This window comes from Triticum aestivum, chromosome 6D (assembly GCF_018294505.1).
Source record: "Triticum aestivum cultivar Chinese Spring chromosome 6D, IWGSC CS RefSeq v2.1, whole genome shotgun sequence".
Taxonomy (NCBI): Eukaryota; Viridiplantae; Streptophyta; class Magnoliopsida; order Poales; family Poaceae; genus Triticum; species Triticum aestivum.
Genome location: NC_057811.1, coordinates 73,861,769 through 73,933,857, shown reverse-complemented (window position 1 = coordinate 73,933,857; position 72,089 = coordinate 73,861,769). Strand labels below are relative to the sequence as shown.

At 44.9% G+C, this 72,089-nt stretch overlaps 1 protein-coding gene, 5 non-coding genes and 5 pseudogenes across 6 annotated transcripts; 1 reads left to right on the top strand and 10 right to left on the bottom strand.

Annotated features, from left to right (window-relative positions):
• Positions 1-26,460: 26,460 nt before the first annotated feature.
• Positions 26,461-29,798, top strand: LOC123143621 (phosphopantetheine adenylyltransferase). The gene is made up of 6 exons (XM_044562558.1): positions 26,461-26,772; positions 27,075-27,146; positions 28,749-28,808; positions 29,039-29,133; positions 29,263-29,332; positions 29,429-29,798. Exons 1-6 carry the CDS (start codon positions 26,536-26,538, stop codon positions 29,579-29,581), a joined length of 687 nt encoding a protein of 228 aa, XP_044418493.1. The 5' UTR covers positions 26,461-26,535; the 3' UTR covers positions 29,582-29,798.
• Positions 29,799-40,142: 10,344 nt separating this feature from the next.
• On the bottom strand, positions 40,143-40,227 carry LOC123146553 (uncharacterized; annotated as a pseudogene).
• Positions 40,228-40,388: 161 nt separating this feature from the next.
• Positions 40,389-40,475, bottom strand: LOC123146582 (uncharacterized; annotated as a pseudogene).
• Positions 40,476-40,681: 206 nt separating this feature from the next.
• On the bottom strand, positions 40,682-40,755 carry LOC123146562 (uncharacterized; annotated as a pseudogene).
• A 319-nt stretch (positions 40,756-41,074) lies between these two features.
• LOC123146563 (small nucleolar RNA Z278) lies at positions 41,075-41,189 on the bottom strand. The gene has a single exon (XR_006472805.1). It is a non-coding gene; the product is annotated as a small nucleolar RNA Z278 (small nucleolar RNA).
• A 1,126-nt stretch (positions 41,190-42,315) lies between these two features.
• LOC123146649 (small nucleolar RNA snoR97) lies at positions 42,316-42,421 on the bottom strand. The gene has a single exon (XR_006472858.1). It is a non-coding gene; the product is annotated as a small nucleolar RNA snoR97 (small nucleolar RNA).
• Positions 42,422-42,669: 248 nt separating this feature from the next.
• On the bottom strand, positions 42,670-42,766 carry LOC123146532 (small nucleolar RNA Z223). The gene has a single exon (XR_006472785.1). It is a non-coding gene; the product is annotated as a small nucleolar RNA Z223 (small nucleolar RNA).
• A 70-nt stretch (positions 42,767-42,836) lies between these two features.
• Positions 42,837-42,929, bottom strand: LOC123146505 (uncharacterized; annotated as a pseudogene).
• A 927-nt stretch (positions 42,930-43,856) lies between these two features.
• LOC123146629 (uncharacterized) lies at positions 43,857-43,960 on the bottom strand (annotated as a pseudogene).
• An 84-nt stretch (positions 43,961-44,044) lies between these two features.
• LOC123146628 (small nucleolar RNA snoR1) lies at positions 44,045-44,132 on the bottom strand. Its single transcript, XR_006472840.1, has one exon. It is a non-coding gene; the product is annotated as a small nucleolar RNA snoR1 (small nucleolar RNA).
• Positions 44,133-44,202: 70 nt separating this feature from the next.
• On the bottom strand, positions 44,203-44,294 carry LOC123146630 (small nucleolar RNA snoR1). The gene has a single exon (XR_006472841.1). It is a non-coding gene; the product is annotated as a small nucleolar RNA snoR1 (small nucleolar RNA).
• Between the last annotated feature and the right edge of the window lie 27,795 nt (positions 44,295-72,089).

Sequence of the window (72,089 nt, the reverse complement as noted above, 5' to 3'; positions counted from 1 at the left end):
ATTGGCAGCTGGGAGGACTTGGAAGACGCCTTCCGCGACAACTTCCAAGGTACATACGTCCGACCTCTGAATGTCGATGACTTAAGTCATATAGTTCAACAGCCCAGAGAGTCAGCCAGGAAATTCTGGACACGGTTCCTAAATAAAAAGAACAAGATCGTCGACTGTCTGGATGTCGAAGCCCTAGCGGCCTTTCAGCACAGCATCCGCGATGAATGGCTCGCCCGACACCTCGGCCAGGAAAAGCCGAAGTCCATGGCAGCCCTCACGGCACTCATGACCCGCTTTTGCGCGGGCGAAGATAGCTGGCTAGCCCGTAGCAACAATAGTTCAAGCGAACCGGGCACCTCTGAAGCCAGAAATAGCAACGGCAAGCCCCGACGCAACAGGCACAAGCGTCGAAGCAACAATGATAATACCGATGACACGGCGATCAACGCCGGATTCAATGGCGCCAAGTCCGGCCAGCGGAAGAAGCCATTTAAAAGGAACAATCCGGGCTCATCCAGCTTGGACCGCATACTCGATCATCCATGTCAGATCCACGGTACCCCCAACAAACCAGCTAATCATACCAACAGAAGTTGTTGGGTCTTTAAACAGGCCAGCAAGTTAAATGCCAAGAACAAGGAGAAGGGGTCGCAGAGTGAGTACGATGACGAGGAGCCCCGTCCACCGAACACAGGGGGACAAAAGAAGTCCCCCCCCCAAGGTTAAAACGGTGAACATGATATATGTTACCCATATCCCTAGGAGGGAATGCAAACGTGCGCTCAGGGATGTCTATGCGATAGAGCCAGTCGCCCCAAAATTCAACCCATTGTCGTCCTGCCCGATCACTTTCGATCGCAAGGACCATACAAGCATCCGTCATGGCGGTTCAGTCGCACTGGTCCTTGACCCAATCATTGATGGATTCCACCTCACGCGAGTCCTCATGGATGGTGGCAGCAGCCTCAACCTGCTTTATCAGGATACAGTCCGCAAAATGGGCATCGATCCATCAAGGATCAAGCCCACAAAAACTACCTTTAAAGGAGTAATACCAGGTGTAGAGGCCCGCTGCACGGGTTCAATCACATTGGAAGTCGTCTTCGGATCTCCGGACAACTTTCGAAGCGAGGATTTGATCTTCGATATCGTCCCCTTCCGCAGCGGTTATCATGCACTGCTCAGACGAACTGCATTTGCCCGATTCAATGCGGTGCCACACTATGCTTATCTCAAACTCAAGATGCCCAGACCACACGGTGTCATAACAGTCAATGGAAACACGGAGTACTCCCTCCGTACTGAGGAGCACACCGCAGCCCTGGCAGCAGAAATACAGAGCGGCCTTATCAAATAGAACCTTAATTCGGCGGCCAAGCTCCCAGACACTGTCAAACGAGTCCGGACTACTCTGCAGCAGGACAGTCCAGCTCATCAAGAGCTCGACTAGAAATTTGGCCTCCGTCTCAGTCCCGACCAAATGGCGGCGCACGTACCGCGTGTACATAACTACGCACTCAAAATAGCATGGGCATAGACGGAGGCGTAACTTGAGTGTGGTCCATCATACGGCTCCCACACATACTTTTCCTTTTCCTTTTTACCATTTTTTGGTCTCTTTTTCACAGGACCCTCCCAACGGCCTGATCATCGGTCCTTTCGAAGGATAGATATACCAAGGCAGCAAGCAGTACAAACGTGTGGGGGGATCTCTAGATGTTCTTCTTGACGATCATTCTACCTGTTTTCAGGACCCGCATGCAGCTCCCCCTTGGTCCTGGCATGTTAAATAGCCAGGTTGCTTATCGCACTATTTGTACAAATACGCTTTGACGTATCAATCAAATTATAATAAGAACAGTTTGCGGCCCAACTTACGTGGCACTAGCTTACTACTTCATTTTATTATTCTTATCGATTGCACCCGTACACTTTGGTACACTTTAATTCGCCAGGGGCTTCATTGTGCTCCATACTACGGCAACAAAGTCCGAACACTTTTTACAGTACAGTTCGGCACCCCGAATTTTAGCATTATATGCATCGGCTCCGAATCATGTCTTTGGTCAATAGTTGGGTTGCCCGGCTCCTGTGCTTGCTACCTTACGTTACGTCCTACCGGCCAAGGTAGTAAAGGGAGAACTACTACGATTGTGTTTCTGGTTTATCCGAGCAAACACCTCAGTAGAGAAAGCCGAAAACTGACTGTCATGATGTGGCGAGAGCGGGTCAGCTATTCGGAGGTTAAAAATCTTTTGTGATTTTTTCCGCATTATGCGATGAATCGGCCTCTAACCGATCAGGTGTTTACAGCACCCTAGTTTGGATTAAATACTAACTAGGGGCTACGCCTACATTTCTATTGTCAAACTCCTATGGCTAAGTGAGGGTGATAAAGCCACATAGTCCGATTGCCTGGTTCGTTGCGCTAAACACCTCCTTCAAGGACCAAACTATTGGATCAAGAGTGTTTAGATTCCATCCCAAACACCCCCGTACTACCTACGTGCGGGCTAAAGCCGACGACTGGCCAACTCTCAGATTTAACAAAACGGTCACGCATGAGGTAAAATTTTAAAACAACAAGCATTATATTACATAATAGCTTTGTTTCATAATACAGGAAGGGACAATATGAATGGCTTCATTCAAAGATAATGTCTTTTGAACACTGGCCCTCTACAATACGGGATCCCTTCAGGACATCAGCAAAATACCGCTCGGGGGTGGTCCCACGGTCGCGAGCTTGACAGCGTCCATCTTCGCCCACTGCACCTTGACACGGGCGAAGGCCATCCGCGCACCTTCAATGCAGACCGACCGCTTGATGGCGTCAAGCCGAGGGCAGGCATTGACCAGCCGCTTCACGAGCACAAAGTAGCTGCTGGGTATGGCTTCGTCAGGCCATAAACGGATTATCAAATCCTTCATGGCCAGTTCGGCCACCCTATGCAGTTCGGTCAGCTGCTTCAGCTGATCGCTAAAGGGCACCGGATGCTCTAGCGCAAGGTACTGCGACCAGAACAGCTTCTCCGTTGAGCTCCCCTCTTCGGCTCGGAAGAAATCCGCAGCGTCAGCAACACTGCGCGGCAGATCCGCAAACGCCCCTGGAGAACTCCAAATCCGGGTCAGTAAGAGGAACCTTTTCTTCACATACTTGCTCTACATAATAAAGGCCTTACCCGCCGTGATTTTTCTGGTCTCCTGGATTTCCTGGAGGGTGCCCTGGGCTTCAACCCGGGCATCATGTGTGCTTTGGCGGGCCTTGGCAAGTTTGGAATCTTGATCCATAATATTGCGCTCCAAGGACTCGCATTTCTTCACGGTGTCCTGGAGCTCCTGCTGGACCTCACCAACCCTGGCCTCGTGTTTCTCCCGAGCAGCTTGTTCCTTTGCCGCTCTCTCCTGGGCTTCGGCCAGCACCTTCTTGAGGGTCTCCACCTCGGTCACCGCTCCTGCAAAATATCATGGCACTATGGTCAAACACAAATCATTCATCCTTTCTGAATCTACACAAGGTCATTGCATACCTTGATTGTCTTCCAGCTATCTTTTCACACGGCCAAGCTCTTCCTCGGTCTGCTCTAGACTCTGCTTCAGTCCGGAGACCTCACCAGCATGAGAGGTCGCAGCCAGCAAAGACGCATGCTTATTCACATAGACATGTATGGTTAGTCTCCTACGAAAATTACTTGATCCTCTGTCCGGCTTTTCTTTTCGAACACCGGACAGTGTCTCAGGGGCTACTGTCTATACTATGGCATTCCTTTTGCATAAATTGTGTTTCATACCTCAAAGCCTGTTAGAAGTCTTGTGTAGGCTTCGGCTAGTCCGCTCTTCGCGGACTGAACCTTCTCAACCACCGTACCCATAAGGATACGGTGTTCCTCAACAATGGAAGCGCTTTGCAGCGCTTCCAGTAGAGTATCCGGTGCCTCTGGATGGACAGAGGTCACCGGCGGAATCGGTGCACCTCCTTCTTTCGAAGGAGGCTGCTTGCCTGATTCCGGAGCCGTATAGGTCTCCGGAATTGTATTCGGCTGGGGGCCAAATTGGGTGTGGCCCCTGTCGGTGTCAAAACTGGCGGATCTGGGGTAGGGGGTCCCGAACTGTGCGTCTAAGGTCAATGGTAACAGGAGACAGGGGACATGATGTTTACCCAGGTTCGGGCCCTCTCTATGGAGGTAATACCCAACTTCCTGCTTGATTGATCTTGATGAATATGAGTATTACAAGAGTCGATCTACCTCAAGATCGTAATGGCTAAACCCTAGAAGTCTAGCCTGTATGACTATGGTAATGAATAATCTTTGCCGGACTAAGCCCTCCGGTTTATATAGACACCGGGGGATCTAGGGTTACATAGAGTCGGTTACGTAGAAAGGAATCTTCATAGTTGATCGCCAAGCTTGCCTTTCACGCCAATGAGAGTCCTATCCGAACACGGGTACAGTCTTCGGCCTTCGTGTCTTCACAGCCCATCAGTCCGGCCCATGGATAACAGGCCGAACGCCAGAGGACCCCTTAGTCCAGGACTCCCTTAGTAGCCCCTGAACCTAACTTCAATGACGAGGAGTCCGGCGCGTAGATTGTCTTCGGTATTGCAAGGCGGGTTCCGCTTTTCGAACTCCAAGATAGTCTTCCTTGTATCCAGACCTATATACACAGCTGCTGAGAATATAATATTCCACGAGTCCAATGCGCTGACAACTTTTTACAGCGTGACATCACGTCCGCCCGGTCATTATTTTCGAACCGTTGGCTAGCCCGTTGTCCCACGTTTTGAGACGTGGTTTTTATTGGCACGTATTATCAAGCGGAGATCGTGTCCCCCTTTTCTAAGGGATCCTTATCAACCCAGACATGGGTAACCCAACCGTCACTTGGGTACAACTCCTCGGGAATAGGCAAGTTTTGAGGCCCAGGAGGAGACGTTCGATATTCGCGGTCTTTATATAGGGGTTCAGACCCATCTTTTTCTTTCACGCTTGCTTCTTCCTCAACCCTTGCTACCTCGAGTTCCAACACCCGGCTTTCAATTGCCACAAGCTCCAATCATGTCCGGATCCAACCGCCAGGGCCGGTGGGTGGCTTCTTCTGTCACAGAGCGGGATATTGCAAAGCTTCGGGCGGCGAGGTATCTGACCGCGGAAATCATTCATCGACTTCCTGTTGAGGGGCAGGTTATCCCTACCCCCAGAACTAGCGAGAGGGTCGTGTTCGTGTCCCACTTCCTCTGGGGGTTAGGGTTCGCGCTTAACCCCTTCGTCCGAGGGCTCATGTTCTATTATGGGCTAGATTTTCACGATCTGGCCCCGGACTCTATTCTTCTCATCTTGGCGTTTATCGTCACGTGCGAAGCCTTCCTCCGAACTCCTCCGCACTTTGGCTTGTGGATCAAGACCTTCAACATGAAGCCGCAAGTGATAGAGGGGGAGCAGGCAGAGTGCGGTGGTGCCACAGTGAGCAAGCTTGCCAGTACAGTTTGGCTAAAAGGATCCTTTGTCGAATCTTCCGACTTGTGGCAGCAGGGGTGGTTCTATATCACCGAACCTCGTGGCTCCAAGTGGGCAGCTGCGCCTGCGTTCCGATCCAGCCCCCAGTTCAGCTTGCATCAAGGATCAACAAGGGGTTGGACTGGGGATCGGTTGATGAAGTGCGGTCTGCAGAGTCGCATCCGAAGCCTCACCGAGAAGGGCATTGATCTTGTCAATGTTGTTCAAGTAATGCTAGTCCGCCGGACCCTGCCGTGCCAGCGACGGCCTCTCCGCCTGTGGGAGTTTAATCCAGAAGGGCCGCGGACTCTTTAGCACTTCTTCGGCACTATGCACGAAGGAATGTGGAGATTGTTTTTCGGGAAACGAAAGCAATGGCCGGACACCACCGAAGATATCGGCCTTGACTGTAACCATCCGGACACCTCAGTAAGTATTTAATTCCCGAACACCTTTTAATCGAGCACCCTGTATTAAGATACTGAACAAACCATCCCTTTCTAGGGTTGGATAAAGAAAGTGGAACGAGTCAGGCGTTCGGCCCCCCTTCCCAAAGACTCAGCAGACGCCATGCTAACGAGGATGCTGACCCCAACACCCTACCAGGTGCTTACGAAAGAGGGCGAGAACAGGGAGACTAGAGGTAACCCTTGTGCCGGAGGTGGACTAGACACCGTGCCCGGGGAAACCGAAACTCCTTCGCCCGAAGGCAAAGGTGCAGGAGAAGCAAACATCCCTTCTTCGCATGGCAAGAAGAGGGCCGCCTCCAAAAATTGGGAGGGAAGTCTCCCAAGAAAGGTAAAATGCCATCGACGGGCGGCTCGGGCCTGGCGAGCGACGTCGCCATACAGCTTCATCATGAGGACAGGCCTTCAGGCAAATCGTAAGTGAAGCAAGGTGCTTTTAAATACATCCCGCTCCTTTCCTGTTACCGAAGTAACATCTAATATGCGACTGTCTTCGCAGTTTGGTGCCCAGTGTTCCTCAACAATCCTCTTCCTCGGGAGATCTTCTTACGGAGATGATGGAGAGTGATACGCCCTCTCCGGCCTCCTCGCCCAATAGGGCGGACGACTTTGAGGTGTCTTCCCGGAGGGTTTCTCCCGAGCGACAAGCAGTGCGGGGGAGGAAGAAAGCATTACCCGAAGGCGGCGCCTCTGTCGCTCAGGGTTCGGGGGTCAGGAATGACGGCCCCGGACTATCCGGTTTACAGCCGGAGATGATTCTGGAGATGAGTAAACGGATTCCTTCAAAGGAAGGTCGTACTCCTGCGGCGGCTTCCGAAGATCCGGAAGCGCCGGACATGTTGACGGACATGCTGCGATGAGCGTCCGTCTCACAGGAACATTGTACCTTGATGGGTACAGTGGTCGAGAAGGTTCTATTTGCGAAGAGCGGATTGAATGAGGCCTTCACGAGCCTGCTAAGAGGCTTCGAGGTTTGTGATGTAATTTTTCCCGCTGTACTTTAAATGCACCTATGTATAGATAGTAGCCCCTGAGACTCGAATTGCCTTCCCAAAGGAGCCAATCGGAGGGTCAAAAAGATATGCTCAGGTAATAATCTACTATTATTGGAACACAGGTTGTTTCCCCCCTGGCGACTGCCCGGACTACGGAGGTAGCCGAACTGCATCGAAAACTTGATATAGCAGAGGAGGACATTGCATTGATCAATAGGCGTCTTGACGAATCGCATGGTATGTATTTGGAATGGCCAGTACATAGACGTTCTTATAATGTAAGCATGACGCTGAAGATTGTATACTGAATATGCATAACTGTAGATGGAGCTGCCGCAGTTGAGGTTCTGCGGGCGGAGCTAGCCCGGGCCAAGGAACAGGCCCGGTGTAGTAATGCGGCTGCCGAAAAGGCATCGGCTGAGTTAAAAGCTGAACAAGCTACTCGGCGCCAAGATGAGGAGAAGATATCCACGATGGCGCTCGAACTAAAAAATGCTACTAGCCGCTGTGAATTTCTTGAGAAGGAGAATGAAGCCAAAACGGCTGAACTCGACAAGTCCTTACAAGAGGCGAGAGAAGTGCGGTCTGAATTCAGAGCAGCCCGTGAGGAGATCCGGCAAGTTGGGGAGATTGCGGCTGGTAAGCCCTTTTTGCTACAGACTAAGTTCGGCGATCCGAACTATGCTCAGCTTAACTAAGTGTGGAGTTCTCCGGACGAGTTTTTAGACTTGCCGAAGAGTTCTTCCGATGCGGCGCAGTTTTACCAAGCGCGAGAGGGGTATGCAACGGAGAAACTTTTCTGGTCACAATTTGGCGCATCAAAACGCCCTCTGTTGTTGAATGAACAGATGTCCCAATGGGCCGAGCTTCGTAGGATATCCGGCGTTGCCATGGAGAACGTCATAATCCGGTTGTGGCCTACCGAGCCTGTTCCAAATAGCTACTTCGGCTTGGTGCAGCGGCTTGTTGATGCGGTGGCACGTATCGACGCTGTGAAGCGGTCGGTGTGCATTGAGGGTGCATGGATGGCCTTTACCCGAGTCAAGACATTTTGGGAGAAGATGAAGGCCATCGATGTTGCGGCGAAGAGTCCACCCAAGGGCAAGGACCACCGTGAACCGGAGCATTATTTTGAAGACGTCTTAGAGGCCGCCCGCTTGATAGAGGGTCAATGCTCGAAAGACTTAATATTCGAGTGAGGTGTAAGAGAATTTTAAGAGACAATTTTATAGTTAATCTATTTTTATGTGTTGCTCGAAAGCTTGTGTTCCTCTTGTGCGGCCGTTTTAATGTAATCTGAAAGTTTTCCGGCCGTCGGCTTGCCCCCTCGTAGGAAGTACGGGGGTGTTTGGAAAAGCATTTAATCACTCTTGATCCAACGTCTTGGTCCATGAAGGAGGTGATAATGCGGCGAACCAGGCAATCGGACTATAGGGCGTTAACGCTTTCATTTAGCCATAGGAGTTTTATGGTGGGTCTACGACATAGCCCCTGGTATGTATGCGGCGTATTATAATACGATGCTTTACATATTTGATCTGAAAAAGATCCTTCGTGTGACACGGGGAGAATCGCTAAGGTTTCCAATAAGTCGTCAAGTGGTTGACCAGCTCTCGCCGCATCATGACAGTCAGTTTTCAGCTTTCTCTACTGAGGTACTTGACCAGATGAACCGGAAGCACAATCGCAGTAGTTCTCCCTTTACTACCCTAGCCGATGGAGCGGAACGTAGGGTAGCAAGCACAGGAGCCGGGCAACCCAACTATTGACCCAAGACAATGATTCGGAGCTGATGCATATAAGGCCAAATTTGTGACGCCGAAGTACGCTATAAAGCTGTTCGGACTTTGTTGGTAACTCATTTGTTCCCATACCGAGCCCCTAGTAGGTTATGCCGAGGTATATCCGTGAAACAACCCTAGGAGCCATATTCATTGGTGAAAAGACACAAATGATTAATTCGGATAATGTTTACTGGGCCTGAGCGATATGCCAATGATTACTTTATATATAAAGACCACAACCCCGGCTATTTGACATGCCCAAGGTCGAATGCGGAGGAAAAAAGGCATATTACAGGCTCGAAATAAAGAGTGCGGTCTACAAAAAGTTATTTTGGACCTCCTGTCGCACGTCTGCGCCGCCTGTCCTCGGGGAGGGGGATCCTTGACGGACATAGCCCCTTAGGTGAGTGTACGGATCCGAACTCCGATAGAGTCAGTTTTAGATGTTTGCCCTTTTCGTCACCTGTTTTCAAGAGATAATAAAGAAAGGAATAAAAAGAAAATAGATAGAAAATGTTACGGGAATGCTTGCAGGCTTGTCCGTATTGTGCTTCCGCCAATGCCCATGTTATCTTGAGTGCGTAGTGATGTATGCGCGGTACAAATTTTGCATTTATAAGAGGTGGGCGGCGGAAGCCGAACTGCTATTTCCGCTCTGGGGTTAGTCGATCCTCGGGGGGAAATTGCTTCTGACCCCCGGTATTTCGTTGGTGACCCTCTCCGTCGTTCCTGTCGCCTGGCGGCCTCCTCCCCTTGTGTTCGGCATTGAGCTTGCCGGCCTCCTTGAAGACGCAGCAGTTTTTGTTGGTATGATTAGCTGGTCTATCAGGGTGGCCGTGAATCTGGCAGGGTCGGTCCAATATCCTGTCTAGGTTGGATGGTTCGTCTCGGTTCGCCTTGAATGGCTTCTTCCGTTGACTGGGCTTGGGATTGCTGAATCCGGCGTTGACCGCTGTGTCGCGTGATCTTTCATTATCATTGCGACTGTTGTATTTGCTTCGTCGTGGCTTGCCGTTGCCGTCTTGGATTTCGGAAGTGCCCGGGTCGCTGGCACTGTTGCTTCTACGAGCGAGACAGCTGTCTTCTCCCGCGCAGAAGCGGGTCATTAGAGCAGTAAGGGTTGTCATGGATTTAGGTCCTTCTTGACAGAGGTGGCGTGCAAGCCATTCGTCCCGGACGCTGTGTCTAAAGGCCGCAAGGGCTTCCGCGTCCGGATAGTCGATGATTTGGTTCTTTTTAACTAAGAACCTAGTCTAGAGCTTCCTGGCTGACTCTCCGGGCTGCTGGACAATGTGACTTAAGTCATCGGCATCCGGTGGCCGGACATATGTTCCTTGGAAGTTGTCGCGAAAGGCATCTTCCAAATCTTCCCAGCTGCCAATAGAATTTTCCGGCAGGCTGTTTAACCAGTACCGAGCTGGTCCTTTGAGTTTTAGTGGTAGGTATTTGATGGCATGAAGGTCATCTCCGCGGGCCATGTGGATATGGAGGAGGAAGTCCTCGATCCATACTGCGGGATCCGTTGTTCCGTCGTATGATTCGATATTCATGGGTTTGAACCCGTCTGGGAATTCATGCTCCATTACTTCGTCTGTGAAGCAAAGAGGGTGTGCGGCGCCTCTATGTTGGGCCACACTGTGACGTACTTCCGAAGGAGTCCGTTTGAGGTGTTCGGCCCGGGCGTGGCTAGGTTTGTCACGTCCGAATATGTAGCCGTCGTTGCGTGTCGAGGCATGCCCACGCGATCCGTAGGTCGATCTTGCGTGTAGGTCATGTCGAAGGTCGTATGTATAATCCCGAGCTGTTTTATCTCTGTTTTTTCGTGGCGGTGGGGCGGGCTGCTGTTCGGCCTGAGTTGCCGCTTTATCCTGACTGTGGGGTGGTCTGTCTGCCGCACTATCCTGACCGCGTGGTGGTCGGTCCGCATTGCACGAGGGAGGCATGGGCTCCGGCGCCTCCTCATTGAACTGAGGTAGTAATCTGCGTTTCGGGTAGCTCCTGGCTGGGCGCTTGAGGTCGTATTCTTCGGCTGCCAGGACATCAATCCACCTATCATTGAGCAGGTCTTGGTCAGCTCGAAGCTATTGCTGCTTCTTTTTCAGGCTCTTTGCAGTGGCTATTAGCCTGCGCTTGAAGCGCTCCTGCTCGAGAGGTTCCTCAGGCACGATGAAGTCTTCATCACCAAGGTTTACCTCATCCTCGGAGAGCGGAAGGTAGTTATCATCCTCTGAATTGTTGTCTGTGGGCTGTTCGTCAGGGCTGGCTTGCCTGTTTTCTTGTTCCTCCTGTTCGGCTGTTGCTCCAGCAGGGTCTTCATTGTTTTCGGCGTCATCCGGAGTTTTATTTTCTCCGGTGCCAGTGTTGATGTCTTTTAAGCGACGTGACTTAGAACGGCGTTTAGGACGCCGGCGCTTGGACTATGCCTCAGGAGGTTTATTCTCAACTGGATCTTCTTTGTCATCATCGTTAGCTTCTTTAGGTGTATCAACCATGTACACGTCGTACGGAGAAGCGGCCGTCCATCGCCCAGTAAATGGCGGGTTTTGACCCTGCTCCTCATCGTCATCGTCGTCCATGCCGTCGATGTCTTCGGAGCCGTAATCAAGCGTGTCGGTTATGTCCTCGATAGTGGCTATGAAGTGGGTGGCGGGTGGGAAGCAAAATTCTCCGTTATCAGCCCCTAGTGCGAACCGGACATAGTTCGGCTGTGAGTCCCCTGCCAAGGACAGGTTCTTTAAAGAGTTTAACACATCGCCAAAGGTGAGTGCTGGAAGATGCCTGCGGCACTGAATTCAAAGATCGATAAACGATCAAGTTCAGCATCCGCAGATGTGCGTGGTTTGGAGTTTATAGCCGGAGACGAGTCCGGAGTTCCGGTAACGCAGGTATTGCATGAGGTTGAGTCGGTGTGCAGCTCCAACGCCGCGGACCCTGTGACCTCGGACGGCACAATCCGCTCCGGATCTAAGGCCAAAGCGGTAACAGGAACCATCTCCTGGATGTGGTTCGATGATAGATTTAAGTCATGTTCATCGAAGCGAGGGGGAGCGATCGCCACGCTCTCGAATCCGTCGAAGATCAAGTCTCCACGGATGTCTGCAACGTAGTTCAAGCTTCCAAATCTGACCTGGTGGCCAGGAGCGTAACTATCGATCTACTCCAGATGGCCAAGCGAGTTGGCCGGCAGTACGAAGCCGCCGAACACGAAGATCTATCCGGGAAAGAAGGTTTCCCCTCGTACAGCGCCGCTATGGACGATAGGAGGAGCCATCAACCCTATTGAGGACGGCACAGTGGAACTCTCAATGAAAGCACCAATGTCGGTGTCAAAACCGGCGGATCTCGGGTAGGGGGTCCCGAACTGTGCGTCTAAGGTCGATGGTAATAGGAGACAGGGGACACGATGTTTACCCAGGTTCGGGCCCTCTCTATGGAGGTAATACCCAACTTCCTGCTTGATTGATCTTGATGAATATGAGTATTACAAGAGTTGATCTACCTCGAGATCGTAATGGCTAAACCCTAGAAGTCTAGCCTGTATGACTATGGTAATGAATAATCTTTGCCGGACTAAGCCCTCCAGTTTATATAGACACCGGGGGATCTAGGGTTACATAGAGTCGGTTACGTAGAAAGGAATCTTCATAGTTGATCGCCAAGCTTGCCTTTCACGCCAAGGAGAGTCCTATCCGGACACGGGTACAGTCTTCGGCCTTCGTGTCTTCACAGCCCATCAGTCCGGCCCACGGATAACAGACCGGACGCCCGAGGACCCCTTAGTCCAGGACTCCCTCAGCCCCCATCGCCAGTTTCAATGGGGATCTGCTCCCCCATGTGTCCGGCGGCCGAGGTGTCATCCTCTGGCGCCACCGTGACGGCCTCCTATGCCTCCCCCTGAGCCGGGAGGGTCCTTCGGGACAGCACTTCAGCATCCTCAGTAGTATTGGGAGAAGAGGCCGCTGGAAGGGACCCGCTGTCCATCACCTTCGGATCCAGCGAATTCCTCGTATATGAGGATCGCTGGAGGTCGGAACGGGCCGGGCTGCGGTGCATGATTTAACATGTTAAAGCCATGAAGTAAAGGAGCCGGATATATGATTGAGTCTTTGAGTACTTACGATTCGGCCAGGGGCTTATCCCTGGGGCGCCACTCGGAGCTGCTATCGATGTCCCATGCGGAGTTGTCCGCGAGGGAGACCATCCCCTTCTTGGACGCCTCTGCCTCCAGATGCGTGGAGGCCGCCCTTTTCTTCCTTCCCCCCTCTGGGGGGGAGTTGCTTTCCTCCTCCTCCTTGTCGTCCTCGGTGGGGGAGGAGTGGTTCTCTACGTCTTCGGACATCACGTCCGAAGTGCCCTTACGGCGGAGGCCACTTCTGGTCTCCTTGGCCTTTTTCTTGGCCTTCTTCTCCGGCGCCTAGTAGGGCGCCGGAACCAGCATCTTCGTCAGAAGCGGGATAGCTGGTTCCTCGGGCAGTGGAGCCGGACACTGAATCCGCTCCGCCTTCTTTGTCCAGCCCTAAAAAAAATTGGGAAGCTTAGACATCTTCCTTGAATATGCAAGTAAAGGATACACCTTGAAATACGAAAAACTTACCGGACTGGCGGGATGGGCCAGGTCGTGCCCACGGTCCTCGGTCGTCGCCGGCCACGTCTCGTTGGCCTTAAAGAGCACCTTCCAGATGTCTTCGTGCGTAGTGCCGAAGAACTGTTACAAGGTCTGGTGCTCGGCCGGATCGAACTCCCACAAATGGCAAGTCCGGCTTTGGCATGGAAGGATCCGGCGAACAAGCATCACCTGAATCACATTAACGAGCTTGATGTTCTTGTCTACCATGCTCCTGATGCGCATCTGAAGCGCTGTCAGCTCGTCTGACGAAGACCAGTCCAGGCCCTTCTCTAGCCAGGAGGTGAGCCGCATCGGGGCTCCGGACTAGAATTTGGGAGCCGCGGCCCAGGTGGCGTCGCAAGGCTCTGTGACGTAGAACCACTGCTGTTGCCACCCTTTGACGGTCTCCACGAAGGTACCTTTGGGCCATGTGACGTTGGGCATCTTGCTCACCATAGCGCCTCCGCACTCTGCGTGTTGACCACCCACCACCTTCGGCTTCACATTGAAGATCTTTAACCACAATCCGAAGTGGGGTGGGATGCGGAGGAAGGCCTCGCACACGACAATGAATGCCGAGATGTTGAGGAAGGAGTTGGGGGCCCGATTGTGGAAATCCAGCCCGTAGTAGAACATGAGTCCGCGGACAAATGGGTGGAGAGGGAATCCCAATCTGCGGACGAAGTGGGGGTTGAATACCACCCTCTCATGGGGCTCCGGGTTGGGGATGATCTGCCCCTTTGCCGGAAGCCGGTGGGCGATTTCCTGGGCTAAGTACCCAGCCTCCCGGAGCTTGGTGATGTCCTTCTCCTTGACGGAGGAAACCATCCACTTGCCCTGCGCTCCAGATCCGGACATGGCTGGAGTGCTTTTTTGAGGTGGAGAGGATGGAAGCTTGGGCGCTGGAGCTCGAGAATGGATGGGCAGAGAGAAACAAGGTGTGGGTGAAAAGGTAGAATCCTTATCCCTTTATAAAGGCGATGAATATCGAACGCCTCCTCATGGGCCTTAAAACTTGCCTATTCCCAAGGAATCATGCCAACGGGGCGGTTGGATTACCCACGCCTGTATTGATGAATCCTGCAATAAGGGGACATGATCTCTGCTTCAACAAGACGTGCCAATAAAACCGCATCTTGAAACATGGAGCGGGAGGCTAAAAGAAACGGTTCGAAATAATGATCGGGCAGCGACGTGATGTCATGCTACAAAAGTTGTCAGTAGATTGGACTCATGAAATATTATACTCTCTGCGTGTGCGTGTGGTACTTGTTTTGCAGAGCCGGACACGTTTTCTGTGTTCGAAGGCTGTTTTGGAGTATTCGGAGCAGGAACCCGCCTTGCAATGCCGAAGACGGTATGCGCGCCGGACATATCATCATTGAAGCCTGGTTCAGGGGCTACTGAGGGAGTCCTGGATTAAGGGGTCCTCGGGCGTCCGGACTATGTAACATGGGCCAGACTAATGGGCTATGAAGATACAAGACAGAAGACTTCTTCCCATGTCCGGATGGGACTCTCCTTTGCGTGGATGGCAAGCTTGGCATTCGGATATGTAGATTCCTTCCTTTGTAAACCGACTCTGTATAACCCTAGGCCCCTCCGGTGTCTATATAAACCGGAGGGTTTAGTCCATAGAGGCAGTCATAATCACAATCATACAGGCTAGACATCTAGGGTTTAGCCATTACGATCTTGTGGTAGATCAACTCTTGTAATCCTCATATTCATCAAGATCAATCAAGCAGGAAGTAGGGTATTACCTCCATCAAGAGGGCCCGAACCTGGGCAAACATCATGGTCCCCCGTCTCCTGTTACCATCGACCCTAGACGCACAGTTCGGGACCCCCTGCCCGAGATCCGCCGGTTTTGACATCGACAGGTTCCGCTTTCGGTCTACGAGGGTACGTGGACAACACTCTCCCCTCTCGTTGCTATGCATCACCATGATCTTGCGTGTGCGTAGGAATTTTTTTGAAATTACTACGTTCCCCAACAGCTTGCACTTGGTACTGTCGTAGATGTCATTGATGAGATGGTCATGTTGGGGAGAGCACATGTCTGAAGACTACTATCAAGTTTGCCCGTGTCATGGTGGAGGTGTTTGGACCTGATTATCTTATAGAACCAAATGCGTAGGACATGGAGAAGTTGTTGGCTATTAGAGAGGTCAGGGGGTTTCCAGGAATGCTCGGATCAATTGACTGCATGCATTGGCAATGAAAGAACTGCCCCAAAGGTTTGCGGGGAATGTATCAAGGTCACACAAAGAGGCCGCCATCATATTAGAAGCGATGGCATCACATGACTCAAGGATTTGGCATGCTTTCTTTGGAATGCTGGGTTCTCACAAGACATCAACGTGCTTCAACGATCTCCTATGTTCAGGAGGCTTTGTGAAAGGATCGAGAAGAGGTGTCTAGAGTGGGGGTGATTAGACCCTCAACGAGCAAAAGTAGCAGTTTTTAATTTCTTCAAGTTGAGCTGGAGTTTTAGCACATGTTTAAGCATTCACAATACATTTCAAGCAGGCATGGAAAGAGTATATGAGCAGCGGAAAGTAAAGCATGCAAGTTGCAAGAAAGTAAAGGGATGGGATAGGAGTGTGCAACCGCAACTGGAGACACGGAGATTTTTGCGTGGTTCCGATAGGTGGTGCTATCGTACATCCATGTTGGTGGAGACTTCAACCCATGAAGGGTAACGGTTGCGCGAGTCCACGGAGGGCTCCACCCACAAAGGGTCCATGAATAAGCAACCTTGTCTATCCCACCATGGCCATCGCCCACGAAGGACTTGCCTCACTTGGGTAGATCTTCACGAAGTAGGCGATCTCCTTGCCCTTACAAACTCCTTGGTTCAACTCCACAATCTTGACGGAGGCTCCCAAGTGACACCTAACCAATCTAGGAGACACCACTCTCCAAAAGGTAATATATGGTGTGTTGATGATGAACTCCTTGCTCTTGTGCTTCAAATGATAGTCTCCCCAACACTCAACTCTCACTCATAGATTTGGCTATGGTGGAAAGATGATTTGAGTGGAAAGCAACTTGGGGAAGGCTAGAGATCAAGATTCTTGTGGTTGGATTGGAATGTCTTGGTCTCAACACATGAGTAGGTGGTTCTCTCTCAGAAAATAAGTAGTGGAAGTGTAGGCACGTTCTGATGGATCTCTCTTGAATAGAGAAGGGGTGGAGGGGTATATATAGCCTCCACACAAACTCTAACCGTTACACACATTTGACCCAACTCGGTCAGACCGAATAGGTGAACTCGGTGAGACCGATTCAGTTCAAAATGTGAACACTAGGATTCTTGGTGGGACCGACATGATCAACTCGGTGGGACCGATGTGCTAGGGTTTAGGCAAAACCTCATCTCGATTTGACCGATTACATAAACTCGATGAGACTGATTTCAGTAATAGGCAAACAGAGAGTTGTTTAGGCAAACTCGATGGGGCCCATTGCATATTTTGGTGAGACCAAAATAATTGCAACATGCAACAGAGAGTTTGCAAGGCCAGCTCGGTGAGACCAAGATCCTATCGGTGAGACCGAACTGATTAGGGTTTCTGACAGTGGCTATGTCAAGTGAACTCGGTGGCGCCGGATGAATCAAATCGGTGGGGCCGAGTTTTACTTTAGGTTTAGGACATATTTGGAATTGAGAGGGTGGTTGAGGGCTTTGGAGCATATCACTAAGCACTTAGAGCAAGTAGACCATTAAGCAACACCTCATCCCCTTTTAATAGTATTGGATTTTCCTACGGACTCAATGTGATCTTGGATCACTAAAAATAGAGATGAAGAGTCTTGAGCTTTTGCCAATATTTGACCTTAGTATCTTGAAAGGGTTCCACATCCTCTTGTCCATGCCACGCCTTTGTTGAACTTTATGAAGTATACTAGATGAAAATATTAGTCCAACAAGAGACATGTTGACATTAATTACCAAAATCACCCAGGGAGCACTTGTGCTTTCAATCTCCCCCTTTTTGGTAATTGATGACAACATACAACAAATCTTTAGATAAAGATGTGAAGAATAACAAGTAAAGCTTTGGAAAGACATGTAACATGCATAGGCTCCCCCTACATGTATGCAATCATGTAAAGATAATATGTAAGAGCATGTGAATGCATAAGCACGTCAGAGCAAGCAACGAGTTACATGTATCTTGGCTATATGCATCAGAGCAAATGATGTAAATACAGGAAATGTACCTTCACGTTCATGAGTCCTTCTTGCAAACAATATGTACATCAGCAAGAGATCATCATGCACATGAGTGTGATGCGTATACTTACCATTTGGTCTTGAGTTGGCTTTAGGAGAGGTGAACTTGAGAAAACAGGGTTAGATAACACGAGAACACCTACTAATCAGAGCAAATTGAGAAGGCCACAAGAGTACCAAGACTGGGATGACATGTAGTAAGTGAGCACTTAGTACTCTATTTGGATATAGACATGTCCCCAAGGATTAAAGATATGCAATGAATTCCAAAGATTTTCTTCCCTTAGATGTGAACTCTTTCTCCCCCTGAATCTGATATTGGATAATGGGAGAAGATAGGGTAAGAAGAAAATCAGAACAAAGAACATCAGAGCAAAGTAACATCTACTAACATGTATTTCCCCTCTTAAAGACATGTGACTTCTCTCCTCTATGGATAGTAAGCGTCTGGAGAAGCTCTCCTATGTGATAAGCTTTGATGTGCTCTCTCTCCCCCTTTGACATCAATTTCCAAGAAGGGATCTTCTGGAGTCAAACAGGTTTGGTCCTTGAGTCACATTGCAAAGCAGCATGTAATTTAAGATGCCAGTAGAGGAAAAGAAACAATGAGTGGAGCTGGAGAAGAAATGGCAATTGCAATGGCAAAATGTTTTCTCAGTAGTGAGATCGGTAACGTCGATTCATTTTCATCGGTGACACCGAGTTGGAGGTGTCATAGATGATGCATATCGGTCAGACAGGGCTTGTCCTTGTCAGTTGTACTGATGAATAGTTTGCAATGTATTTTTGCAGTTCGGTCTAGCCGGTAGGCAGAAATCGGTGAGGCCGAGTTCAAAACAGAGGAAAAAATTCGTCATCTCAGCTCACTTGGCAAATAAGATCTCACAAAGATTTGCAGGGAATTAACTGAAAGATTTGCAATGAATTAGATGCAGAGAATGCATAGAATACAGAGAATAACTAACAAAGAGAAATGAAATCTAGATGAAGAAGTTTTTTTGTTAATAAGGGGAACAAGCAAGAAACAAATGCAAGAACATGAAGAAACACGAGAGAACTTCATCTAGAAAGGGTCGACGACAAAGTCACCTATGTTAGAGTATATTGATTGAGGAGTCAAGTGAGAACACTTGATCGTAGGTCATACTCATCGTTTAAGCTCAAAATGGGGTTACCATTTTTTGTTTAATCATTTTGATGTATTCACATCTTTTTGAGCTGCTTTGACCCATGACTTGGGGTGAAGCTTCTCTAAGATGGAATAACGTACCTTGGGTGGTGGTGTTGATCTTGATCATGTAGTCGAACTTGTGTAGGATGCTCAAGGTTGATGTAGTTGGGAGCATCATTTGTAGTTTGAGTTCATCTACCTACATGGGTTAGTCTTGCAAGTAAGAGCACTTGTGTATCCAAAATGACAATCATAAAACTTGATATCAAATGAGATTTGATATATAGAAATTGTCAAAGGATATGTTGAGAGGATTCATGCTTCCTTGTCTTCAACCACCATATTGTAGAGACTTGGTGATGTAGAGATTGCTCAAGATGTGAGAGGGTTGCAATCTCATAGATTTGGGCTCATCCAAGTACCTACAAGGGTTAGATAACATGCAAGGGTACAAGTAGGATCCAATACATATGATCATCATCATAAGGGAAATATCAAGGATAGTCAAAGGGCTCATGCCTTGCATGTATCCAAATGGAGTTTCTACTCCAAGTTTGAGGCATCAATGATATTCAATTCACCTCTCAAACATAAAAATACTTTCTCATCAAGCGGCTTGGTGAATATATCCGCCAATTGCTTATCGGTACGAACATGCTTAAGATTGATGTCTCCTTTAGCAACATGATCTTAAATGAAATGATGACGAACTTCAATATGCTTAGTTTGAGAATATTGCACGGGATTATGAGCGATCTTAATGGCACTCTCATTATCACAAAGCAATGGAACATGTTTCACATGTATCCCATAGTCCTTAAGAGTTTGGGTCATCCAAAGTAGTTGAGCACAACATGAACCGGCGGCAATGTATTCCACTTCTGCGGTGGATAAGGATACCGAGTTTTGTTTCTTGGAGGACCAAGACACAAGAGATCTACCAAGAAATTGACAAGTACCCGAAGTGGATTTTCTATCAACCTTGTCACCGGCATAGTCCGAGTCAGAGTAGCCAACAAGATCAAAAGAAGACCTCTTAGGATACCAAATGCCAAAGTTTGGTGTATGAATTAAGTATCTCATTATCCTTTTCACATCCTTAAGATGACATTCTTTAGGGGCCTCTTGATATCGTGCACACATGCACACACTTATCATAATATCGGGACGGGAGGCACATAGATATAACAATGAACCAATCATAGAGCGGTAAACCTTTTGGTCAACTGGTTTGCCATCCTTAGTCAAGTCAAGATGTCCACTAGTAGGCATGGGTGTTTTCATACCTTTGCTTTCTTGCATGTTGAACTTCTTGAATAAGTCCTTGGTATACTTTGTTTGGGAAACAAAGGTACCCTCCTTAGTTTGCTTGATTTGCAAACCAAGAAAGAATATGAGTTCACTCATCATAGACATCTCAAACTTCTCCGACATTAGCCTTCCAAACTTTTCACTAAAATGAGGGTTAGTCGAACCAAATATGATATAATCCACATAAATTTGGCACACAAATAATTCACCGTTAACCCTTTTAGTAAAAAGTGTAGAATCAATTTTTCCAATCCCAAAGCCTTTTTCAGTAAGGAACTTGGTCAAGCATTTATACCACGCTCTAGGAGCTTGTTTAAGACCATAAAGAGCTTTGTGAAGTTTGTAAACATGATTGGGTTTCTTGGGATTAACAAAGCCGGGAGGTTGTTTAAAATAAACTTCCTCCTCAATTTCACCATTTAAAAAAGCACTTTTAATTTCCATTTGGTATAATGTAATATCATGGTGATTCGCATAAGCAAGTAAGATGCCTATGGACTCAAGTCTAGCAATGGGGGCATATGTCTCACCATAGTTCATACCTTCAACTTGAGTGTAGCCTTGGGCGACAAGACGGGCCTTGTTGCATACAACTTTTCCATCTTCATCTTGCTTATTCCGAAACACCCATTTGGTTCCAATGACATTTTGGCTGTTGTCCGGCTTTTCTACCAATGTCCACACTTGGTTCATCTCAAAGTTGTGTAGCTCTTCGTGCATGGCGTTCACCCAATCCAGATCATCAAGAGCTTCTTCAACCTTCATAGGTTCAATACTAGAGATGAATGAATAATGTTCACAAAATTTAGCCAAACGAGTTTTAGAGCGAGTAATTCTCTCGGTTTGAATATCATCAAAGATCTGTTCGATGGGATGGTCTCTTGAAACTCTTGCTCTAACTCATGAGAGCTTTTGTTTGGGTCGGGGTGGAACATCGTCTTCATCATCTTGTTCTTCCTCTTGGCCTTCTTCATTGTTTGTGTTGTTGTTCTCTTGTGGAGGTGGAGAGGGAGGTCGATGAGGTTCATCTTGATGTATTTCCTCGTTTCCTTCATCTTGACGTGTTCCACTTGTGGATGCCCCCAAGTCAACTTGTGGTTCACCTTGTCGTGAGGTTGAGGCTTCCACTTGAACGGACGAGGTACTCTCCTTCACCTCCATTGGGTGAATCTTGACAATAGACAAGTCTTGAATTGCTTCCGAGGGATCTTTATCTCCTACATCAATTGGCAATTGCTCTACTTGCGAGCCGTTAGATTCATCAAACTTCACATCTACCGTCTCTTCAACATTTCGGGTGAAATTTTTCTAGACACGGTAAGTGCGAGAGTTTGAGCCGTAACCGAGTTTGAACAACGATGCTTATCAACAATATAGCACTTTGAGCCAAATACTCGAAAGTGTCCAACTTGGGGTTTGTTACCAGTGAGAAGCTCGTATGCCGTCTTGCCGAGTAGCTTGTGAAGATATAGACGATTTGTTGCATGACAAGCTGTCTCAACTGCTTCCGCCCAAAAGTGTTTTGGCGTCTTGTATTCACCAAGCACCGTTTTCGCCATCTCAATAAGTGTCTGGTTCTTCCTCTCAACAACTCCATTTTGTTGAGGTGTGTGCGTAGCCGAGAACTCATGTGAAATCCCTTCTTCGTCAAGAAAGGTATCCACATTGGTGTTCTTGAACTCCGTTCCGTTGTCGCTGTGAACCTTCTTGATCTTCACTTCAAATTGATTTTGGCCCTTCCTAGCAAAGTTCTTGAAGATCTTTTGGACCTGTGATTTATCATCAAGAAAGAACACCCACGTAAATCTTGAAAAGTCATCGACAATGACTAAACCGAACGAGTTACCACCGAGACTCTTGAAGGTGTTGGGACCAAAAATATCCATATGAAGCAGCTCGAGCGGTCTTCTCGTGGTCATGATGTTTTTCACGGGCTGGCTTCCTCCAACCTGTTTACCTGCCTGACAAGCACTGCAAAGTCCATCCTTGTCAAATATAACATCTTTAACTCCAAGGATATGATCACCTTTAATAAGCTTGTCAAGATTTCGCATGCCTACATGACCTCACCTTCTATGCCATAACCAACCTTTAGAAGATTTAGCAATTAAGCAAGTTCTAGGTTGAGCCTTTTTAGTGAAATCAACAATGTATAGATCACCTCTACGTATACCGGTAAAGACCATATTATGATTATCTCTTCGAAACACTTGGCAATCTACTTCGGTAAATAGCACATTGAAACCGAAATCGGCTAGTCTAGATACGGAAAGTAAATTATAGCGAAGAGATTCAATGAGCATGAAATTTTGGATGGAGCTGTCATGTGAGATGACCACCTTACCAAGGCCAACCACCTTACCCTTTGAGTTATCACCAAAAGTGACATACTTTCATGGGCCGTCATTTTCAGCAAGCACACGAAACATATCCTTGTCTCCGGTCATGTGATCGGTACATCCACTATCAAGAACTCATTCCTTTCCTCCAGCCATATAGCCGTGAAGGGTTGCCATAAGACCAAAGTGTCTCATAGACTCATCAAGATCAAAGTCAATATCATCATCCTCATCATAGTATCCATGTTCAACATCGTCTTGTGATTGATCATCACCTAGAGAGAGTGATTCATTAGATGTATGACCATGGCAATGTGCATCTTTATGAATTCTAATGACTTGAGAGATAATGCTACTAATGACTCCAACATCTCCTTTGGCACGCATGAGGTCACGAAGCTCAAATAGACAATCATCAAATTTAGGATCACTAGGTTTCATTTTATGAAAAGCTATGGGCTTTTGAAGAATTTCATCTAGATTTTTCAAGGAATAGTTTGGAAAGCGTTCCTCAAGAAATCTCCACATGGTGTAAGCACATTCAAGAGTAGGCAAGCACACAATCAAATTTCTAGGCAATCCTCTAAAGATAAGATTGATAGTTCTAATATTGCGGATCATGTTAAGAGACTCATCGGGGGTAGGATGCAAGGGATCAATAAGGGGCACACAAGGGCTAGTAATGTACTTGTTCAAGTGATATTCATTGAAAATCTCAAGCATCTCATCTTTCCAAGCATTAAAGAACTCTCCATCAAGCATAGGCACTCTACGTCTAAAAATCCCCATCGTAGACTCATCCGTCTTCCTCCAATGGTGATTAAACCAAAGCAATGGAGACTAATGCTCTAATACCAATTGAAAGGATCGAGAAGAGGTGTCTAGAGGGGGGTGATTAGACCCTCAATGAACAAAAGTAGCAGTTTTTAATTTCTTCAGGTTGAGGTGGAGTTTTAGCACATGTTTAAGCATTCACAATACATTTTAAGCAAGCATGGCAAGAGTATATCAGCAGCGGAAAGTAAAGCATGCAAGTTGCAAGAAAGTAAAGGGTTGGGATAGGAGTGTGCAAACGCAATTGGAGACACGGAGATTTTTGGCGCGGTTCCGATAGGTGGTGCTATCGTACATCCACGTTGGTGGAGACTTCAACCCACGAAGGGTAACGGTTGCGCGAGTCCACGGAGGTCTCCACTCACGAAGGGTCCATGAAGAAGCAAACTTGTCTATTCCACCATGGCCATTGCCCATGAAGGACATGCCTCACTTGGGTAGATCTTCACGAAGTAGGCGATCTCCACCCTTATAAACTCCTTGGTTCAACTCCACAATCTTGACGGAGGCTCCCAAGTGACACCTAACCAATCTAGGAGACACCACTCTCCAAAAGGTAATAGATGGTGTGTTGATGATGCACTCATTGCTCTTGTGCTTCAAATGATAGTCTCGCCAACACTCAACTCTCTCTCATAGATTTGGCTATGGTGGAAAGATGATTTGAGTGGAAAGCAACTTGGGGAAGGCTAGAGATCAAGATTCTTGTTGTTGGATTGGAATGTCTTGGTCACAACACATGAGTAGGTGGTTCTCTCTCGGAAAATGAGTAGTGGAAGTGTAGGCACCCCTCCACCCCCTTCTCTATTCAAGAGAAAGCCATCAGAACGTATATATAGCCTCCACACAAAATCTAACCGTTACACACATTTGACCCTACTCGGTCAGACCGAATAGGTGAACTCGGTGAGACTGATTCAGTTCAAAATGCGAACGTTAGGATTCTCGGTGGGACCGACATGATCAACTCGGTGGGACCGATGTGCTAGTGTTTAGGGAAAACCTCATCTCGGTTTGACCGATTACATAAACTCGGTGAGACGGATTTCAGTAATAGGCAAACAGAGAGTTGGTCAGGCAAACTCGGTGGGGCCTATTGCATATTTTGGTGAGAGCAAATAATTGCAACATGCAACCGAGAGTTTGCAAGGCCATCTCGGTGAGACCGAACTGATTAGGGTTTCTGGCAGTGGCTATGTCAAGTGAACTCGATGGCGCCGGATGAATCAAATCGGTGGGGCCGAGTTTGACTTTAGGTTTAGGACATATTTAGAATTGAGAGAGTGGTTGAGGTCTTTGGAGCATATCACTAAGCACTTAGAGAAAGTAGACCATTAAGCAACACCTCATCCCCTTTTAGTAGTATTGGCTTTTCCTATGGACTCAATGTGATCTTGGATCACTAAAAATAGAGATGAAGAGTCTTGAACTTTTGCCAATATTTGACCTTAGCATCTTGAAAGGGTTCCACATCCTCTTGTCCATGCCACGCCTTTGTTGAACTTTCTAAAGTATACTAGATGAAAATATTAGTCCAACAAGAGACATGTTGACATTAATTACCAAAATCACCCAGGGAGCACTTGTGCTTTCACTTTGCAATGGGGAATCACCATCGTGCAACTACACCGTCAACGGCCGAGACTACAACATGGGATACTATCTTGCCGATGGCATCTATCCTTAGTGGGCGGCGTTTGTAAAGACCATATCTGAACCGCATGGCGAAAACATAGTCACTTTGCAAAAATGCAGGAAGCGGCTAGGAAGGATGTGGAGAGGGCATTTGTATTGCTTCAAGCTCGTTGGGGAATTGTTCGTGGGGATGCAATGATGTGGGAATCAGAAACTTCGTGGCAGCTCATGACATGTTGTGTTATTCTGCACAATATGATTGTCGAGGATGAGGGTGATGGTGTAGCCCAAACCAATGATTGTTTAAGCACCTGAAGAACAAGTTGAAATCCCCAAAGATCAAGATGCAACTCAGGTGGACCCACAATGAAAACCAAATAGCTGATGTTTGACTTGTGCACTTAAAATAAATTTTATGTAAACACTATTTATGTTCGGTTCAACATTTGTTATTTACGTGCGACAATGGCTTGTATGATCGACGTGCATGTATTTGCATGGATTTGAGAGTCCAGATTTGAGATATGTGGAAATATGAGGGAGGGTACGTATAGTGGGCCGGATTTGCCAGGTCCGACAGCAGATGCTCTAAGGACCCATTTTTAAGTTTTCCACTGGACCCGGGATTTTACAGGCCCGGCCTTGGGAAGAAGAGATTAGAGCATCTCTAGCAGACTCCTTAAAACGCATGAAACTGTAAAATAACCGTCGGTTTACAGTTTTAGGCGGAGAAAAACGACCCGAATAGAACCCGTAGACGACTCCGACCTGTAAAAAATTAAAGGACGCAGTACAAAGCTCCTTCCGATTTGCAAAAACACAGTTTTCGCGTTCGCTTCTACGGTGCCCTGTATCGGGAGAAAGCGGTTGGCGGGAGCCCAACTGCGATGGAAACATCCGCGTCCGCCGTCCGCGCCGCACCGGACGCGACCGCCTAGCCCCCCCCCCCCCCCCCCCGGCCGCCCACCCCGACTGCTTGAATAGATTCAGCTAGCTAGCTCGCTCCTGGATTGATTCAGCTAGCTACGGCTCCGGCGGCTCCGTATTTGGCCGTTTGGATTGATTCGAGCTAGCTAGCTTCGTGCGAGTTGTCCTGGATGCCGGCGGCTCCGTATTTGGCCGTTTTATGCATTGTCCGCGGGCTAGGAGTGAGCTAACTTTTTTTTCGGGAAAGGAGCGAGCTAATTGGCCGTGAACACGGACGAGAGGAGGAAGACGTGGGAAAAAATATATAAACGAATATTCGGTTTTACAGTTTAAATTTGAGAGGTCTGTTCGGCCGCAGCTCAAACCAACCCTTAAAACACGATTTCCGCGCGGTTTTCAGTTCCGCGGTTTAAGGAGTCTAGGATCCTCTTAGACTAAATTGAAAAACCACATAAACATTGCAGGAAAAGTTGCAATAAAATATATATTTCTCAAAGATTCGTGTGGTTTTTTTAATCAAAAGTAACTCCGAAAGCTCTGAAAACGAATTGCAATTTGCAAGGCTAGGCAAAGCACCAACCCACCCGAGAAGCGGTGGTGGTGAGCGGCGAGTCGTCGGTTCAGTCAAACTCAACTCCATATAAGAAACGGAGCTTCTCCCCTCCACCGCCGCACACGCGAACCAACCCCGCCCCCACCTACCTTCCGTTACACGCTGCCGCTGCGCGCGCGTCGCCATGGTAGCAGCCATGGAGGAAACTTCCAATGTAGGCTCAGAGGAAACTTTGGCCGTCGTGAGTCCTGCGGGCCAAGCCGCCGTCACAGGGTCGGGCGACGGCACGGACCATCAGTCCGGTGAACCCGACGCGACGATTACAAGGCCGCCGCCGCCGTCCCGTAGTAATAATTATGGGGCCGTCGTCATCGGCGGCACCTTCGACCGCCTGCACCGCGGCCACCACCTCTTCCTCCAGGTGCGTCTCCGCCTGCCCGCCGTCATCTGCTCCGCCTCATGATCTCATCCTCGTCGCGCGGGCCGCCGCTGGCAAGCTGAGCCCCGTCGGCGCTCCGGTCGCCTGCCGTCCTCTCGTTCCGGCATCGTCTGCCTGGCGAATCGATCTCGATCGATTCGCTCGAGAGCAGCCGCGGGTTCTCTGTTTCTTCCGTGATTCCGTCTGAATCGCATATTTTCCTCCGTGAATCATAGCAGAGCCATGTGCTATCTCTAGACGAGACAAAAGGAAAACACTAAACTGGGCGTGTGATGTGACAACAGGCGGCGGCGGAGCTGGCGAGGGAGCGGGTCGTGATCGGCGTCTGCGACGGCCCGATGCTCGCCAAGAAGAAGGTTAGCTCAATCTCTCCTTCCTCGTTGATTTGTCACCTGCTGCTGTACATTTTTAACGTCCAAATTAATTAATTCTGGACACATAGTACTACTACTACTACAGTGCCGCTGTCGCATCAATTTTTACATAAAGTTTGAGACGCGAGACGTCTCAACCAGCATGCCATGCCAACTACTGTAGCTGATGCTGCTCCACATCTACATGTCCTCATAGCTGTTGGTCAGCTCTCAGCTCATACCAACCGAACCCTCTCTTGCACAAAAAAACGGGAAGGATCCTTCTGTCGTCCCATGCAATGCCACTTGAGTGCATAATTTTGGGGCATTGGAACCCTTGAGAAATTTTTCTATGTAGCATTTCCTTGCACTATATTTAAAAAAAAACATGAATTGACTCAAACCTCTTGGAAATAATCATCAGTTGCTAAGGTTCAGTAAGACTACCTACAATAGGAGTAACATAGGTAGTAACATCACACATATCTATGTTAAATAGATGATGTGGCATGCAATAAATGAAGAAAGAGATGAAAGTGGTAACATAGCTAGTTACTACTAGTATGAGTAATATCACACATATCAAGGCAAGATGTGTCTATAGCCTAATAAATGAAGTGCTTCATGTTATTACCTCTGTCCGGGTTTATTAGGCCTCCTTGTATTTTGTGCCAGATTTTGACTATCTATATTATTAAAAATATATAAATTATATGATACAAAAATTACACCATTGGATTTGTGTTTGAAAGAGCTTTCCAACAATATAATTTTTGTGACATATAGTTTACATTTTATTAGTTAAATTTGCAAGTCAAACTTTAGCACAAAATAGAATGGGGCCTAATAAACCCGGACGGAGGGAGTACCACACATATGTTACTCCCCACTATAGAGGTAGTAACATAGACTAGTAACATGGACATGTTACTAGTCTATATTACTACCCATTGTGGCTAGTCTAAGGTAAAACTTGGTAGAAATTCAGCTATGCATGATACCAATGAGCATGGCATGTTAATCCGGCACTTACTTTTTTCTACTCCCTCCGTTCCTAAATATTTGTCTTTCTAGAGATTTCAACAAGTGACTACATACGAAGCAAAATGAGTGAATCTACACTCTAAAATATGTATATATATCTGTATGTGGTAGTCCATTTAAAATCTTTAAAAAGATAAATATTTAGGAACGGAGGGAGTATTTTGTACGCTCTTGGAAGCATGTTAATCAAAGCAGGGAGGCCCTAAGCGTGTCACTGTCATAAAAAGATATGTACATTGATAAGTAGTTGAGCAGTACCGTTAGCGAGCAATCTTCCATTCTACGAATACAACCGGGCAACTACACAAAATTCAATGAATGTGGACAGGGTGTTGAAGCTCCATGGGCACCTGACACACACCTCTGGTAGGGGTTACTCAATCATTGGTTGAGCTGCATATATCCACCTCAAAGCATCAATTATTAGTTGAATTGCATACATTCTCTTTGTAAAAGCTGCCTAGCTATTGGTCGTGGCCTCTAGATTTATTCTAGATAAAATCTATGTGCATATATCTGATGGCCATCTCTTGTTTTTGGTGGTTCATTTGCACTTTGCAGTATGGTTACCTGATACAACCAATCGAGACGCGGATGGAAAATGTCAAGGATTATATCAAGGTATCTTTCATCCAATCGTAAAAAGTCTCCTGTTCCTCAGCCTATGTATCACCTGAACTCAGCTCGCTAGATTAATAGGTAGTACTCGCTTATGTATAGCATCAATCTGCATTTTGGTACTAGAAAGTGACAATTACTTGTACCCTGCTACTTGCACTTCAGCCAGTAAGCCTGAAATTTAGCTTCAAGTCTTTTCATATATCTTACACATTTCGCTGTCAACTCGCTAGTCTATCAAGCCGGATCTTGAGGTTCATGTCGAACCAATCATCGACCCTTATGGCCCCTCCATTGTCGATGAGGCTCTGGAGGCAATCGTTGTCAGGTTAGGCTTCTTAATAGCCCGGCCTGCTTCTTTTTTTAACAGGATTTCTACTTTTCTAGCACGCCGAAGTAACATGTAAAAAAAATCTATATTTAATCTGTTATTATTTCCATGCCATTCTTGGATCAGCAAGGAGACATTGCCAGGAGCGCATGCTGTCAACAGGAAGAGGGCCGAGAGAGGCCTCACACAGCTGGAGGTTTGGTTGCAACAACACTAACTATTTGCTCCAGAAACTACAAATTTTAGGTAGGTGCTGCAAGATGACAAACTGATTTTTCTATCATTCTCCTAGATTGAGGTGGTGGAACTAGTGCCAGAGAAGTCTACAGGGAACAAGATCAGCTCTACAGCATTCAGAAAGATTGAGGCCGAAAAGGCACTGCAGCAGCAAAAGCTGGACCAGCAGGAGGAGCAACAAACAGTTCAGCTGGAGTGCAGGACATAGCCAACCATCTTATCATTGTTCAGCTGGCAGATTAATGCATTGCAAATCGTGTGCTTACAAGTTCTACTTTACATGCATTTTTTTTTACAAAAGAGTAATATATATACAAAAGGATAGCAGCAGAGCACTTCTTTGGCTCTTGTAAAAATGGGTACCAAACTTAAGGATTACACAATTTTCTCAAATCAGCAGAGTTAAAAGGTTTCTTAATTCTTAACATACACGAAGGCAGAAAAGTTTTTTTTTCTGAGCAAACACCGATTACAACGCTTACACATGCACTCCCACTGCGAAAGACCGGATCGAAATTACAGAGCTTGAAGATTGACGAAGTCACCACCAGCTCACTGTCGTCACCTCCCAATGAAAGAATACCACATCATATTTACTTGTCTCACTTTTACCAAGAAAAGCCCTCTGTGTGGAAGAAAGTTGCCCATAGAAGTACGTATCATGAGACCGAACTGCTTTAACCAAAATATAGGCTAAATTGATTTTTTTTTATTCTGTTCGGTTTGAAAAATAGACACTATTTGGTTGTCGGTTTTATGGTTTTCAATCGACAAAAACTGTATACATCAAAGTAACATAATTGTGAGTCTGTCATCCTTGTTTCTCTCCAGCGTAAGCACAAGCCGGTTAGTCTAAGTCGCTAGCTAGCTAGTGTGTTGTTTAGACAATTGTACACAGTTTTTTTTCCCGAAACAGAGGTAAATGCTTTGCCTCATCTCACTAATAAAGAATAGATAATTGTCCCGTTAATTAACAAAAAACCAGGCAAAACAGTGACAACCTCCCACAGCAAAGGGCACCGACACACACTGCTGAGAGGGAGACCATCGTTCGAGGCCGCTCACAAGAGCCATCGTCATCACTTCTCCCTGAGCAAGCAACTCCAGACTTTGCCTCATCGAACCCGCCGCCACCGTAGAACCGCGTTAACCCATCGAAACGACGGCCAACCTCGCACACCACCGCGGCAACCCCGCACGCTCGCGCCATGGTCACCACGCCCACGCATCGACGCCAAGCCTCCATGCCACCTAGAATGGAACGAAGCAGGGCGGCACCGACGCCACACGGGCTTTGCCCGACGATGCTCCCCGGCGGCAACGAGGGGAGGAGGGGCGGCCACCGCTGTTTTTGATCTAGGATCCGCCTGTGTCGCTCCAAGGGAGCGACGCGGGGAAGGGGGGTCGTATCTTCTTTTGTTTCCTGAAACCGAAAGGAAAACACACTATTGTACATATATTCATGCAAGCACAAGTGCATCGGTCTAGTCATCAATTATGGGATGTTGATTGATTACAAATATCTTTGTAGCTCCAGAGTGTTTCAGTTTATGCTCCTACCTACCGTGGATATACAAGAGAGTTCTACAATCTAATGAGGCTACTATGAAATATTTAGTCATGGGTGGGGCAAACTCTTCTATTCTGGTTCATGGTATATATGGTTCATCTATGGGGGAGATCGAGCTTAAGAATGAATGATTCGTAACCCCGATGGGTTCCTCGGTTCTAGGACCCGTTGGTCAAAGGAAAAGGGGGGTTTGGATTCCAGGACAAAGACGTATGAGGCGAGAGTCTCACAATTCCTTTGAGAAGGGTGTGATACCACCACCCACATCGCTCTTTCCAGGAGGTTGGCTGCCTATCCTAGATCTTACCATTTCTAAGAAGATCCCTTGTTTGATCTGGTTTAGTTTTAGTATCAAGGTTCTTTTTCTATTTCCATATGTATGGGTCAGATTCAGGTGCCTAATCAAGTAGAACATCTATATACTTTTAGATGATTGACATTTGTATGTACGTGAGTATAACAAATCGCTACATGGTCACTCAAAAAAAGCAGTCGTGTGAATAGAAAAAAAAACGTTTCGGGGAGGAGCTCTGGCGACGCCCAGGGCGACTCGCTCGTGACGGGAATGGCGGAGGCGCCGGCCCTAGCGCTCATCGGGTCAGGCCGCGAGGAGCGGCGGAGGTTGGATGGCCACCTCGGCGACGAGTGGAGCATCTTTAGGAGGCGGGGAAGGGAGATCCTTCGGAGAGCGCGGGATCCAGAGGGCTGTCTGCGGCGTCTTCGGCAGAGGATGCAAGGCTTCTTCAATTTAGATTGAGTGGATTCTCAATTGAAGGAAGGGAGAGCTACGGCGACGATTGAGGCGGTCGCACCAGATTTGTTGAAGCCGGATTCTCCGCCGGAGGCCGATCTGGTGAGTAATTGGGGAGAGAAAGGGGCAGTTTCCGATGCATTCAGCATCCTGGTGAATGGGGGATTTGGAAATAGCGCCGTTTCTTGTGCGAAATTAAATTCAGGAGTTACTAGTTTTGATTTGGAGACGAAATTTGAGGAGGGTGAGGCTTATTTCACGGGAGCGGGGCACGATTTTGGGTCGCAATCTCCTGTCATTGCTTCCAGTCGCTCTGCTGTTCGTTTGTTTCAGGGAAACATGACAGGCCAGGACTCCCCTTCGGCTATGGCTGGGAAGAGCCAAGTTGATCAGGCTGCTGCGGCCGGGTCTGGCAGCGGTCAGGACGGGATGCTGGAGGAGGAGCCAACCTCCCAGGTTGCGGTGAACAGCGAGCCGACGACAATCACTGCCTCGCCTCCCCTGATGAAAGGCAAGGCCGCTGTAGGGGGGCCGAGTGGCCTAGTTCTGGCTACTCCGAGGACCTCCATTGGTTTCGCTGCCACGACGACGACGCCTCCTACCCTCCGTAGGAACAGCAAGGCCAAACTGATCAACGACAAGCCGATCGTCATCGACATGGAGGCGGCTTTGCGGGCGGTGGCGGACAAGCTGGTGGTGGGTCGGGTACTTTCGCCATACCTGGCTGACCCCTAGGCCGTCGTCAACGAGCTGAAAGGGCCTTGGCGGCTGCGCGGCGAGGCGGCGGCCCAGAGGGTCAAAAGCGAAGATGGGCGTTTCGTCATCACCTTCTCGAAGGAGGGAGACCGATGTCATGTGCTGCAAGCTGGACCATGGCACTACAGAAATGATGTCGTCCTGCTCGCGGCGTTTGATGGAAGCGGTGACCCTGTGGATGTTCCCCTGGATTCTTTCAGAATTTGGGTGCAAATCCATGGGTTGCCGGTTCCGATCAAGACCGTGGAAATGGGATGGACTCTAGGCGACAAGCTTGGCACCGTCATTGCGGTGTCACACAAGAACAAGAAGATCGTCGACGAGTACATTCGCGTCCGCGTCGAGCATCAGGTGGTCGAGCCAGTGAGGAAGTTCATCGACACAACCGACGCAGGGGGCACTAAAAAGATTTACTTTCCAGTTAAATATGAAAAGCTGCCTAATTTCTGTTTATGCTGCGGCATCGTGGGGCACACTACGGCTAAGTTCTGTGGACTCCCTAGTGAGCTACGGAAGAAGAACTTCTGCATCGACCTCAAGGCTCCAGCACACCCGAGAGACTTGCACGCTTCGGGGGCTTCGTCCGGGCCTCTCCTCGATTATGGAGGGCTGTCGGTGGCCCCTGGAGAGGCGGAGGCGGCGGGCAGGCCCAAGCTCCCGGAGAAGATGATCAAGGCGGTGACCACAGGTGTCCAGAAGCTCTCGGTCGCCGCGGCGCCTTTGCTCCCCACTTCTGTTGGTATACAGACTAGTGGGAAGGAGACGCTGGCGGCCGGGGGCCTCTCCCTCCATGATGCGGAGATGAACATTGCATCTGGCATGGAAGACGGGCCGGATCAGGCTGCTGTAGGGGTTAAGGGGGGCACTCCCTCCATCGTCTTGAGTGCTCCCGAGACCCCTGCTGCTGCTGTTGAGGTGTGGCACATGAAAGATACTGATGGTGCTCCTATAGTCAGCCACGGAGATCTGGCGGAGGTGCAGGGCACTAATGGCATGGGTGCTAGCTCCATCAACATGAGCGCCCATGCTAAAGGGGTGGCTGCTGAATCTATTCGGGGTCGATGGAAAAGGTTGTACAGAGACGAGCAACTGGAGCGCGCTGCCGTTCATGGCGTGTGTGCCAAGCATGTGAAGTTTGAGGTCCCTTCACCCCCAAACAGTGGCAGCGAAATGTCCAGTCGCAAGGGTGCCTTTGCAGCCATCCTGGAGAGCACGGCTGGTAGCAAAAGGAGTCTTTCTGATGATCAAAATTTAGTGTTTAGTATGGATAGCACTAGTTCTGAGAGCTTAGAGTATAAGAGTGCAAATGATAGAACTGTTTCTTGTAAAAGAGTCTGTACTAAGAGGGTTGAGGCTGTAGTTGGTGTAGATGGGTCTATTGTTCATGTAACTGAGGAAAGGGAGGGAAGAGAGGAGGAGGCTGGGGATAGGAGGAGGGAATCAGTGGGTGAGGAAAAAGAGAATGGGGATGCAACAAAGGAAGCTACCGGCCTTGGGGCTGCCGGTGACCTGACGGGCGCAGAGGACGCCCGTCAGGAGCCATGAAAATGATGAGTTGGAACTGTCGAGGCTTGGGTCAGCCTCGTACAGTTCAAGAGTTGGTGTGCCTCTCTAAGACGCACAGACCCGATGTTATCTTTTTATCTGAAACAAGGAAAAATAAAGAGTATGTTGAGAGTTTGCGCTACAGGTTGGGTATGAATAATGTGTTTACTGTTTTTGGCCATGGTAAAGGTGGAGGACTAGCTGTGTTTTGGGATGAGGCCTACTCTTGTGAGCTGAACAAATATGGGGATCATTTTATTGATATGTATGTCGGCAAGGGAGATGGAACAAAGTGGAGGTGCACTTTCATTTACGGTGAGCCTAAGGCGAGCCAAAGGTACGTTATGTGGGATCTCTTGAGACAGTTAAAACCTCTTGGTGTAGGAGCTTGGTTTATGGTGGGAGATTTTAATGAAGCTATGTGGCAAAATGAGCATTTCTCTCGCCACAAGAGGTCTATTAGGCTTACGGCTAATTTTAGGGAAGCCCTGTCCGAATGTAATCTATATGACTTGGGTTTTCATGGTGTGCCTTGGACGTATGATAATAAGCAAGATGGGTTCAAGAATGTTAAGGTACGGCTTGATCGTGCGGTGGCTTGCCCACTTTGGTCTTCTATGTTCCCTCGATGTAAGGTATCCCATATTATAAGCTCCAGGTCTGATCATTGTCCTATTTTTATTGAATTGTTGGGTTCTCCCAAAGTTGGCACTTTTGTTAAACAGTTGAAATATGAATCTTATTGGGAGAGGGAAGGTGGGGCTTTGGATGATCAGATTAGTGCTTGCTGGAATAGAGATTCTAATATTAATGATCTTGGTGATGTTGCAAATAAGCTAGACAAACTAATGAAATCCCTTCATGGGTGGGGTCGCGTTCATATTGGGTATCTGCCAAAGAAACTGGAGCGGGCTCGTAAAAGACTAAAAAAATTGTTTAGCAGGAATGGTCATTCTGCAGGTTTGGAAAGAAAGAAAATACTTACAGAGATGGATGAACTTCTTATAAAGGAAGAAATGCTTTGAAAGCAAAGATCTCGGTTGGACAAGATAAGAGGAGGAGACCGTAATACTAATTATTTTCAGAGGAAGGCTTCCTGGAGATCAAAGAAAAATCATATTTCTGCTCTAAGGAAGGAGGATGGGTGCCTCACGGAAAATTTGGAGGAGATGAAAGGTATCACTAACTCATTCTTTAAACAACTTTACTCATGTGATGATTCAGTTGACCCGTCCCATATTATTTCGCTGGTCAATCCCCTTGTCTCTGATGATATGAATGAGGAGCTTTGCAAACCTTTTACGGATCAAGAGATTAGTGATGCGCTTTTTCAAATGGGGCCGTTAAAGGCTCCGGGGCCGGATGGTTTTCCTGCAAGGTTTTTCCAGCGGAATTGGAGTTTGATCAAGGAGGATATTATTAAGGCTGTCTAACAGTTTTTTATTTCTGGAGTTATGCCTGAGGGGATTAATAACACAACTATTGTTCTCATCCCGAAAATTAAGAACCCTCAGTCTATTAAAGATTTCAGGCCGATCAGTTTGTGCAATGTTATCTACAAGATTATTTCCAAATGCCTTGTTAACAGACTGAGGCCGCTCCTTAATGGTATGATTTCCCCTACTCAAAGTGCGTTTATTCCGGGAAGATTAATTTCTGACAATGCTCTCATAGCCTTTGAATGTATGCATTCGTTGAGTACGCTTAAAGATTTAAGAGGGGAATTTTGTGCGTATAAGTTGGATTTGGCGAAAGCTTATGATCGTGTAGACTGGCATTTCTTGCAATGTATGATGGGGGCTTTGGGTTTTGCGCCGAGGTGGATAAATTGGATTATGTCGTGTGTTACATCGGTGAAATTTGCCGTCCGCTTCAATGGACAGTTGCTGGAGTCTTTTTCACCTTCAAGGGGACTTAGGCAGGGGGGCCCTTTATCTGCGTACTTGTTCCTTTTTGTTGCTGAGGCACTTTCTTTGCTGCTTAATGATGCTTCAGCCAGAGGATCTCTTCAGGAGTTTCATTTGAATAGACATGCGCCAGGTATTTCTCACTTGTTGTTTGCGAACGACAGTATGTTATTTTTCAAAGGCTCCATTGATCAAGCAATTGTCATTAAAAATATTCTGACGAAGTACGAGAAAAGGACTGGACAGTTATTAAGTCCTGATAAATGTTCCATGATGTTTGGGAAAAAGTGCAGTTTGGAGAATCAAGTGACTATTATGGTAATCTTAAAAATTACGGTCGATGGGTTCGAAGATAAATATCTTGGACTTCCGGTTCCTGAGGGAAGAATGAAAGCTGGTAAGTTTCAATCTACTAAAGATAAGGTTTTGAAAAGGCTCTCTGACTGGATAGAGAAATACGCGTCGTGTGGGGTGAAAGAAGACTTAATAAAATCGGTTATTCAAGCTCTACCTGTGTATGCTATGGGTATTTTTAAGTTCCCGGCTTCCCTTTGTAAGGAGTGAACACATATTATCAGGAATTTTTGGTGGGGAGATGAGGAAGATCAAAGAAAAACACATTGGTTAGCTTGGGACAAATTAACTAGATCTAAAGGTAAGGGAGGTATGGGATTCCGGGATCTCAGATTATTTAACCAAGCCCTCTTAGCCAAACAAGCGTGGAGGTTATTGGTTCATCCGGATTCGTTGTGTGCTAAGCTGATGAAGGCAAAGTATTACCCTCATGGACATATTCTTGATACAGTGTTTCCTCAGTCAGCATCAGTGACTTGGCAGGGTATTATGCATGGTCTGGAATTGCTTAAGAATGGTGTCATTTGGCGGGTGGGTGATGGATCTAGCATTAATATTTGGAGGGATAATTGGTTACCCAGGAACACTGGACTTAAAATTTCAGCTAAAAGGCATAATACTAGATTGAAGTGGGTCTCTGATTTGTTCTTGAGTGGGAGAAAGGCATGGGATGAAAATTTGATCAAGTATCTTTTCTATCCCCATGATGCAGAGGAGGTTCTTAAGATTCGTATTCATGCTTATGGGGATGGAGATTTTATTGCGTGGCACTATGAGAATAACGATATATTTTCCGTTAAAAGTGCGTACAATTTAGCACTTAAGTTGAAGGATAGCCAAGATAAATTGGGTCAATCTAGTGGCTATCCATGCGGAGAAAGAAGACTCTGGAATTTAATTTGGAAGGCTAATATCCCTCAAAAGATAAGGATTTTTGCTTGGAGGGCCGCGACCGATAGCTTGGCGGTCCAGACCAATAGAGTTAAGCACCATCAGATTACTTCAAGTATGTGCTCCATTTGTGGAGTAGAAGAGGAAAGCACATTTCATGCCCTAGTTATTTGTCCTAAGGCTCATGCACTGTGACTGGCCTTGAGAGAATCGTGGAATATTCCTGATGAAGAGTGGTTCAAATTCTCGGGACCAGATTGGCTATTGATTTTGTTGGATTTTTTGAGCTTGCAACAGAGAGAGCAAATTTTGTTTCTGTTCTGGCGAGCATGGCACCTGAGAAATGATTTAATTTTTGGGAAAGGGAAGGAATCCATTGCTGCATCTGCAATTTTGTGGTAAACTATTGGTCTTCTTTTACGTCCAGTCACAACTCTGTTGAGGTTGTTACTAGTAACAAAGGTAAAGGGAAAATGGGAGGTGCTACATCAGGTTTCGCAACATCACAAGAACAGGTGGGATGGAAGCCTCCTCCAGATGATTATATCAAGATCAATGTTGATGCCAGCTATCTGGAGAGTATTAGTGCGGCCAGTGGGGGGGTGGTTGTTAGGAACTCATCTGGTGAAGTTATTATTTCTTCATGGGACTTTCTAGGTCAGTGTTGCAGCATGAACAAAGCCGAGCTACATGCTTGTCTGGCAGGCCTTTATATAGGTATTACTCTTCATCAATCCATTATTTTGGAGACTGATTGTGCTTTTGTCCGTTCTTTCCTTGCAAATGAGAATCTTGACAGGTCTCCGCTCATTGATTTGAAGAAAGAAGCCTTGAGTATATTGACGATGCTCAAGAATTTTAAAATTGCAAAAATTAATCGGCAGGCCAATAAGGTGGCGCACGAAATTGCGAAGTTTAGCTTTATAAATAAATCTGATGGGATTCTTCTTAATAGTGTTCCGCCCTGTGTGGCGGATTGTAATAACATTATTAATTAATTAATATAGGGGTTTTTTTCAAAAAAAAAACAAATCGCTACATGATACACTGTTTTAATTAATGATGTGTACTTCGGTCTGAACCGACAAATTTTGGTTAATAAGGTCAGTGGCAATTCTTATTGTGATTATTTCGGTTGCTATTTTATAGATACCCAAATAAACCAAACTATATAAACAAACACCCACCCCTAACTTCAGGTTTAAATTCAGAAAATGTAATCTGACAGTGATATCATTCGTGAACCCAAAAAAAAAAACTACCATATGAAGTACAGAAAACATTTTAAAGCTAAGCCTCTGGCCATGGATGAAATGGGAACACACAACTAATATCGGATTCATTCTGAAGGATACAAAATCTGGTGCCTCAAGGATAGAATGGAACTTGGCAACTTAACAGAGTTCAGATGGTTATCTTATTCATCAAGGAAAACCGTATCCAGTATTTGAAGCACAGAAAACTTCAAATTAAAAATACATTGAAAATATTTCTGGCTATCTTATTCCTTCGATTGTTCACCGGCCCCCCAGAACTTCAAACTTGCACTAAACAGTATCTGATGCAATAATTGCTTTCGCCAAGCATGATCTTGAGGAATATGTCGAGCATCACCGACCCTTATGGCCCCTCCACTGTTGATGGAGCTTACAAGGGAAATCAAGCTTGCAAAAAAATGAAGTCTTTAAACGGAGGTTATTTCTCTTCAATTATTGAACAGAATGAGACATTGCCAGAAGGGCATGCTGTTAACAGGAAGAGGGCAGAGAAATCAACAGGGAAAAGATCAGCTGTACAGCATTAAGAAAGATTGCGGCCAAGAAGGAGCCGTACCAGCAAACGCTGGACCAGTAGGTTCGTATTGGAATGCAGGACATAGCCAACGGGAGAATGTCACATGATACCAACACTCCCATGATACCAATTCGAAAAATTCAAATTTAAACATGTAAAAAATTATGAAAAAAAATCATGGATGTTCTCAACATACGTGTCTACAAGCCCTAAAAAAATCAGATCCAAATTCGATATACACAATGAGAAACAAAAAAGACAAATTCAGCATGAATAGTGTCAAATAATGACAAAACATGAATAGTGTAAAAAAACTACACTGTTCACAACAGATTTGTCTTTTTTGTTTCTCAATGTGTATATCGAATTTGGGTCTGATTTTTTTAGGGTTTGTAGAAACGTATGTTGATAACATCCATGCTTTTTTTCAGAAATTTTTGACACATTTAAATTTGAATTTTTCGAATTGGTACCATGGGAGTAAGTGTTGGTATCATGTGATATTCTCCCCATAGCCAACAATTATCATGTCAGTATACTAAAGTTAACTTTAGCATGTGAGGTCGTGATGTACTCCATTAGGTTCGTATTGCCAAACTAGACTATCCTCTTGGTCCGCAAACAAATGGATCATCAGCTTCACAAAACCACAAAATCATCAAATAAAACTACATAAGAAACACACAAAGTCATTGGCCTCATAGAGAAGATTAGATTGTTCCACATAAGAAAATTCAGACATATGCTTGTCTGTAGTTTAATCCTTGGCCGCAACATCACAAATAACAATGGCACTAGGAAGAAAATACATGAAAAAAGATCCCACTTCCACATTAGCTTAGCAACAAAGATCTACTACCTCTGTCTGGAATTAATTGACGATCAAATGGACATCCATTTGAGTCCATTTGAGCGTCAACTAATTCCATCCATTTGAGCGTCGACTAATGCCGGACAGAGGAAGTATCAACTCCATCAAACATGGTGTCACAACCAGGATAAAAAAGCTCTTCTCAAGTGCAATGGCTCACATCTATATAACAAGTTTTTCAGTCAAATGGACATCTATCATTTGTGCGCACAGTATAATTGTATAATCATAATCCATCATTTGGTGTAAGGATCCTCATATCCCATTCTCAACTTGTAAAAAATGGAACAAATCCAAATAGGATAGATAAAATAGAACAAAAAAACAAAGATGGATCAGACTTCTGGCTTGGAATCCTCGATAAAGGATTACAGTTGCACTATAATCAAGTCGATAATTTGGGGAAAGGGGCCATTAATTTTCTGAGCAGTGCATTCAATGTACATGCGAGAAGCATGAAACAGCAATCTGTTTTGTTGCAGCACGTGTGAACGTTCTTCACCAGTACAAATGGCAAAATCATCAACAGTTGCAAGGGCAAAGGTGAGGCAATCCCGAAACATTACAGATGGCATTTCATTGCTCAGTCATAGCATATGACTTGCCACCAGATGCTTCTCTGAAGTCTGACATGCGAAAATACAAAATTCATCACCGCAATGCCACAAAACTACGCAAAAACAAGAAAATATCTAAGAACACAATTAGAAGAAAAATGGATGAAAGAAGATGCACTTGCACATGGGATCAGAATGAAATTAAAGATGCTATCAGCCGCTGGACATCAGAAACACGGACCAACTTTGCTTCATTGCATCCAAAAAAGAGACTTTGGGGGGAAAAGAAGATGAGTAAAAATTCGGCAAAGTCATCATCAGAGACTTAAATACTAAGAATCAGATCATAGATCATATCGTTGCAGTATTTTCTCATCCTTTGATTCATGGAGCCATTGAACCAGCCCTATTGATCATTTCCTGGGTGTGGGAGTAATGACTGCATGGAGCTATAGTTACCAGAAAATAATATCAAGTGAAAATGAAATGAATGCAGACATTTTTTATTTTCTTGCGCATCATTTATCTACATTTTATGTTCTATTAAATCAAGTTCTGTTTAAGACAAATAAGATTGCATCTCTTCCGGAAATCAGAGATATTTGTGAGAGGATACCTAAACTCAGCAAATATGATACAGAAATGTTAGTTTTATCAGTTGAAAACAAAAACTTGAAAACAGCAAATTACATGTGATCCTCAAGAACCTCAGACTTACCCATCGATGTCATGTGGATACAGCGCCTCCAGGTAGGTTCATCCTGTAAACAGGATCCTGGAGCCATCTGCACCTCCAAATGTTGGGCATATCATCATTGGAATTTCAGATGATGTTTCAGAACAAATTACAATCTCCTAATTCAGATTAAGTACACATGGAAGATATCACACTGGGCTAATTAATCATGATTTTCCAGGTATCACCACTGCTTTTATAAACTGCAATGGCTATCAGGTTTTTCAGTCATGAATTCTCAGAAGCAGAACTGTTGGAAGTGTTATCAAAACAGAAAACAAAAATCTCTAAAGTAAAGAGTGCAAAAATAAGAATTAATATTCATATGGCTCATATTAAGAAATTCAACCATCACTCAAATGAAAACAACAGGAGTGTTCAACAAACACATGTCACCCTTGGTTTGCACAGGAAGAAATGAATTCACAAGGTGGAAAAGAAAGTGACAACTAGAGCGTGCTAATGCAAGGCATCAGATAATAAGCGGATATTATTAGATATTATTAGTCCACACATGGAACTTTCCAGTGAGAGTGTAGGATAAATCTCAACCTGGCAGGGCGAAAGCTCTTAGGCAACAACTGCGGATGTTTTGAGAAACAAGCCATAAATTTATCATCATAGCAATGTTATTTCCCCAATATCAAATCAGACCCTATCAGAGTAACTATGACAAAAATTATAGCTCATCTGGACATAAATCCATAGCTAAAATATTAAGTTCATCATGTAGGGCTGTGTGAATAAAGACCAGCTGAAATTACATAAAACTCCTAACATGAAAGTAAAGCAACTTCATCCAGAAGAAATTACCATGACAAGAAGTCAAACGCCTGAGAGTGATAAGACAACCCAGTAGAAATCTCTTGGTTAAGAAGTGATAAGATAACCCAGTAGATATCTCTTGCTGTAATCATTCAATGGTTTTAAGTTGTGAGGTATAGAACTATGCCATAAAGATGTTCCAAGCATCATTCACTTACAAGTGAAATGTCTGTACCATTACTACATTAGCTACTAATTCGTGCTACAAGCTTCCAGCAAAATCAATTCCTTTAGACAATTCACCGCCAATTCATTTTGCGGCAACTGTTACAAAATCAGGTTTCAAGTTAAGAATATGGCCGAGGTAACTTGTTCTAGAACAATATTTCAGCTTGTTTCTCCACATATAGTAGCAATTACTGCAGGGACGCAGTGGAAATTTGTTTAATTTCGTGTCATTATTTAACTCCCATCTCGTAGGAACAAGAGACAAAGCTGATGACAACACACGCTCTACCGAGATTTTCAGCCTCTTCCACAAATCGGAAAAACTTGCGAGAGGATAGTTAAACTCGGCAACAATCAAAACTAAGAGCAAATGGTAAAACAGAGACCAACAACCAAAAGAAAGAAACATCTTTCATCAAAGAACCTCAGACTTGCCCATCAATTTCAAGCCTCCAGGTAGGATCCTGGTGTTCAACTGTTGGGATACGCATCATAAGGTCTTCAAACGAATTTGTAGTATTACAGAATCAGAAACTAAACTAGGATTGTACAATAGACAAAAGATGATAGATCATGGCTCAGATCGGTATAAAACAGGCTTCTCAGTCATGAATTTTCAGAAGCAGAACTGGCATGTTTGCTTAAAGTGTTTATCATCACCGCCATGAACAAAAAACATAATAACATAAATAAACCAAGATCATAAAAAAGGATCTGGTATTTACAGTGATTAACAAATTCAACCATGTTTTCCCTCGTCTTTGACCATGCGATCATTTCCACAGGAGTCATTACAGGTCTGTAACTGTAAAATGGGCTCATCACAGCTGTCAAAATCAAATTACCAAGAACGTGTCGACGGGAATTTTTGTTTGACGTGTGCATGTATGTAAGAGCTGCCGGTGCCCTGGCAGAGAGATCCCTAAGGGCAAAAGAGGGGCTAACTCAAATACAACAGAACACTGTTGCTTCAAGGGAACGAGTCCAGTGGAAACAAATCAGCCTCAAGAGACTGAACATCCCAATGACCAGATGACGAAGCACAAACAAATCGCAAGTTGAGACAAGACAATGCACAAAATTAAGATTGTGCTGTTCATGACCTATCTATTGATGAATTCCTGGGCGTTGGGAGCAATAAACCCCGGTTAACCATAAGTGCATCTTTAACATTGTTGTGCTACAACTTTCCTTGTAATCAGCAGACTTTCGCACCAAATGATTAGATTCTTGAGTTTTTTATGTGTTGTTGAATGCAAATAAGATTGATTCTGAACTGATAATCACCACACTTGAGTTTGTTTCTTCAGATGGCTTGCAGTGGATTCAGCTGCATAGATGAGACAGGCAGCGAGTGCATGAGTGAATCTCATGCCATTATAAAACTCGCATCTCGTAGCTCTTTCCACAAATCAGATGTGAGAGGACAGTTATACTTGACTTGTTCTATCAGTTTAAGAATAGCAGAAATTAAATTGAAATCAGCAAAAAAGTTTCATCAAATCACCAAGAACAGCTGTCATTCAGGTAAGCAAAAAATGCAACGTTAACAAAAAACAGAGAATTTCAAAGCTACAGCTCGACAGCCGACTGATTATAAATTCTAAATCGCCTACCATACAAATATGCACGAGAGACGTACAATAACATACTAAAATTGCAAACAAAAAGGACACAACTAATCTAAGAGTGAACCATGTAACAGGCTATACTCTGGCCAACGAAAATTGTAAAGCTGGCGCAAGCAACATCAAGAAAAGCTCAGACAGTTGCTATACTCTGCTCAACGAAGGGCGCCTCTCTCGAGAGGGGCGAACTTCTCATACAAGAGGTGTCAGAAGAAAGCGATGCTCATCACAGCTGTTGTTCATATTGACACCAAATGACAAGACAAACAACCAAGCGGAAAAGGAACATTCACAAGAAGAGATCTTGGTCATACGATGAGCTCAGAGGGTTGCTAATCTGCTCATGGAAGGGACGAGTCCCTTCTCATACAAGAGGTGTCAGAAATAAGCAGTGCTCATCACGGCCAACGGTTCTTACCAAGATGCTAGTTGTTGCAAATCCATCAAAAATAAACAAACAAATTAGCGCGTGATTGTGCTCAGATATGTTTGCTGCAATCTGCTCAGCGAAGCGCATCAAGGCGCTTCTCGTACAAGAGGTGTCAGAAATAGAGCAATCATCACTGCACAAAAACAACAGAAAATCGAGATCTAATGGCAGATGAGACGGCGAGAGAAAGTAGAGATGCCGCGCAGGACGAGAGGAAGAGGAGCCGCCGCCGCCGCGACATGAGCGGCCGTGGAGCGGAGGGACTGCGGCGGCGGTTCAAACCCTAGAGAGGTGCTGGGTTGGCGTCTATGCCCACGGTGGAGTTATATAGAGGGAGTGGGAGCGGGCCAAGATTTTGTGTGGGCATTTCGTCCTATGGGCCTGTAGTGGGTAGCTAAAATATCTAAGCCCTGTAGTCTTTTTTTTCGCTCAAAAAGAAAACTGCGGTGGTCAAACCTAAAAAATCATCATATTTTTCGCTCTAAATATGTCGAGAGCAACTAGTTAACTAGCGCTCTTTCGGGAGCCTCGCAACGATCAGCGCCACTTGACGCGCTTTCAGCCATTCGCCGCGTGTTGCGCTCTGGCGCTCCCTCCGGATTTTATTTTTTTTATTTTTCCGCACGCTTTTTTTGCTTTTTAAACGTTTTTTTCAGGGTTTTCGACGTTTTGGTTTTCCAACAGTCTTCCTTAGCTTTTTGATCAAAAAAATTCAAAAAAACAATTGCGCGGAAAAATGCATTTTCTTTTTTTTTTCCTTTCGCGAGAGTCACGGTTTTGCTTCCGCGAGAGGCACGGTTTTGCTTTCGCGAGAGTCACGGCCGTGCCTCTCGGAAACGAAAAAACGTGTTTTTTGTTTTTTTTTCCTTTTGCGAGAGTCACAGTTTTGCTTCCGCGAGAGGCACGGGTGTGCTTTCGCGAGAGTCGCGGTTTTGCTTCCGTGAGAGTCACGGGCGTGCCTCTCGGAAACGGAGTAAAAACGTGTTTTCTGTTTTTTTTTCTTTCGCGAGAGTCACGGTTTTTGCTTCCGCGAGAGGCACGGTTGTGCTTTAGCGAGAGTCACGGCCGTGCCTCTCGGAAACAAAAAAAACGCGTGTTCTTTTTTTATCCTTTCACGAGATTCACGGTTTTGCTTCCGCGAGAGGCACAGTTGTGCTTTCGCAAGAGTCACGGCCGTGCCTCTCGGAAACGGAAAAAACGTGTTTTCTGTTTTTTTTTCTTTCGCAGAGTCACGGTTTTGCTTCCGCGAGAGGCACGGTTGTGCTTTTGCGAGAGTCACGGCCGTGCCTCCTCGAAAACGGAGAAAAAAACACGTTTTCTCTTTTTTTTCCTTCCACGAGAGTCACGGTTTTGCTTTCGCGGGGGCACGGTTGTGATTTCGTGAGAGGTACGGTCGTGCCTCTTTCGAAAAGGGAAAAACCCGTGCTCCCGGTTCGGTTTTTTCGTCCGTTTTTTTGTGAAAAAATGTTCGTCAATACCTATCAACATGGGATCTAGTTTTGAAAATCTCGACGCGAGGAATCCAACGATGAAAGTGTTGGGAAACGTAGAATGCAATTTTAAAAAAAATCCTACGCTCACGCAAGATCTATCTATGAGACGCATAGCAACGAGAGGGGAGAGTGTGTCCACATACCCTCGTAGACCGAAAGTGGAAGCGTTTGACAACACGGTTGATGTAGTCGAACTTCTTCTCGTTCCGACCGATCAAGCACCGAACGTACGGCACCTCCGAGTTCTGCACAAATTCAGCTCGATGACGTCCCTCGAACTCTTGATCTAGCAAAGTGTTGAGGGAGAGTTTCGTCAGCACGACGGCGTGGTGACGGTGATGGTGAAGTGATCCGCACAGGGCTTTGCCTAAGCACTACGACAATATGACGGGAGGCGTAAACTTTGGAGGGGGCACCACACACGGCTAGGAATCAATGTTGTGTGTTCTAGCGGTGCCCCCCCCCACATATATATAGGTGGGAGAGGGAGAGGGGCAGCAAGGGGCACCCCAAGTAGGAGTAATCCTACTCGGCCTTCCCCCTTCCATAAGTGTCGGAGGGGGAAGGAAAGAGAGGGGGAGGGGAAGGAAAGGGGGAGGCCGAATCCTCCACTTTCCTTCTCCCTTCCCTCCTTTCTTTTCCCCCTTATTTCGGCCTATAGGGAGCGCACCATCCCCTTAGGGGCTGGTCTGTCCCTCTCTTGGCCCATTAGGCCCATATAGTTTGCCGGGGGTTACCCGGAACCCCTTCCGGTGACCCGATACGTACCCGGTACCCCCGGAACACATCCGGTGTCCAAATAATATCGTCCTATATATGGATCTTTACCCCTCGACCATTTTGAGACTCCTCGTCATGTCCGTGATCTCATCCGGAACTCCGAACAACATTCGGTCACCAAATCACATAAGTCATATAATACAAAGTCGTCATCAAACGTTAAGCGTGCGGACCCTACGGGTTCGAGAACTATGTAGACATGACCGAGACACCTCTTCGGTCAATAACCAACATCGGAACCTGGATGCTCATATTGGTTCCGACATATTCTACGAAGATCTTTATCGTTCGTACCTTAATGACAACATACGTTATTCCCTTTGTCATCGGTATGTTACTTGCCCGAGATTCGATCGTCGGTATCTTCATACCTAGTTCAATATCGTTACTGGCAAGTCTCTTTACTCGTTCCGTAATGCATCATCCCGCAACTAACTCATTAGTCACATTGCTTGCAAGGCTTATTATGATGTGCATTACCGAGTGGGCCCAGAGATACCTCTCTGATACTCGGAGTGACAAATCCTAATCTCGATCTATGCCAACCCAACAAACACCTTCGGAGTTACATGTAGAGCATCTTTATAATCACCCAGTTACGTTGTGACGTTTGATAGCACACAAGGCATTCCACCAGTATCCGGGAGTTGCATAATCTCATAGTCAAAGGAATATGTATATGACATGAAGAAAGCAATAGCAATAAAACTTATCGATCATTATGCTAAGCTAACGGATGGGTCTCATCCATCACATCATTCTCCTAATGATGTGATCACGTTCATCAAATGACAACACATGTCTATGGTTAGGAAACTTAGCCATCTTTGATTAATGAGCTAGTCTAGTAGAGGCTTACTAGGGACACTGTGTTTTGTCTATGTATCTACACATGTATCAAGTTTCCGGTTAATACAATTCTAGCATGAATAATAAACATTTATCGTGATATAAGGAAATATATATAACAATTTTATTATTGCCTCTAGGGCATATTTCCTTCAGTCTCCCACTTGCACTATAGTCAATAATCTAGATTACATTGTAATGATTCTAACACCCATGGAGTCTTGGTGTTGATCATGTTTTGCTCATGGAAGAGGCTTAGTCAACGGGTCTGCCACATTCAGATTCGTATGTACTTTGCAAATCTCTATGTCTCCCTCCTTGATTTGATCACGGATGGAGTTGAAGCGTCTCTTAATGTGTTTGGTTCTTTTGTGAAATCTGGAATTGCTCCAGTATTGTCACAGAAGATTTTCATTGGACCCGATGCACTAGGTATTACACCTAGATCGGATATGAACTCCTTCATCCAGACTCCTTCATTTGCTGCTTCCGAAGCAGCTATGTACTCCGCTTCACACGTAGATCCCGCCACGACGCTTTGCTTGGAACTGCACCAACTGACAGCTCCACCATTCAATATAAATACATATCCGGTTTGTGACTTGGAGTCATCCGGATCAGTGTCAAAGCTACCATCGACGTAACCATTTACGACGAGATCTTTGTCACCTCCATAAACGAGAAACATACCCTTAGTCCTTTTCAGGTACTTCAGGATGTTCTTGACCGCTGTCTAGTGATCCACTCCTGGATTACTTTGGTACCTCCCTGCTAGAATTATAGCAAGGCACACATCAGGTCTGGTACACAACATTGCATACATGATAGAACTTATGGCTGAGGCATAGGGAATGACTTTCATTTTCTCTCTATCTATTGCAGTGGTCTGCTACCTCTTGAGCATGCGTTGGTTTTCCCTTGAAGAGGAAAGGGTGATGCAGCAAAGTAGCATAAGTATTTCCCTCAGTTTTTGAGAACCAAGGTATATCAATCCAGTAGGAGACTACACGCAAATCCCTAGTCCCTGCACAAACAAATAAGAACCTTGCAACCAACGCGATAAAGGGGTTGTCAATCCCTTCACGGCCACTTGCAAAAGTGAGATCTGATAAAGATAATAAGATAAATATTTTTGGTATTTTTTGTTGTATAGATTGAAAAGTAAAGATTGCAAAATAAACGGCAACAGAAATAGCACGTTGGCCAGAGATTAATATGATGGAAAATAGACCCGGGGGCCATAGGTTTCACTAGTGGCTTCTCTCAAGATAGTAAATTCTACGGTGGGTGAACAAATTACTGTCGAGCAATTGATAGAAAATCGCATCGTTATGAGAATATCTAGGCATGATCATGTATATAGGCATCACGTCCGTGACAAGTAGACCGAAACGATTCTGCATCTACTACTATTACTCCACACATCGATCGCTAGCCAGCATGCATCTAGAATATTAAGTTCATAAGAACAGAGTAACACATTAGGCAAGATGACATGATGTAGAGGGATAAACTCAAGCAATATGATATAAAACCCATCTTTTTATCCTCGATGGCAACAATACAATACGTGCCTTGCTGCCCCTGCTGTCACTGGGAAAGGACACCGCAAGATTGAACCCAAAGCTAAGCGCTTCTCCCATTGCAAGAAAGATCAATCTAGTAGGCCAAACCAAACTGATAATTCGAAGAGACTTGCAAAGATATCAAATCATGCATATAAGATTTCAGAGAAGAATCAAATATTGTTCATAGATAATCTTGATCATAAACCCACAATTCATCGGATCTCGACAAACACACCGCAAAAAGTATTACATCAAATAGATCTCCAAGAGAATCGAGGAGAACTTTGTACTGAGATCCAAAGAGAGAGAAGAAGCCATCTAGCTAATAACTATGGACCCGAAGGTCTGTGGTAAACTACCCACACATCATCGGAGAGGCTATGGTGTTGATGTAGAAGCCCTCCGTGATCGATTCCCCCTCCGGCGGAGCGCCGGAGAAGGCCCCAAGATGGGATCTCACGGGTACAGAAGGTTGCGGCAGTGGAAATAGGGTTTCGTGGTGCTCCTGGATGTTTTCAGGGTATATGAGTATATATAGGCGAAAGAAGTAGGTCGGTGGAGTTGCGAGGGGGCCACGGGGGTGGGGGGCGTGCCTACCCCCTGGGCGCGCCTCCCTGCCTCGTGGCCGCCTCGTTGCTTCCTTGACGTCCACTCCAAATCTCCTGGATTGCGTTTGTTCCAAAAACGATCCTCGCGAAGGTTTCATTCCGTTTGGATTCCGTTTGATATTCCTTTTCTGAGAAACACTAAAATAGGCAAAAACAGCAATTTGCACTGGGCCTTCGGTTAGTAGGTTAGTCCCAAAAATAATATAAAAGTGCATAATAAAGCCCATTAAACATCCAAAAGAGATAATATAATAGCATGGAACAATAAAAAATTATAGATACGTTGGAGACATATCAAGCATCCCCAAGCTTAATTCCTGCTCGTCCTTGAGTAGGTAAATGATAAAAACAGAATTTTTGATGTGGAATGCTACCTAACATAATTTTCAATGTAATTTTCTTTATTGTGGCATGAATGTTCAGATCCGAAAGATTCAAGATAAAAGTTTAATATTGACATAAAAATAACAATACTTCAAGCATACTAACTAAGTAATTATGTTTTCTCAAAATAACATAGCCAAAGAAAGCTCATCCCTACAAAATCATATAGTTTGGCCATGCTTCATTTTCATCACACAAAAATGCTCTCATCATGCACAACCCCGACGACAAGCCAAGCAATTGTTTCATACTTTAGTATTTCTCAAACTTTTTCAACTTTCACGCAATACGCGTGAGCCATGGACATAGCACTATGGGTGGAATAGAATATAATGATGGGAGTTGTGTGGAGAAGACAAAAAAGGAGAAAGTCTCACATTGACGCGGCTAATCAACGGGCTAGGGAGATGCCCATCAATTGATGTCAATGCAAGCAGTAGGGATTGCCATGCAACGGATGCACTAGAGCTATAAATGTATGAAAGCTCAACAAAAGAAACTAATGGGTGTGCATCCAACTTGCTTGCTCACGAAGACCTAGGGCATTTGAGGAAGCCCATTATTGGAATATACAAGCCAAGTTCTATAATGAAAAATTCCCACTAGTATATGAAAGTGACAAAATAAGAGACTCTCTATCATAAGGATCATGGTGCTACTTTGAAGCACAAGTGTGGAAAAAGGATAGTAGCATTGTCCCTTTTATTCTTTTTCTTTTTTTGGGCCTTTCTTCTTTTTATTTGGCCTTTCTTTTTTTTCTTTTTTTTATTTGGCCTTTTTTATGGGACAATGCTCTATTAATGATGATCATCACACTTCTATTTATTTACAACTCAATGATTACAACTCGATACTAGAACAAAATATTACTCTATATGAATGCCTCCGGCGGTGTACCGGGATGGGCAATGAATCAAGAGTGACATGTATGATAAATTATGCATGGTGGCTTTGCCACAAATACGATGTCAACTACATGATCATGCAAGGCAATATGACAATGATGAAGCGTGTCATAATAAATGAAACGGTGGAAAGTTGCATGGCAATATATCTCAGAATGACTATGGAAATGACATAATAGGTAGGTATGGTGGCTGTTTTGAGGAAGATATAAGGAGGTTTATGTGTGATAGAGCGTATCATATCATGGGGTTTGGATGCACCGGCGAAGTTTGCACCAACTCTAAAGGTGAGAAAGGGCAATGCACGGTACCGAAGAGGCTAGCAATGATGGAAAGGTGAGAGTGCGTATAATCCATGGACTCAACATTAGTCATAAAGAACTCACATACTTATTGCAAAAATCTACAAGTCATCAAAAACCAAGCATTACGCGCATGCTCCTAGGGGGATAGATTGGTAGGAAAAGACCATCGCTCGTCCCCGACCGCCACTCATAAGGATGACAATCAAAGAACACCTCATGTTTCAAATTTGTCACACAACGGTTACCATACGTGCATGCTACGGGACTTGCAAACTTCAACACAAGTATTTCTCAAATTCACAATTACTCAACTAGCACAATTCTAATATCACCATCTTCATATCTCAAAACAATCATCAAGTATCAAACTTCTCATAGTATTCAATGCTCTCTATATGAAAGTTTTTATTATACCATATTGGATGCCTATCATATTAGGACTAGTTTTATAGCCAAAGCAAATTACCATGCTATTCTAAAGGACTCTCAAAATAATATAAGTGAAGCATGAGAGATCAATAATTTCTATAAAATAAAACCACCACCGTGCTCTAAAAGATATAAGCGAAGCACTAGAGCAAAATTATCTAGCTCAAAAGATATAAGTGAAGCATAAAGAGTATTCTAATAAATTCCGATTCATGTGTGTCTCTCCAAAAGATGTTTACATCAAGGATGATTGTGGTAAATTAAAAAGCAGAGACTCAAATCATTCAAGACGCTCCAAGCAAAACACATATCATGTGGTGAATAAAAATATAGCATCAAGTAAAGTTACCGATAGACGAAGACGAAAGAGGGGATGCCTTCCGGGGCATCCCCAAGCTTAGGCTTTTGGTTGTCCTTGAATTTTACCTTGGGCTGCCTTGGTCATTCCCAATCTTAGGCTCTTGCCACTCCTTATTCCATAATCCATCAAATCTTTACCCAAAAACTTGAAAACTTCACAACACAAAACTCAACAGAAAATCTCATGAGCTCCGTTAGTGTAACAAAACAAACCACCACATTAAGGTACTGTAATGAACTCATTCTTTATTCATATTGGTGTTAAACCTACTGTATTCCAACTTCTCTATGGTTCATACCCCCCGATACTAGCCATAGATTCATCAAAATAAGCAAACAACACACGAAAAACAGAATCTGTCAAAAACAGAACAGTCTGTAGTAATCTGTATCAAACGCAAACTTCTGGAACTTCAAAAATTCTGCCAAAATAGTAAGACCTAAATAATTTGTTTATTGATCTACTGCAATTGGAATCAGTATTTTATCACTTTCTGGTGATTTTTAACAATTGTTTTCGTGAGCAGAAAGTTTCTGTCTTTTTCAGCAAGATCAAATAATTATCACCCAAGAAGATCCTATAGGTTTTACTTGGCACAGACACTAATTAAAACATAAAACCACATCTAAAAAGAGGCTAGATGAATTATTTATTACTAAAAAGGAATAAAAAGCAAGGAACCAAAATAAAATTGGGTTTCCTCCCAACAAGCGCTATCGTTTAACGCCCCTAGCTAGGCATAAAAACAAGAATAGATCTAGGTATTATCATCTTTGGTATGCAATCCATAAGTGGCTCTCATAATAGATTCATAAGGTAATTTAATTTTCTTCCTAGGAAAGTGTTCCATGCCCTTCCTTAACCGGAATTGGAATCTAATATTTCCTTCTTTCATATCAATAATTGCACCAATCGTTCTAAGGAAAGGTCTACCAAGAATAATAGGACATGTAGGATTGCAATCTATATCAAGAACAATGAAATCTACGGGGACATAATTCCTATTTGCAACAATAAGAACATCATTAATCCTTCCCATAGTTTTTTAATGGTGGAATCCGCAAGATGCAAGTTTAAAGAACAATCATCAAATTCACGGAAACCTAACACATCACACAAAGTTTTTGGAATCGTGGAAACACTAGCACCCAAATCACAGCATATCATTCATGATCTTTAATCTTAATTTTAATAGTAGGTTCCCACTCATCATAAAGTTTTCTAGGGATAGAAACTTCTAATTCAAGTTTTTCTTCATAAGATTGCATTAAAGCATCAACAATATGTTTGGTAAAAGCTTTATTTTGACTATAGGCATGAGGAGAATTTAGCACGGATTGCAACAAGGAAATACAATCTATCAAAGAGAAATTATCATAATTAAATTCCTTGAAATCCATAATAGTGGGTTCATTGCTATGTAAAGTTTTGACCTCTTCAATCCCACTTTTACCAATTTTTGCATTAAGATCTAAAAACTCCGAATCATTGGGACGCCTTTTAACTAAAGTTGACTCATCTCCAGTCCCATCTTTATCAAGATTCATATTAAAAAACAAAGATTAATAGGAGACACATCAATCACTTTTAGATCTTCATCCTTATTATCATGAAAACTAGAAGAACACGCTTTCACAAAGCAATCCTTTTTAGCACGCATCCTAGCGGTTCTTTCTTTGCACTCATCAATGGAAATTCTCATGGCTTTGAGAGACTCATTGATATCATGCTTAGGTGGAATAGATCTAAGTTTCAAAGAATCAACATCAAGAGAAATTTTATCCACGTTCCTAGCCAACTCATCAACCTTAAGCAATTTTTCTTCAAGCAAAGCATTGAAATTCTTTTGCGAAATCATAAATTATTTAACACTAGTCTCAAAATCAGAGGGCATCTTATTAAAATTTCCATAAGAGTTATTGTAGGAATTACCATAATTATTAGAGGAATTACTAGGGAACGACCTAGAATTAAAGTTTCCTCTATACGCGTTGTTACCAAAATTGTTCCTACCAACAAAATTCGCATCCATAGATTCATTATTATTCTCAATCAAAGTGGAGAAAGGCATATCATTAGGATCAGAAGAAACACTCTTATTAGCAAACAATTTCATAAACTCATCCATCTTTCCACTCAAAACATTAATCTCTTCAATTGCATGAACCTTTTTACTAGTAGATCTTTCGGTGTGCCATTGAGAATAATTAACCATAATATTATCTAGGAGTTTAGTAGCTTCTCCTAAAGTGATTTCCATAAAAGTGCCTCCCGCGGCCGAATCTAAAAGATTTCTAGAAGCAAAATTCAATCCAGCATAATTTTTTTGTATAATCATCCATAATTTCAAACCATGTGTAGGGCAATTACAAATCATTAATTTCATCCTCTCCCATGCTTGTGCAACATGCTCATGATCAAGTTGCTTAAAATTCATGATATCGTTTCTAAGAGAGATGATCTTAGCGGGAGGAAAATACTTAGAGATAAAAGCATCTTTGCACTTATTCCATGAATCGATACTATTTTTAGGCAAAGAAGAAAACCAAGTTTTAGCACGATCTCTAAGCGAAAACGGAAATAGCTTCAATTTAACAATATCATTATCCACATCTTTCTTCTTTTGCATATCGCACAAATCAACGAAGTTGTTTAGATGAGTGGCGGCGTCTTCACTAGGAAGGCCAGAGAATTGATCTTTCATGACAAGATTCAACAAAGCAGCATTAATTTCACAAGATTCAGCATCGGTAATAGGAGCAATCGGAGTGATAATAAAATAATTGTTGTTGGTATTGGAAAAGTCACACAATTTAGTATTGTCTTGAGCCATCGTGACAAACAATCCAACACACAAGCACACAAGAAGCAAGCGAAAAGAGACAAACGGAAAAAGGGCGAATAAAACGGCAAGGGTGAAGTGGGGGAGAGGAAAACTAGAGGCAAATGGCAAATAATGTAATGCGAGGGATAAGAGTTTGTGATGGGTACTTGGTATGTCTTGACTTGTGCGTAGATCTCACCGGCAACGGCGCCAGAAATTGGCGAGTTGACGGGAGATCAAACCTTGACTTGACTTGGCGTAAACCTCCCCGACAACGGCACCAGAAATCCTTCTTGCTACCTCTTGAGCATGCGTTGGTTTCCCTTGAAGAGGAAAGGGTGATGTAGCAAAGTAGCATAAGTATTTCCCTCGGTTTTTGAGAACCAAGGTATCAATCCAGCAGGAGACTACACGCAAATCCCTAGTACCTGCACAAACAAATAAGAACCTTGCAACCAACGTGATAAAGGGGTTGTCAATCCCTTCACGGACACTTGCAAAAGTGAGATCTGATAAAGATAATAAGATAAATATTTTTGGTATTTTTGTTGTATAGATTGAAAAGTAAAGATTGCAAAATAAACGGCGACAGAAATAGCACGTTGGCGGGAGATTAATATGATGGAAAATAGACCCGGGGGCCATAGGTTTCACTAGTGGCTTCTCTCAAGATAGCAAATTCTACGGTGGGTGAACAAATTACTGTCGAGCAATTGATAGAAAAGCGCATAGTTATGAGAACATCTAGGCATGATCATGTATATAGGCATCACGCCCGTGACAAGTAGACCGAAACGATTCTGCATCTACTACTATTACTCCACACATCGACCGCTATCCAGCATGCATCTAGAGTATTAAGTTCATAAGAACAGAGTAACGCATTAGGCAAGATGACATGATGTAGAGGGATAAACTCAAGCAATATGATATAAACCCCATCTTTTTATCCTCGATGGCAACAATACAATATGAGCTTTGCTGCCCCTGCTGTCACTGGGAAAGGACACCACAAGATTGAACCCAAAGCTAAGCACTTCTCCCATTGCAAGAAAGATCAATCTAGTAGGCCAAACCAAACTGATAATTCTAAGAGACTTGCAAAGATATCAAATCATGCATATAAGAATTCAGAGAAGAATCAAATATTGTTCATAGATAATCTTGATCATAAACCCACAATTCATCGGATCTCGACAAACACACCGCAAAAAGTATTACATCGAATAGATCTCCAAGAGAATCGAGGAGAACTTTGTATTGAGATCCAAAGAGAGAGAAGAAGCCATCTAGCTAATAACTATGGACCCGAAGGTCTGTGGTAAACTATTCACACATCATCGGAGAGGCTATGGTGTTGATGTAGAAGCCCTTCGTGATCGATTCCCCCTCCGGCGGAGCGCCGGAGAAGGCCCCAAGATGGGATCTCACGGGTACAGAAGGTTGCGGCGGTGGAAATAGGGTTTCGTGGTGCTCTTGGATGTTTAGGCGAAAGAAGTAGGTCGGTGGAGCTGCGAGGGGCCCACGAGGGTGGGGGCGCACCTACCCCCTAGGCGCGCCTCCCTGCCTCGTGGCTGCCTCGTTGCTTCCTTGACATCCACTCCAAGTCTCCTGGATTGCGTTTGTTCCAAAAATGATCCTCGCGAAGGTTTCATTCCGTTTGGATTCTGTTTGATATTTCTTTTCTGCGAAACACTGAAATAGGCAAAAAAACACAACAATTTGCACTGGGCCTTCGGTTAGTAGGTTAGTCCCAAAAATAATATAAAAGTGCATAATAAAGCCCATTAAACATCCAAAACAGATAATATAATAGCATGAAACAATAAAAAATTATAGATACGTTGGAGACGTATCATGGTCGGGCATTGAGTCTGACTCAACTTCACACCTTGTAACACAGGCAAGAACCCTTTTCTTTGACTGATCCATTTTGAACTTCTTCAAAACTTTGTCAAGGTGTGTGCTTTGTGAAAGTCCAATTAAGCGTCTTGATCTATCTCTATAGATCTTGATGCCCAATATATAAGCAGCTTCACCGAGGTCTTTCATTGAAAAACCTTATTCAAGTATCCTCTTAAGATATCCAGAAATTATATATCATTTCCAATCAACAATATGTCATCCACATATAATATTAGAAATACTACAAAGCTCCCACTCACTTTCTTGTAAATACAGGCTTCTCCGAAAATCTGTATAAAACCTTATGCTTTGATCACCTCATCAAAACGTATATTCCAACTTCGAGATGCTTGCACCAGTCCTTAAATGGATCGCTGGAGCTTGCACACTTTATTAGTACCTTTAGGATCGACAAAACCTTCTGATTGCATCATATACAACTTTTCTTTAAGAAATCCATTAAGGAATGCAGTTTTGATGTCCATTTGCCAGATTTCATAATCATAAATGCGGCAATTGCTAACATGATTCGGACAGACTTAAGCATCGCTACGGGTGAGAAAGTCTCATCGTAGTCAACTCCTTGAACTTGTCAAAAACCTTTTGCAACAAGTCGAGCTTTGTAGACGGTAACATTACCATCAGCCTCAGTCTTCTTCTTGAAGATCCATTTATTCTCTATGGCTTGCCGATCATCGGGCAAGTCAACCAAAGTCCATACTTTGTTCTCATACATGGATCCCATCTCAGATTTCATGGCCTCAAACCATTTTGCGGAATCTGGGCTCATCATCGCTTCCTCATAGTTCGTAGGTTCGTCATGGTCTAGTAGTATGACTTCCAGAACAGGATTACCGTACCACTCTGGTGCGGAACGTACTCTGGTTGACCTACGAGGTTCGGTAGTAACTTGATCTGAAGTTTCATGATCATTATCATTAGCTTCCTCTCTAGTTGGTGTAGGCATCACGGGAACGGTTTCTGTGATGAGCTACTTTCCAATTCAAGAGAAGGTACACTTACCTCATCAAGTTCTACTTTCCTCCCACTCATTTCTTTGGAGAGAAACTCCTTCTCTAGAAAGGATCCATTCTTAGCAACAAAGATCTTGCCTTTGGATCTATGATAGAAGGTGTACCCAATAGTTTCTTTTGGGTATCCATGAAGACGCACTTATCCGATTTGGGTTCGAGCTTATCAGGCTGAAGCTTTTTCACATAAGCATTGCAACCCCAAACTTTAAGAAACGACATCTTAGGTTTCTTGCCAAACCACAGTTCATACGGTGTCGTCTCAACGGATTTATACGGTGCCCTATTTAAAGTGAATGCAGCTGTCTCTAATGCATAACCCCAAAACGATAGTGGTAAATCGGTAAGAGACATCATAGATTGCACCATATCTAATAAAGTACGGTTATGATGTTCTGACACACCATTACGTTGTGGTGTTCCAGGTGGCGTGAGTTGTGAAACTATTCCACATTGTTTTAAATGAAGGCCAAACTCGTAACTCAAATATTCGCCTCCGCGATCAGATCGTAGAAGCTTTATTTCCTTGTTACGATGATTCTCCACTTCACTCTGAAATTCTTTGAACTTTTCAAATGTTTCAGACTTGTGTTTCATCAAGTAGATATACCCATATCTGCTCAAATCATCTGTGAAGGTCAGAAAATAATGATATCCGCCACGAGCCTCAACACTCATCGGACCGCATACATCGGTATGTATTATTTCCAATAAGTCAGTGGCTTGCTCCATTGTTCCGGAGAACGGAGTCTTTAGTCATCTTGCCCATGAGGCATGGTTCGCAAGCATCAAATGATTCATAATCAATTGATTCCAAAAGTCCATCCGCATGGAGTTTCTTCATGCGCTTTACACTAATATGACCTAAACGACAGTGCCACAAATATGTTGCACTATCATTATCAACATTGCATCTTTTGGCATCAATATTATGAATATGTGTATCACCACTATGGAGATTCAACAAAAATGGACCACTCTTCAAGGGTGCATGATCATAAAAGATATTACTCATATAAATAGAACAACCATTATTCTCTGATTTAAATGAATAACCGTTTCGCATTAAACAAGATCCAGATATAATGTTCATGCTTAATGCTGGCACCAAATAACAATTATTCAGGTCTAAAACTAATCCCGAAGGTAGATGTAGAGGTAGCGTGCCGATGGCGATCTTATCGACCTTGGAACCATTCCCGACGCGCATCGTCACCTCATCCTTAGCCAATCTTCGTTTAATCTGTAGCCCCCTGCTTCGAGTTACAAATATGAGCAACCGAACCGGTATCAAATACCCATGCACTACTACGAGCATTAGTAAGGTACACATCAATAACATGTAAATCAAATATACCTTTGTTCACTATGCCATCCTTCTTACTAGATCATAAAAGCGCGCGTTGCCGCGCTCGTACATCTTAATAAAATATATTTAAGAAGATTTGGTCATTGCAAATACTTGAGAAAATATATACAATATATCTATGTTGTGCAAATCTAGTGAGAAAATTCTACATTTTGATGCAAGGGATAAATAACAGCGGTGCTATAGATACAGCTTCTCATCTTACTTACAATGATGTTCCAAGTCAAGGATACAATGATATCTCACAAAATCAGCATATGACTATCCCAACTTCATTCATGCCCACACACAACTTCCGGGCGCCTCCACGTGACCATGCTTCCCTCAATTAAAAAACATGAACATGTTGTTCAGTAAAAGAGCACTACCTCCTCGAATGCCCTGAGAGCTGATTGGATGTCCATTAGCTACTCAACATTTTGTTGTATTGCCTTGTTAAATTTGCTCTTGCTCTGAGGGAATTGTATGAACAGCACAGTTAAATTGATGCAGAAAAGGAGAGAGTTAAATCAGGAGCGAATTTCCAAGAAAATGGCTCTATTATTGAAGAGCATAAGCACAACCAAAAATATATACATGGATATTGAATACTTTGCACAAAAAATCTCAAGTACACGTAATACATTATAGAAGTATATACGGAACTTGTTCTTATAGCTCCAAAAACCGCAAGGATGGCTGAAATACTTGGAATTATTGCATTTTCTTATTTGCCCAAGGGATATTATGCCATATGTTTTTTTGGCGAGAAATCTTTGTGGTTCATTGATGAAAGTGAACAAAGCAACTTATGTTTTTTGTATGCTAATATTATATTTTTTTTCTTTCGAAAAGGGGCGCAGGCTAACACTATATACAATTTCATCGCAGAGGCTAAACTTCATTAAATATAAATCATAGGAGAAGATAAAAACATACTGAAATAAGTTGTTTCATGGAAGGTTTTCCTTTAAAAAACATAAGGTAAACACACACGTCACTTCCTCGGCCGTTGTCGCATCAACAAGCTAACAAAGACTCAAAATTACACAGAGATGTACATGTGCAGCCTGCTAACTTCAAAAAACAAAAAAAACAAGAATGGAAGTTGCCATACCTTTGTCTACACCCTATGCAGCATGCTAGAGCCTCACTCTGAACAACATTTAGACAAACTCTCACTCTGAACAATCAATTACTGCTGCAGAGACAGGAGAAGTTTCCGACCATATCAAGATGCATCAGCTACAACATCTACACTTATTTACCTGACAAGGTGATACTGGCAACTGAAGAAAAAGGTAAGCCATGTGTGACCTGGAATCCAACTTGACATGTATTGTTCATATCTGAATAATTAGTACCCGTGAGAGGCATCTCATCGGCTCGCTCTCAGCTTTGCTGATGTACATAACAAGAAGCACAATTCAGAGAACACTTATAGCTTCAACACTAGCGTCAATATGGACAGAGAAAAAAAACTCCACTACCGTTCTTTCCAAACTACTGATTCAAACAGAACCAAAGCTTGTACTTGTTTTATTATAAAAGCTGAGAGAGATTGCTGCGTAGTACGCTGATGTATAGCAATAGTAGAACTTCTCATATAGTACTGGCAGAACCAGGGACTGTGTGGGCACCAAGGCAAGCACTCCGATTATGTGCTTATAAAATGGGATTGATCTGGGCCGAGGGTTGGAACTTGGAAGTGGCGGATGTGGCACAATGGTCTCTCCTTCCCTGCCCCTTTGTTACCTTATGCGAGAGGAATCCACAACCATGTAAAGAGAGCTCCCTTCCGCAGTTGGTGGCAAGGATTGGATCCGAGGCACAAATGGAAGTGACGGGAGTGGAAAGGCCAGAGGGCCGACGAGACGACCGTGGCACACCATCTTTCCTTCATTGCCCTTTTCTTCCCCAGCAGCAAGCACCCTAAAGCGACTGCCAAACCACATGAGCCTGTTGTTGTGAGCCGCTAGGAGTATCGCCATTGTGCGGACGAGCGTGAAGGATGAGAGGACACGGTGGCCAGTTCTAGGGCTTAGGGATGCCGCCGCCGTCGCCTGTAGGAGGAGGTGATCAGATGAACGACCGCAGGCTCACCTCTTTCACTCATCTACCACGCGGATCGTAACATTAGGCTGCATTAGTAAATGAGAGGGCTCGCAGATCGATCCTCGGAGCAGCAGCCCACTAACGCGTTTGGGCCGGCAGGGACGCTTGAGGTGGGAGCGGTAGAAAAGACCGCGGGGACTGGAGGATCCAGATCGCTGAGTGAGCTAATCGGACGGTGCAGCGTGTCAAATCGCTGTGGAGTCTCCTAGGTAGCCCCGTTATACTGTTTCTCAATCCGCCAAATACTTGGGGCAGTTCCACTTCCAGTGACCAATCCCTTTGCAGTAGAAGCACTCAGATTCAGGCTTAGGTCTAGACTTGGGCTTCTTCCCGAGAGTGGCAACTTGCATTTTCATATTTGCCCAAGGGATATTATTGTTGGGGAACGTAACAGAAATTCAAAATTTTCTACGCATCACCAAGATCAATCTATGGAGTTTACTAGCAACGAGAGGGAAGGGGAGTGCATCTACATACCATTGTAGATCGCGAGCGGAAGCGTTCAAGAGAACGGGGTTGATGGAGTCGTACTCGTCGTGATCCAAATCACCGATGATCCTAGCGCCGAACGGACGGCACCTCCGCGTTCGACACACGTACGGAGCAGCGACGTCTCCTCCTTCTTGATCCAGCAAGGGGGGAGGAGAGGTTGATGGAGATCCAGCAGCACGATGGCGTGGTGGTGGAAGTAGCGGGATTCCAACAGGGCTTCGCCAAGCGCTGCGGGAGGAGGGAGATGTGTCACGGGAGGGAGAGGGAGGCGCCAGGGCTTAGGTATTGCTGCCCTCCCTTCCCCCCACTATATATAGGGCCAAGGGAGAGGGGGGGGCGCAGCCTTGGCCCTTCCTCCAAGGAAGGGTGCGGCTAGGGAGGAGTCCATCCTCCCCAAGGCACCTCGGAGGTGCCTTCCCCCTTTAGGACTCTCCCTTTCCCTTATCTCTTGGCGCATGGGCCTCTTGGGGCTGGTGCCCTTGGCCCATATAGGCCAAGGCGCACACCCCTACAGCCCATGTGGCCCGCCGGGGCATGTGGACCCCTTGGTGGACCCCTGGACCCCTTTCGGCACTCCCGGTACAATACCGGTAATGCGCGAAACCTTTCCGGTGACCAAAACAAGACTTCCCATATATAAATCTTTACCTCCGGACCATTCCGGAACTCCACGTGACGTCCGGGATCTCATCCGGGACTCCGAACAACCTTCGGGTTACCGCATACTAATATCTCTACAACCCTAGCGTCACCGAACCTTAAGTGTGTAGACCCTACGGGTTCGGGAGACACGCAAACATGACCGAGAGGACTCTCCGGTCAATAACCAACAGCGGGATCTCGATACCCATGTTGGCTCCCACATGCTCCTCGATGATCTCATCGGATGAACCACGATGTCGAGGATTCAATCAATCCCGTATACAATTCCCTTTGTCAATCGGTATAGTACTTGCCCGAGATTCGATCGTCGGTATCCCGATACCTTGTTCAATCTCATTACCGGCAAGTCTCTTTACTCGTTCCATAACACATCATCCTATGATCAACTCCTTGGTCACATTGTGCACATTATGATGATGTCCTACCGAGTGGGCCCAGAGATACCTCTCCGTTTACACGGAGTGACAAATCCCAGTCTCGATTCGTGCCAACCCAACAGACACTTTCGGAGATACCTGTAGTGCACCTTTATAGCCACCCAGTTACGTTGTGACGTTTGGTACACCCAAAGCATTCCTACGGCATCCGGGAGTTGCACAATCTCATGGTCTAAGGAAATGATACTTGACATTAGAAAAGCTCTTAGCAGACGAACTACACGATCTTGTGCTAGGCTTAGGATTGGGTCTTGTCCATCACATCATTCTCCTAATGATGTGATCCCGTTATCAACGACATCCAATGTCCATGGTCAGGAAACCGTAACCATCTATTGATCAACGAGCTAGTCAACTAGAGGCTTACTAGGGACAGGTGTTGTCTATGTATCCACACATGTATCTGAGTTTCCTATCAATACAATTTTAGCATGGATAATAAACGATTATCATGAACAAGGAATTATAATAATGACCAATTTATTATTGCCTCTAGGGCATATTTCCAACAGTCTCCCACTTGCTCCAGAGTCAATAATCTAGTTCACACCACCATGTGATTAACACTCACAGGTCACATCACCATGTGACCAACATCCAAAGAGTTTACTAGAGTCAACAATCTAGTTCACATCACTATGTGATTAACACTCAATGAGTTCTGGTTTGATCATGTTATGCTTGTGAAAGGGGTTATTAGTCAACGGGTCTGAACCTTTCAGATCCGTGTGTGCTTTACGAATATCTATGTCATCTTGTGGATGCTACCATGTGCTACATGGAGCCATTTCAAATAACTGCTCTACTATACGAATCCGGTTTACTACTCAGAGTCATCCGGATTAGTGTCAAAGTTCGCATCGACGTAACCCTTTACGACGAACCCCTTTTCACCTCCATGATCGAGAAAATCCTTAGTCCACTAGATACTAAGGATAAGTTCGACCGCTGTCATGTGATCCATTCCTGGATCACTATTGTACCCCTTGACCAACTCATGGCAAGGCACACTTCATGTGCGGTACACAACATAGCATACTGTAGAGCCTACATCTAAAGCATAGGGGACGACCTTCGTCCTTTCTCTCTCTTCTGCTGTGGTCAGGTCTTGAGTCTTACTCAATACTCACACCTTGTAACACAGCCAAGAACTCCTTCTTTGCTGATCTATTTTGAACTCTTTCAAAATCATGTCAAGGTGTGCGTTCTTGAAAGTATCATCAGGCGTCTTGATCTATCTCTATGGATCTTGATGCCCAATATGTAAGCAGCTTTATCCAGGTCTTCCTTTGAAAAACTCCTTTCAAACAACCCTTTATGCTTTCCAGAAATTTTACATCATTTCGGATCAACAATATGTCATTCACATATACTTATCAGAAATGTTGTAGCGCTCCCACTCACTTTATTGTAAATACAAGTTTCTAACAAACTTTGTATAAACCCAAAAACTCTGATTACTCCATCAAAGCGTATATTCTGACTCCGAGATGCTTGCTCTAGTCCATGGAAGGATCGCTGGAGCTAGCATACCTTTTAGCATCCTTAGGATCGACAAAACCTTTCTGATTGTATCACATACAACCTTTCCTTACGAAAACTGGTAAGGAAACTTTTTTTTGACATCCATCTGCCAGATTTCATAAATGCAGCTAATGCTAACATGATTCCGACGGACTTAAGCATCGCTACGGATGAGAAAATCTCATCGTAGTCAACTCCTTGAACTTGTGAAAATACTCTTTGCCACAAGTCGAGCTTCATAGACGGTAACATTACCATCCATGTCCGTCTTCTTCTTAAAGATCCATTTATCTCAATGGCTTGCCGATCATCGGGCAAGTTCACCAAAGTCCATGCTTTGTTCTGATACATGGATCCTATCTCGGATTTCATGGCCTCGAGCCATTCGTCAGAATCCGGGCCCACCATCACTTCTCCACAGCTCATAGGTTCATCGTTGTCCAACAACATGACTTCCAAGACAGGATTACGCATTACTCTGAAGTAGTACGCATCCTCGTCGTCCTACGAGGTTTGGTAGTGACTTGATCCGAAGTTTCATGATCACTATCATAAGCTTTCACTTCAATTGGTGTAGGTATCACAGGAACAACTTCCTGTGCCCTGCTACACACTAGTTGAAGTGACGGTTCAATAACCTTATCAAGTCTCCACCATCCTCCCACTCAATTCTTTCGAGAGAAATTTTTCCTCGAGAAAGGACTTGTTTCTAGAAGCAATTACTTTTGCTTCCAGATCTGAAATAGGAGGTATACCCAACTGTTTTGGGTATTCTATGAAGATGCATTTATCCGCTTTGGGTTCGAGCTTATCAGCCTGAAACTTTTTTCACATAAGCGTCGCAGCCCCAAACTTTTAAGAAACGACAACTTAGGTTTCTCTAAACGATGTCGTCTCAACGGAATTGCGTGGTACCCTATTTAAAGTGAATGCGGTTGTCTCTAATGCCTAACCCATAAACGATAGTGGTTATTCGATAAGAGACATCATGGCATGCACCATATCCAATAGGGTGCAGTTATGATGTTCGGACACACCATCACACTGTGGTGTTCTAGGCGGTATTAATTGTGAAACACTTTTCCACAATGTTTTAATTGTGTGCCAAACTCGTAACTCAGATATCTCTATGATCATATCATAGACATTTTATCCTCTTGTCACGACGATCTTCAACTTCACTCTGAAATTACTTGAACCTTTCAATAATTCAGACTTGTATTTCATCAAGTAAATATTCTCGTCATCTACTCAAATCATCTGTGAAGTAAGAACATATCGATATCCACTGCGTGCCTCAGCACTCATTGGACTGCACACATCAAATGTATCACTTCCAACAAGTTGCTCTCTTGTTCCATCTTACTGAAAATGAGGCCTTTCAGTCATCTTGCCCATGTGGTATGATTTGCATGTCTCAAGTGATTCAAAATCAAGTGAGTCCAAACGATCCATCTGCATGGAGTTTCTTCATGCATATATACCAATAAACATGGTTCGCATGTCTCAATCTTTTCAAAAAACGAGTGAGTCCAAAGATCCATCTACATGGAGCTTCTTCATGCGTTCTATACCAATATGACTCAAATGGCAGTGCCACAAGTATGTGGTACTATCATTACTATTTTATATCTTTTGGCATGAACATGTGTATCACTACGATCGAGATTCATTTTAGGTGCAAGACCATTGAAGGTATTATTCAAATAAACAGAGTAACCATTATTCTCCTTAAATGAATAACCGTATTGCGATAAACATAATCCAATCATGTTTATGCTCAACGCAAACACCAATCTCGATGGTAGAGGGAGCATGCGATGCTTGATCACATCAACCTTGGAAACACTTCCAACACACATCGTCATCTCACCTTTAGCTAGTCTCCATTTATTCCGTAGCTTTTATTTCGAGTTACTAACACTTAGCAACCGAACCGGTATCTAATACCCTGGTGCTGCTAGGAGTACTAGTAAAGTACACATTCATACAATGTATATCCAATATACTTCTGTCGACCTTGCCTGCCTTCTCATCTACCAAGTATCTAGGGTAGTTCTGCTTCAGTGACCGTTCCCCTCATTACAGAAGCACTTAGTCTCGGGTTTGGGTTCAACCTTGGGATTCTTCACTAGAGCAGCAAATGATTTGCTGTTTCATGAAGTATCCCTTTTGCCTTTGCCCTTCTAGAAACTAGTGGTTTTACTAACCATCAACAATTGATGCTCCTATTTGATTTCTATTTTCACGATGTCAAACATCGCGAATAGCTCAAGGATCATCATCTATCCCTGATATGTTATAGTTCATCACGAAGCTCTAATAGCTTGGTGGCAGTGACTATGGAGAACCATCACTATCTCATCTGGAAGATTAACTCCCACTCGATTCAAGTGATTGTAGTACTCAGACAATCTGAGCACATGCTCAACGATTGAGCTTTTCTCCCTTAGTCTGCAGGCTTAAGAAACTTGTCAGAGGTCTCATACCTCTTGACGTGGGCACTAGTCTGAAATCCCAATTTCAGTCTTCGGAACATCTCATATGTTCTGCGACGTTTCAAAACGTCTTTGGTGCCACAATTCTAAACCGTTAGCATTACGCACTGAACTATCACGTAGTCATCAAAACGTGTATGTCAGATGTTTCGCAACATCTACAGACGACGCTGAGGTTCAGCACACCGAGCGGTGCATTAAGGACATAAGCCTTCTGTGCAGCAATGAGGACAATCCTCAGTTTACGGACCCAGTCCGCATAATTGCTACTATCAACTTTCAACTAAATTTTCTCTAGGATCATATATTAAACAGTAGAACTAAAGCGCAAGCTATGACATAATTTGCAAAGACCTTTTGACTATGTTCATGATAATTAAGTTCATCTGATTATTTAATGAACTCCCACTCAGATAGACATCCCTCTAGTCATCTAAGTGATACATGATCCAAGTCAAACTAGGCCGTGTCCGATCATCACGTGAGACGGACTAGTCATCATCGGTGAACATCTCCATGTTGATCGTATCTACTATACGACTCATGTTCGACCTTTCGGTCTCTTGTGTTCCGAGGCCATGTCTGTACATGCTAGGCTCGTCAAGTCAACCTAAGTGTTTCGCATGTGTTCCGAGGCCATGTCTATACATGCTAGGCTCGTCAACACCCGTTGTATTCGAACGTTAGAATCTATCACACCCGATCATCACGTGGTGCTTTGAAACAACGAACCTTCGCAACGGTGCACAGTTAGGGGGAACACGTCTCTTGAAATTTTAGTGAGGGATCATCTTATTTATGCTACCGTCGTTCTAAGCAAATAAGATGTAAACATGATAAACATCACATGCAAATCATAAGGTGATGTGATATGGCCAATATCATCTTGCGCCTTAGATCTCCATCTTCGAGGCGCGGCATGATCACCTTCGTCACCGGCATGACACCATGATCTCCTTCATCATGATCTCCATCATCGTGTCTTCATGAAGTTGTCTCGCCAACTATTACTTCTACTACTATGGCTAACGGTTAGCAATAAAGTAAAGTAATTACATGGCGTTATTCATTGACACGCAGGTCATACAATAAATTAAGACAACTCCTATGGCTCCTGCCGGTTGTCATACTCATCGACATGCAAGTCGTGATTCCTATTACAAGAACATGATCAATCTCATACATCACATATATCATTCATCACATCCTTTTGGCCATATCACATCACATAGCATACCCTGCAAAAACAAGTTAGACGTCCTCTAATTGTTGTTGCATGTTTTACGTGGCTGCTATGGGATTCTAGCAAGAACGTTTCTTACCTACGCAAAAGCCACAACGTGATATGCCAATTTCTATTTACCCTTCATAAGGACCCTTTTCATCGAATCCGATCCGACTAAAGTGGGAGAGACAGACACCCGCTAGCCACCTTATGCAACTAGTGCATGTCAGTCGGTGGAACCTGTCTCACGTAAGTGTACGTGTAAGGTCGGTCCGGGCCGCTTCATCCCACGATGCCGCCGAATCAAGATAAGACTAGTAACGGCAAGTAAATTGACAACATCGACGCCCACAACTACTTTGTGTTCTACTCGTGCATAGAAACTACGCATAGACCTAGCTCTGATACCACTGTTGGGGAACGTAACAGAAATTCAAAATTTTCTACGCATCACCAAGATCAATCTATGGAGTTTACTAGCAACGAGAGGGAAGGGGAGTGCATCTACATACCATTGTAGATCGCGAGCGGAAGCGTTCAAGAGAAGTGGGTTGATGGAGTCGTACTCGTCGTGATCCAAATTACCGATGATCCTAGTGCTGAACGGACGGCACCTCCGCGTTCAACACACGTACGGAGCAGCGACGTCTCCTCCTTCTTGATCCAGCAAGGGGGGAGGAGAGGTTGATGGAGATCCAGCAGCACGACGGCGTGGTGGTGGAAGTAGCGGGATTCCAACAGGGCTTCGCCAAGCGCTGCGGGAGGAGGGAGATGTGTCATGGGAGGGAGAGGGAGGCGCCAGGGCTTAGGTGTTGCTGCCCTCCCTTCCCCCCACTATATATAGGGCCAAGGGAGAGGGGGGGGGGGCGCAGGCTTGGCCCTTCCTCCAAGGAAGGGTGCGGCCAGGGAGGAGTCCATCCTCCCCAAGGCACCTCGGAGGTGCCTTCCCCCTTTAGGACTCTCCCTTTCCCTTATCTCTTGGCGCATGGGCCTCTTGGGGCTGGTGCCCTTGGCCCATATAGGCCAAGGTGCACACCCCTACAGCCCATGTGCCCCCCGGGGCATGTGGACCCCTTGGTGGACCCCCGGACCCCTTTCGGCACTCCCGGTACAATATCGATAATGCGCGAAACCTTTCCGGTGACCAAAACAAGACTTCCCATATATAAATCTTTACCTCCGGACCATTCCGGAACTTCTCGTGACGTCCGGGATCTCATCCGGGACTCCGAACAACTTTCGGGTTACCGCATACTAATATATCTACAACCCTAGCGTCACCGAACCTTAAGTCTGTAGACCCTACGGGTTCGGGAGACACGCAGACATGACTGAGAGGACTCTCCGGTCAATAACAACAGCGGGATCTGGATACCCATGTTGGCTCCCACATGCTCCTCGATGATCTCATCGGATGAACCACGATGTCGAGGATTCAATCAATCCCGTATACAATTCCCTTTGTCAATCGGTATAGTACTTGCCCGAGATTCGATCGTCGGTATCCCGATACCTTGTTCAATCTCGTTACCGGCAAGTCTCTTTACTCGTTCCGTAAGACATCATCCCGTGATCAACTCCTTGGTCACATTGTGCACATTATGATGATGTCCTACTGAGTGGGCCCAGAGATACCTCTCCGTTTACACGGAGTGACAAATCCCAGTCTTGATTCGTGCCAACCCAACAGACACTTTCAGAGATACCTGTAGTGCACCTTTATAGCCACCCAGTTACGTTGTGACGTTTGGTACACCCAAAGCATTCCTACGGTATCCGGGAGTTGCACAATCTCATGGTCTAAGGAAATGATACTTGACATTAGAAAAGCTCTTAGCAGACGAACTACACGATCTTGTGCTAGGCTTAGGATTGGGTCTTGTCCATCACATCATTCTCCTAATGATGTGATCCCGTTATCAACGACATCCAATGTCCATGGTCAGGAAACCGTAACCATCTATTGATCAACGAGCTAGTCAACTAGAGGCTTACTAGGGACAGGTGTTGTCTATGTATCCAAACATGTATCTGAGTTTCCTATCAATACAATTTTAGCATGGATAATAAACGATTATCATGAACAAGGAAATATAATAATAACCAATTTATTATTGCCTCTAGGGCATATTTCCAACAATTATGCCATATGTTTTTTTGGCGAGAAATCTTTGTGGTTCATTGATGAAAGTGAACAAAACAACTTATGTTTTTTGTACGCTAATATTATATTTTTTCTTTCGAAAAGGGGCGCAGGCTAACACTATATACAATTTCATTGCAGAGGCTAAACTTCATTAAATATAAGTCATAGGAGAAGATAAACACATACTGAAATAAGTTGTTTCATGGAAGGTTTTCCTTTAAAAAACATAAGTTAAACACACACGTCACTTCCTCGGCCGTTGTCGCATCAACAAGCTAACAAAGACTCAAAATTACACAGAGATGTACATGTGCAGCCTGCTAACTTAAAAAAACAAAAAAACAAAAATGGAAGTTGCCATACCTTTGTCTACACCCTGTGCAGCATGCTAGAGCCTCACTCTGAACAACATTTAGACAAACTCTCACTCTGAACAATCAATTACTGCTGCAGAGACAGGAGAAGTTTCCGACCATATCAAGATGCATCAGCTACAACATCTACACTTATTTACCTGACATGGTGATACTGGCAACTGAAGAAAAAGGTAAGCCATGTGTGACCTGGAATCCAACTTGACATGTATTGTTCATATCTGAATAGTCTGTACCCATGAGAAGCACCTCATCGGCTCGCTCTCAGCTTTGCTGATGTACATAACAAGAAGCACAATTCAGAGAAGAAAACCAGGGACTGTGTGGGCACCAAGGCAAGCACTCCGATTATGTGCTTATAAAATGGGATTGATCTGGGCCGAGGGTTGGAACTTGGAAGTGGCGGATGTGGCACAATGGTCTCTCCTTCCCTGCCCCTTTGTTACCTTATGCGAGAGGAATTCACAACCATCTCAAGAGAGCTCCCTTCCGAAGTTGGTGGAAAGGATTGGATCCGAGGCACAGATGGAAGTGACGGGAGTGGAAAGGCCAGAGGGCTGACGAGACGACCGTGGCACACCATCTTTCCTTCATTGCCCTTTTCTTCCCCAGCAGCAAGCACCCTAAAGCGACTACCAAACCACATGAGCCTGTTGTTGTGAGCCGCTAGGAGTATCGCCATTGTGCGGACGAGGGTGGAGGATGAGAGGACACAGTGGTCAGTTCTAGGGCTTAGGGATGCTGCCGCCGTCGCCTGTAGGAGGAGGTGATCAGATGAACGACCACAGGCTCACCCCTTTCACTCCTCTACCACGCGGATCGTAACATTAGGCTGCATTAGTAAACGAGAGGGCTCGCAGATCGATCCTCGGAGCAGCAGTCCACTAATGCGTTTGGGCCGGCAGGGACGCTTGAGGTGGGAGCGGTAGAAAAGACCGCGGGGACTGGAGGATCCAGATCGCTGAGTGAGCTAATCGGACGATGTAGCGTGTCAAATCGCTGTGGAGGCTCCTAGGTAGCCCCGTTATACTGTTTCTCAATCCGCCAAATACTTGGGGCAGTTCCACTTCCAGTGACCAATCTCTTTGCAGTAGAAGCACTCAGATTCAGGCTTAGGTCTAGACTTGGGCTTCTTCCCGAGAGTGGCAACTTGCATTTTCTTATTTGCCCAAGGGATATGTAACACCCCGGATGTAACTTTCCATATTTGTAACTCCAACTCTTGCCATTTTTCGGCTATGTGTTATGATATTCCCTTCGTGGTCGGGTTTTGTTTTTCATTTTGTATTTTGTTCATGTCATGCATCTCATATCATGTCATCATGTGCATCTCATTTTGCATACGTGTTCGTCTCTTGCATCCGATCATTTTCCCCGTTGTCCGTTTTGCAATCCGGCACTCCCACCTCCTCCGGCGCACCTCTCTTGTTTCTTTTCATGAGCGGGTGTTGAACGTTCTCGGAATGGACCAAGTCTTGTCAAGTGGCTTTGGTATACCACCGGTAGATCACCTGTCAAGTTTCGTGCCATTTGGAGGTCGTTTGATACTCCAACGGTTAACCGAGTAACCGCAAAGTCCTTTTGTGTGTTGCAGCAAACCCCCCCTCCAAACAGCCCAAAACCCCTCTTAGTCTCTTCCATGCTCTAGGTCGTTCGGTCACGATCGTGT

What these genes read in the sequence shown, in the direction of transcription:
- LOC123143621 (XM_044562558.1), top strand. Translation starts at nt 26,536, where the DNA reads ATGGTAGCAGCCATGGAGGAAACTTCCAATGTAGGCTCAGAGGAAACT. An exon ending in ATGTCAAGGATTATATCAAG is followed by an intron (nt 28,809 to 29,038) that starts GTATCTTTCATC and finishes TCAACTCGCTAG; the next exon opens with TCTATCAAGCCGGATCTTGA. An exon ending in CTGGAGGCAATCGTTGTCAG is followed by an intron (nt 29,134 to 29,262) that starts GTTAGGCTTCTT and finishes TTCTTGGATCAG; the next exon opens with CAAGGAGACATTGCCAGGAG.